The 72,089-nt window shown below is 41.6% G+C and overlaps 2 protein-coding genes across 3 annotated transcripts; one reads left to right on the forward strand and one right to left on the reverse strand.

Moving 5' to 3' along the window:
• Positions 1–22,812: 22,812 nt before the first annotated feature.
• On the forward strand, positions 22,813–52,630 carry SYK (spleen associated tyrosine kinase; the record flags this gene model as incomplete). Of its 2 annotated transcripts, XM_080638649.1 has the most annotated exons (13): positions 22,813–23,249; positions 24,660–24,820; positions 33,453–33,591; positions 34,982–35,060; positions 36,036–36,073; positions 40,780–40,848; positions 45,293–45,383; positions 46,062–46,239; positions 47,559–47,768; positions 48,210–48,399; positions 49,743–49,883; positions 50,129–50,241; positions 51,825–52,630. In XM_080638649.1, the coding sequence occupies 13 exons, from the start codon at positions 22,836–22,838 to the stop codon at positions 51,895–51,897; spliced, it is 1,896 nt and encodes a 631-aa protein (XP_080494775.1). In that variant the 3' UTR covers positions 51,898–52,630. The 2 variants fall into 2 exon arrangements, with proteins under 2 accessions (XP_080494775.1, XP_080494774.1); XM_080638648.1 differs by lacking the exon at positions 40,780–40,848 and having other exon boundaries at positions 22,836–23,249.
• Positions 52,631–66,019: 13,389 nt separating this feature from the next.
• Positions 66,020–66,807, reverse strand: TPPP2 (tubulin polymerization promoting protein family member 2; the record flags this gene model as incomplete). Its single annotated transcript, XM_080637682.1, has 3 exons — positions 66,020–66,202; positions 66,360–66,513; positions 66,638–66,807. 3 exons carry the CDS (start codon positions 66,805–66,807, stop codon positions 66,020–66,022), a joined length of 507 nt encoding a protein of 168 aa, XP_080493808.1.
• Between the last annotated feature and the right edge of the window lie 5,282 nt (positions 66,808–72,089).

Raw genomic sequence — 72,089 nt, forward strand, 5'->3', positions numbered from 1 at the left:
ACAGTGAAACCTGAGTTAGAGGTGCCCCTGGCTGTTTGGTTGGAAGAATATTTATAACTGGGATACAAGGTCAGTTCAGATCTGGCAGGAGACTTGTTAATTCAGGTACAGTGATGTGTAAATACATCATACCTTTCCAGGGCTAGCACTAACCAAGAAAGAGTACATCTGCTTTTTGTACATCAGTCAGAATCTGTGACAATTATTAACTGGTTTCATAAAGAGACCTACTGGGTGTCTCCATAACCTGTTCTCAAAGAGGAGTACTTCCTGCTATTGGGAACACTGTTTCCTCAGGAAGCAATGTGGGTCCAGCTTAGATCATCAGCTCTGAGCACTGTGGATAACAGCTAATTCAGTTTCTAGAAGGGTTTCATAGATTAAGCATAAATGCACAGATGCAGACTGCACCAGCACTGCATCTTAGCAAATACAAGCTCCTAGACTGCAGCTCAAAGATAGTGACTGGCTCTGTAGGAAAGAGCTGGCAAGTGCTACAGACAGAACAAAACTACAGCTGAATTCAAATTGACTTTTGCAGAATCTCTCTCCATCTCTCTCTTTTTTGTCCCCCAGTCCTTGTGATTAGAGAAGGGCTCCATAATAAAGAAATTGCATGAGATACCCAACTAATCATAGTCTCTCTGGAACATGGAATTCGGGAGAAATACTGCTGAAAGTCCCAAAAGCTTAGACTCTACCCAATTAGCTTCACACCATTTGAAAGTATGCATATAAATTACAAAAAATAATACTATTTAAGTAGTTTGACTATTTACAGGTTATGGTAAGTCCAACCATGTTTCAGTTGAAAATAAAAAACTAAGAGTTTTCTGTGCCACTAGTAGGTTTACACTGGGAACATTTTAATCTATTTCAATTTCTGCATACACTTAAGGATCTATATTTTTTGTCCAATTGTCTCTATTCACCAAAGTCCTAGGTTTAGCATAAGTGTGGCTGCTTTTATTATCCACATGAATATATAATAGTCTTAGAATAAAATTTCAGATGCTTAAATACCTATCCATTAACTGATGCCCCAGCCAGCGGGAATTCCAAAATGAACAGGACCAGGAAAATGTGCTCTCCATGCTCTAGTATGTCAGTATATACCCAGCAATAAAAAAAGGCTTCCACATAGGATATGACTTTAAGCTGACACAATCCTCAGCTCTGACACACTGGCTTCCAATGCTGTTCTTGTTTGATGAGACAGTCCAAGATGGCTCTCAGAAGGCTACAGATCCAGCATTGTACAGATTTAAATGCTTCTGGAAATTGTGCTGAAACAGAATCTTTCCCCACAGTTACTCAATCTTCTTAAACTTAGAAGATGATTATGTATTTAATTCCATCTTTAAAAAAAACTTTATGCTGGTTCTTCTCCACAGCAGAGCTTACCCATTCTCTTCCTAATACCTTTTTCTTCAGGGTTTTGCGCAAGACTTCTTAAAAATCTGATTATCAGCTCCTTGTTACCCACTGCCTTGGTTATTTGCTGTACTATGATTAAGCAATTATTTTAAAGAACAATGTGCTTTTAAAAAAGACTTGCTTTTTGTCCCATCATAACTTGCTGTTGTATATGCTTTTGCTTCTTTTAGCCATTCTTCTCAAACAATGTACAATCCTTTAATGCTGGTTTAAACAGACACATCTTTGCTATAAAAACAAAAGCCAGAACTGCTAACTACCCACGGGCATGTGGTACATGAAGTCTTAAGGACTGGACTGGCTCAGCCCAAGCCTACATCTTCACTTTAACATAACTGTATTTTGTAAAGTCATGTAAGTTCAGAAAACATCTTTTCTCAGCTAATCCACAATCTTAACCTGCAAAGTCAGGTTAAGATTAATCTAAAAATGTAGATATCATGCCTTCTCACTTCATGATCTTCCACGTATACTGAACTCATCCTGAGACAACTCTTAATCATCAGCGAGAAAAACTATCAAGTTTTACAACAGACATACATAATGACCGTGATCCATTTTTTTGTTTTAAGGTAAAAATAGAGGGGAAATATCAGAAATGTGACTGTTGCGTGCAAAATTATGGTATTTAAATCGTTACGGTTATACAGACATGAGATAACGCAGATATCATTACATTTAGTGTGAGTTGATACAGAAAATACCTCAAAGCCCCTGAATTATTACTCTTAACTTCATATGGCAAATGATATTCCTACAAACATTTCTAGTCAAAGCAGTAACTTAGTATAACTGAAATAGTAAGAATTTATAGATTCTTATGATAGGTAGGCAGGTCAATTAATTTGCTGCACATCTCCCCCAGTTTATTTCTGTGTAATTCTACTCAGTTTTGCCTAGACTTTGTTGCTACTGTTTTCTGGTTATATTCAGCTGTAAGTAAGTAAAACTCTTGTGGAAACACAAATGGCTGGTATTTACAACATATGGAATCCGTTCAGGCGTGACATCTCTGCTACTTACGGATCTTTGCTACTCCTTGGTAAACAGAAATAGGCCAAAGGATATGAAATTATTGGTTTTACTTTTTGTAGCTTCTGATCCAGCTCAGTTCTGTTTGACTGTAATTTGCTTTTGTGTCACAAACTGCTTTCGGGGTATTGGGTTTTAATTTTCTGTAAATGTTGTTTACTGCTATTGTGTCAACACTGAATCACTGCTTCCATCAAAATTAAAATGAAGTAGACAATAAATAACTCCCAAACAGCATGTAGTTTTGTTCGAGCCATGACTGAATTCAGTGAACTGTATAGAAATTTTATATTCCTTAGGCAAAATGAGTCACTTCAGCATTCTTCTCTTTGTATAGATGTAGAGTCCCATCTTGCTGACATTAATTGCTTCTCTCATAGAAACCCTTGACCTTTAGCTGTAAGTATGGCCAAGTATCAAGAATTTGAACCTCAAACGAGACAGTCTCATTTAACATTCAATCAGACAACAAAGCATCATCTTAGCTTACAGCATTCCTTACAATAGAGAGATGGCATTTTAAAAAAGTGCTCAGCTCCAGTCTGTAATTATCTTCAGAGTAAGCTGCAGAAGTACCCTCTGCACCAGAGCAGACTTCCACCAGTGCAAACTACTTCTGCAAAAGTACATCTCCAAATTCCACTATCCCTGTAAGCCAGAAACCAACCTAAAAATTCTCTCTGGAGAATGAAATAAATAATAATGCTTCAGTGTGGTAGCTTAGCTTAAAAAAGTTGTATTTCAACATACTTGCTTGTATTATCTGTTAACCAAATGGGAAGACAACAGAATAAACACTTCATAACTCCAAATCTCCAAAGTTTGGAAAGGCTTGGCTACATAATTATTTTTCCTAAATTTTATTGATCCTAGAGTCAGTATAGTAAAGAAATTATGTTTAGGAATATTCTTTTAAATCAGTTAATCAACTTTACCATGACTGATGATATGATAAAAAACAGATTTGAAACAAAACAGTAGTGTAACTTCCATCATCACCAACAGCAATACCAGTCTGTTCCCACCTGTTAAGTCCTGTGAGTTCAAGTGGTCATCCCAATTGCTATCACTGTGCAGAAAAAACTAGTAGATCATGTGTGGAACCACCAGAGCAGCTGATGACTGCAATAGTGTCATGGTATATGAGAAATTATTCATTTTTTTTGTATCAGAAAAAAAGTCTGGACTTCATCTGCAGTAAAAGTTAAGTCCAACCTCAGGGTTAAAGTTTTGCCAGAAAGCACTGATTGACATGGCATGTAGACATATAGCTATAAAGTCTCCCACCATATTAGATGTGCCCTGACATTAGGCAAACTGTCATGTCTCCTGAAAACAGAGGTCTTTCAAATTGTATTGCAATAACAAAAGCGTTAAAGCTTCCTCAGGTGCTCCCCCCAAAACCACGGAGGATTACAAAGTTAATTGCTCTGGTTATTAAACAGTATTAGTGGGAGGCTATGCACAAACTATTGGTTTCTACTGTATATATTCATGTTGTGTGAGAGATTCCACAAATTTACTGAATCTTTACAAACCCCAGATATACTCTGATGGAGGAATTATTTTATCTTGCCAATTACTGGCCTCCTGTAGAGTCAGCCACACAGGACCAGAAAAGCCTCAGAATGATAACATATATATAAATATATGATAATTCATAAAATTGCATTTTATCGTTGTACTAAATATCCTGTGAAATGAAAGAGAAAGTAAACCATGGACAGCACCAAAAAATATTTACTTCCCTTGCTGGATTTCCCCTCTTCTCTGATATGGGCTGACCCAGGCCAGCAGCCAAGCACTCACACAGCAAATCGCTCAGTTGCCTCTACCCAGCAGGACTGAGGGCAGAATAGGAAAATCAAAATCAAGAAAGCGATGTATTAAGATAAAGACAGTTTAATAGGTGAAGGAAAGGTAAAAAGAAAACCCAAACCAAATGATACCTAGGTGGTCACTCACCACCTCCTGCAAACACAGGGCTGCCCAGTAAGTCTCTAAGAAGTGGCCGCCTTGGAAGACATTCCGCACCCTCCACCTTTCTTCATGTACCCCCAGTTTTGATTGCTGAGTATATGAGATGGGATATCCCTTTGGTCAGCTGAGTGCAGCTGTTTTGGCTGAGTCCCATCCTAAATTCTTGTCCACCACCAGCTTATGCGCTGGAGACAGGGGCAGAACGTGAAACAGAGAAAGCCTCAATGGTTTGCAAGCAGTGTGCTGGAATAAGACAGCTTATTAGTGTGCTACCAATACTGTTTAAGCCAAAATCAAAGAAACATCAGTATACTGGCTGCTGTGAATAAAGTTAATTTCATCTGAGCCAGGTCCAGTACAATTGCTCATACATAATTTAAAGCCCATGTAGTACTGATGATTTTTTCAATTATTTAAGATGAGACTTCTCCTTAAAAAACAGTTCATAGTCCAATAATGATTTTCTAAAAGCTGCTTCCTGCAGATTATGCTCTGTTCACACTTGGATGTTGATACTGTGCCATCAAAACATGTAAAAGAATTAAGATTTTTTAAGTTCTTCTCTTTTTTCTAATATGTAGGCAGTGCTAGTAAGAAAACACATCACCAGTACAGCAATTACCAAAAATCTCATTGAAATGAAGCAAAACCAGACACATTTTTAACTGGTATGAAATATGAAAGTTTTGTACTCTGGCAGCTCTGTTAACTGTAACAGATGTATGGGCCATTTTGCAATGTGGAAGGAGAGCCAGTGTTCCACTGCTCTAAAATAAGGCCAGCGTCCCACATCAGTGGTAGGGCTGATGTACTACTGGGAAGAAGGAAGCTTTCTTTACCTCCCACTAGGAGGTAACCACACTCATCACGGGATTACACAGCGTCATGCAGCACAGTCACAAGAGCTAAAGGAGATCTGAGTGCTCAGGATGCAGCTGAGGCTCCCTCATGCCACTCATCAGTCCTGTATGACCCACAGCCGGGGCATGCATCCCTGGACAGTCCCAGGCAAAGGGCAGTTGCCACCTTTTGGGTCTGAGGGGTTGTCTGCGGCAGGAATTAATTTCCTGTCACATAGAGTGCTGATGAGGCCTTGAAAAGGGACTTTCCTTCAGTTCAGTGCCTGGGCACACTGGAGTCTCCATCACACGTGGAGCTGCTACAAGAAGTATTTTTGATTAAAATATGGAGCTTGGGGGAATGAAATATAACAAGAAGGGAGATACTGTGCAACGGTAGGCCCCTGTGCTGATCCAAAAGGAAACCCTCCAAGAGTTATTTTCTTGAACTTAAAATGTTCACCAAAAGTGTACATACTCCTTTTCCTGTAGGGAGAAGTCCACACTTGATACACTTTGACCTTCCGTCCCAGGCGTGGTGCTGAGCAATACTGTGCCCATCTTACAAAACCAGCCGCTGCCACAGGGACCCACATCGCCGGCTTACCACGGAGACCCACATTATGGGGTCGCAGCGACAGCCACCGCAGGCGGCACCGGGGGGACTCGCATCCCGCATGCCGCGGGGTCCGGAGGTAGCTGGCGCTTCCTCGCCCCCGGCAAAGCCACGCCGGAGGGGCATGGAGGCTGCAGCGGTTCGTGCCGTGCTGTGGCGCCGCGCCCGGCGCCTCCCGCCGCGGCTACCGCCCGAAATAAGTGGCTGGGGGCACGCCGGCTGCGCCCGCTGAGGAGGAGGGAGAGCGCGCCGACACGCCGTTGAGGAAGTGGCCGCGGCTGCGAGAGAAAACGAGGAAGCGACGGCACCCGCGGCGCTAAGCGCGCGTCCAGCCCTGTTGCCGGCTGTACCCCCACCCGACACGGCACCGCCCGGCGAAGCTGCCCGCCCGAGGGCTGCCTCCCTGCTGGCTCTCTCCCAGCGGCAGAGGCAGCGGTAGCAGACGCCGGGCGCGAGCTGCGACGCGGTGCGGAGCGACCCGAGGGGAGAGGTGAGTAGCGGCCCTGGGCATGGACACGGCGAGCGGGGCCGGAGCCCGCGGGGTCGAAGAGTGCTGGGGGCCCGGCAGAAATGAGAGGCGGGCGGGCGCCCTCACCAGCGAGCGGAGAGACACGGGGTGCTGGGAGCGTGAGGAGCGGCGCCAGAGGCGAAGACGACGACGACGACGGCGACGGCGGAGCGGCGGCAGTCACCTGGAGGGAGGTGTCGGGGGGGGACGGCTGGAAGTGCGCCAGGCAGGAAGCGAGCGGGAAGGCTTGTTGCAGCGTTTCTGAAAAAGCCCGGCGCTTGAGGAGCGCAAATCTACAACTTGAGTACAAAAAAGTAGATTTCATTATGTCTCGGTACGCTGTTGTGGTAGGTTTTCAAAAAGCAAGCGTACACAAGCACAGGGCTTCTCTATGAACGGCACATAACGTGTCAAAGGTTTGATGCCTGACAAAATGGGTTTAAAAATATGGCGCTTTCTCATCAAACTTCCCTATTTTGTTTCCAAGAAAACAACTGTAGTGTATTAGTAGGCATGCTGGAAGTAGCTGAATATTTCAAGCCTGATGCCAGAGCCATTGCTCTTCATTTTGTGTGTTTTGCCAGCATTGCTCAGTTTTCTTCTGCGCTGCATAAAGTTTGTGTTGTAGTTGGCTGTATTAGTTTGAAGTGATGTTAATTTGGGCAAAGATAAGCGATACTTCTGCTAGGTGACACTTGACTCCAGTAGGAGAGTGGCAAGTGTAGTCCCAGTCTGGCAAAATTATATGATATATTGTCAAGTATTGCCATTTTAAAACAAATTTCTTCCTTCTAAGGGAGTTAACTGCCCTTTTTTTTTTTTTTTTTTCCAAATGTTCTTTTCTGTTAGGCTTGTGTCATGCGCTTTCTATCCACAGAAGCTTAGATCTCCTGAGCAGCCCTTGGGGTGAATCTGCAGCCTAATCCACAGGCACAGCCATATGGTACAGAGCTAGTATAAGCGTGCAAAGCTGTGTGTTTTCACAGGCTTGGAGACCATGAACTGTAGCAGTGCACAGCACGTTGTAGGACAAGTCCATTTAGAGGAACTGTGACTTTTTTTTTTTTTTTTCTTCATCCCTCTGTTGAGCATTGAGCGATAAACAGAAAATAAGGAAGTTTGAATGTTCTTTATATTCTGACAGTTATCCTGTGAGGGGAGAAAGACTGTAGTTTGATGAAGACAAAATAATTTGAAATAAGGCGTTTGGAATCAGAATGCTCAAAAATGGCTGAAAGATTAAAGTGAATGACTGCAAAATCCCAAGAGAAACACAGTTGAAGTGTTCTGGTTTTGCATCTGTTAGAAAATATTAACTGTTTGGCAAAGCAAAGAAGAAGTGTGCAGTTCTCCCATTTGCAGTGTTGTAATTCTGATACAAGGGCAGAATTTCATCTGAAGTCACAGGAAGACAAAACCTGAAATTTATATTTAGAAGCACTGCCTTGTCACAGTCAGCACAAACTAAGTTTTGAAGATTGAAGGTGAAATTGTAAAAAACTGGATTTAAGCACGTTTGAAGATACTGATATATATATATAAAAAAAAAAAATACGTGTGGCATTTCTTTAGTCTCCCATCCTTTCTTTTGTATTTGTTATGCCAGAGGCACTGGAAGTGGGAGAAGTCACTTTCTGAAATACATGTTGCATTCAGAGGTCATGGTCTCACAATCACAATTAGTTTTTGCAAATCACACTTTTTTCCTTCCTAATGCTTTTCCAATATGCAGTATTTAGGAGAAAGCAGTAAGTCTTACATGACTGTAAGAAACTGTATTTGCATCTGGATCTGCTGAAGATACTAGGTAGTGTTATCCTTCTTCCAGCTTTATAGACTTTTGGATCAGTGCCTCAAGATCTGTTGTGTACACATTAGACAGGCTGTGCCAGAATCTGCTTTTGGTTGCATGCATTTAGTTCCAGAATAACACAGCTGAAAAAGGGAATTTCTCTGTTTTCATATCATAACTACAAGGAATGCAACGCTTACCTTTCAATGTGAGTAATAGTTGCAGAAAGACTGTTCCAGTGAGCTATTTAAAATGACTTTTTCACTTAAAGTAGGTTCATGCCTAAGTGAGTTACTCCACTGGGGCAAGAGTGCCTGTATCATTCAGGGTGCCTGTTAAAAAACTGAACGCATTTTGCAGGTGTTTGTGAGCACGAGTAGTAAGGTTCAGTCATAAGAATGAAGGCTTTTCACCCTGTAACTATTTGCAGAATCGGATTCTTTATTTCTAGTTTAGAAATAAAAATAGCATTTTATTACAGGTGGACAGTTCTGTAATCCAATATAACACTGGGTTTGCTTGCATTTGACAAAAGAAGAAAATTTTGGGGAGGAGATGATGGTTTATGTCTCAGCTGGCATTGATAAAAACACTTACAGATAAACATTCCTAATTCTTGCACCGAGAAACATTATTAGTTTTTTTGGTTTAATGTAAGCCCTTTGATCACTCTTATGAGAAGCAGCAGCCCTGGGCTTTACAGGATTATTCCCTATTCTTGTATGCAGTAGAGGATAGGCCAATACACAATTATCAATATTTATTTAGTCATAATAAAAATAATGTGATCACAAAGTGTTGCATTACATTTTCATCCATTAATTTAAGGTTTCAGCAGCAAGGTTATGTAGTTGATGTTGCCTAGCTGTTGGACAATTTGTCCAATGACATATCCAACAACTTCTGTTCCCTTCAAAACGAAAGGAGGCAACACAAGGAATCTTTCAGCACTGAAACTGAGTAGAGGTAAAGTGTGAGGTGCTAAAAGCTTTTGTAAAAGTAGGACTTATGGCATTGTGGTATGTAAATCCAGCCATGCAAATCCATGAAGCAACTCCTAGGGTGGGGATGGAGTTGAATTGACAGGAATAATATTTGTGGTTGGAGGTAACTAGAGAAAACAGAGACAGGAAGCATTAGAGTAGAATATGTACTAAGGAAATGGCATACAGTTGACTAAGTATTTTAAGATCATAAAGTAAAAAAAGAGCTTTTAAACGTTTTTTAAGACTTAAAAATCCTTATCTTAAGAAACAGATTGGGTAAAATGAATAAAAGGACCAGGGGTCAGCATAAGGTACATCAGCCACAGCCTACCCCTAACGTCTTGGATAGTCTTTATCTTACCGTTTCCCACTGTTTCAATGAAATAATGAAGTAAGTGAAAAAAGAAAAGCAAAAAAAACCAAAAATCATAAAACTTTTGAGACAACTGCCTCTAGAACATGTGGAAGTCAGCATACCGTCTCTTAGCTAAAGCCAGTGTGACTCAGAACATCTGTGGGCTAGTAAAGCTAAAATGCTAAAATGTGTAGTTCTGCTTTTAAAAATTCTAGTGCTGATTTCAAAATTGGCTCGACAAATTTCAAAGGAATTGAGCTCAGTTTAAAACAATGTCTTAATAGACTAGTTTTGATTTTTGTAGTCTTGAGTATAAAGTTTGTTTTTTAATCTAGATTCAAAGCGTGGCATTTGAAACCTGCTACAAAGACATCTTTTCCCAGAAAAACCCTCTTTTAAAATACATTACAGAAAAACTTAAACTGAAGAATCCTTTTTGTCATTTTCTTTAGAGAGAACATAGAAAAGTAGTAAGTGTTCATGGATGAGTTCCCTCTCTGGGAAGCTTAGCCCAAATTTTATAACTTGAATCAAGAAAACAAGTTCACTTTAAAAAAAAAAAAAAAAAAAAACAAAAAACCAAAAAAAAACCAAGCCAAAAATCAATCCAAAGAAAGAAAGAAAGAAAAAAAAAAGCCCACAAAAAAAATAACTTAAGAATTTGATAAGGTCAAAAATCTCCAATACCTGGAAATATGGGGAATCTAAGTAAAGGAAGCAGCATTAACATAGTCATCTTTGACATAATGTGTTAGATTTCAGTGCTGCATTTCAGAGAATTACATATGAATTCTGCAGTATTTTGCTCATAAGTTGGTAAAATAAGCAGTATATTTAAGTAAGGATTATTTTTATAAATAGGATAATGGAATTAGCTGTCTTTTTCACAACTCCATCTTGCAAGTTTCTGAGAATGACGACTTATTTATAGTGAGTATCAAGAGGAAGAGCGCTGCTGTCAACAGTTCCGGTCATGCACGCAGCAGGACACCCCAGAATTAAGAATGCACTGAGAAAGGCTTTGAGTAACTATTCTGTCCTCAGTTATCCTGTGCAGTTGGTAAGGAATCTCATGCTGCTTCAGGTGAGTTCAACAGCTGTGTGACAGTCTTCATCCAGTTGATGTAGCAAAGATCTGGTCTGCAGGTATCCTATGTACAGAAGTTCAGGGAAAAAGTTCTGTAAGGGAGCTTTCTGCAGAGGATACAGAGCTGGTTTTGAATGGAAGCAGTGGTGTGTTGAGGGAGTGATGTTGCCAGTGTGAAATCCAATTGCCTCTGACTCCTGAGGAACAAGTTCTGTCAAATGAAGGCAGCTTTTTGGTATCCTGGTGTAGCAACTATCTGTAGCAATAATAACCTATGGACCATTTAGTAATGTAACCATTGATGTTGCACAGGGGATGGCACAACGTGAGAAAAGAAGGTTGAAAATGAGCTATTTGTTTTTCCTGCCTGGCAGTTTGTCATGCAAGAGCTAGGGAAATACTGCCTGGTGGCCCAGAACGCACTGAGGCCAGGTGCATCCTCTCTCTGCCCAGAGTGATAAACCGGCCTTGTCAAGAGTATTTCACTGGTCCAGGTGTTGCAAATAGGCTTCCTCTGCGGTACAGGAGGAGAAGGCTCCTGCTTCTCTCTCTGTAGCATTTCTGGAACATTCTCATGTTTTATGTGAGAAGTGAGGTTACAGTTAATCCAAGAGGTTGTTTGCTGCCTGAAAGGTATTCCTGCCTTCTAAGAGCCTGATCCATTCTTTATAGCAATGAGAAGTGAGCTTTAGCTGTACTGTTTGTTCTGGGCATATAGGGCTGTATGAGGAGAGGATGCAGACCTAGTCTTTTCTGGAGTGTGGATTCATTGACACACTAATTGGTATGAGGAGCTTTTTTGCTGTGCAGTTTGCCTTTCTGATGTACACATCCTCACAAAAGCTAGTCAGGAGGAGCTGGCTCCACTGCTGGAGGATGCTGTACTTGGAGAGAAGTCTTCCTTTGATCTGGCTCCTAATTACAAAAAAAAAAAACAACCAAAACCAAACGCATTACATAGATGTTAAGAAACTGATGTTTAATGTTGGGAGTGTGGCTGCGTGAGCTCATATCCCATCTTCCTTTCAAAAAAATAGTATAAAAATGCTTATCCTTTCTTCCAGACCTCTGTGGATGTAATTGCCAGCAAGAGATGAGCCATTGTCAGTTAGTGCCTCTACAGTAGAACATTAACCTTGCTATATTCTCCTACCAGGAGCTTTTCAAAGAGTAAGGTAACATGCCACAATTTTCATAGACTCTTGAAAGTGGCACTGAGAAATCTTGATCACTTTTATAGAAACTTGCCTATTGTAGAAGTACGAAAAGACAGTTATTTTTGTTCCTGCGTTAATTTCTATACCTTATATAGAGCAGGATACTGCAGACTGTTTCAGATGACAGATGACCTAGATCTAAAAGAAGAACCTGCTTAATTTTGCCATTCTAACTCTGATGAGGCCAGTCAGTGTCAGCCTCTGTGCTACAAAGAGCAGTTTTACTTTTTAATGTATTTCTGGAAAGGCACTAAACTTGAAACAAAAGCAGATTGGAACTTTATGTCTCCTGTAACTCAGCTCAGTAGTTCCTGAAGAATTCAGAGGCAGTTTTGGGCTCCCTGAGAAAGACTTTTGTAACTGCACGCCAACCCAAGCTTCTTTTCTGTCAGCACTGGGAAGAAACAGTTGTCCCTGTACACTTCTATTGACACTGCAGAGCACACAGCTGAAGTTTGTGAAGGTCTGTCTGTGCCCAGAGAAGTTTGTTCACAGCTTGTCAGGGCAGGAAAACAGGAGATTACAGAAGGGTCTGCCTGGAGTGTCTTGAATGCTTTCCTTTGGGTGTTAGCTCATCCCTAGGGGTTCCATTTTCTGTATGGTATTTAGTGGGTACCGATCACAGTAAAGTACTTTGCCCAAAAGGGAGCAGGCTTCCATACAAAAGATGCCATCTGTTTTAAGACAAAAATACTTGTTTTGACAAGAGACATCTTCAGCCTGAGGCAGTGGTTGCATTTGTGACAGTGTAAGATTTCCCTGGAAAAGGAGGCAAGGGAACAACTGGTAGAGCATGGCAAGGATATGAAAGTGTGAAAGGAAGTGTTGATATTTTTGTGTTGGTGAGTTGTTTCGTTTTTTTTTTCTTAAGCACCAAACTTTTTTTTTCTTCCCTCCTGTTTTTCTTAAATATATGTGAAAACCATGGGATTTCTATTGCCAGAGAAAGAATAATTCTAATCCATAAATGCCTGGCTACCTTATTTATTTTTTCCCCAATAGCATTTAAAAGATCAAAGCAAAAAACCTTTTTAGAGGGGAACTATAAAATGTCAAAAGGTTAACAAAGACAGGAAAGTCCCAAAAAGAAGGTGTTGTGGAAGAGAGACAGTAGATTTGTAGCATCAGAGAAGAATGTTGTTTTTAGCGATCAGTGCCCCCCCAGGACCTCGCTACAGAAGCCTACACAGTAAACCCCTGAATAACATATGACCACTGTGGTGCTTTTTCCAAGCATTTGTTTACCTTATAATAAGGGCAGTAATAGTGTTGCCAATTTAAGTAGTATTTCCTCAGGAAATAGTTCAATAGCTGGAGTGCCTGAAGTAGTCTGATGATATCAGAATGTCAGATGCAATTTAGAATAAATGAAGACATTTCTGTTATGTTTCAGTGGAGATAAAACATCTGTTTAACTGTCTTTGTTACGGACAAAAATGATTCTGGAAAGTAAGTCAAAAAAAAATATTTATTAAATAATTTTTTTCTTTTTAATACTAATGATTTTAGGTGTGTTTGAGTTTTTGTTTCAGTTCTTTGCATGAATAACTCTTTAACACAAGAGGTCAGATAATATGGTGTTTTGGTAGATGAAGCACCAACACCACCTGTTTGGCAGTTTCTTGTTCTATTAAGGCCAATATGCTGAGGATTTACATGTCTGACCAATTTGGTGGCCTTCTATGATGCGTCTACAGAACTGATGGATAGGGGTAAAGCAATTAACGTCCTCTAACTGGACTTGTACAAAGCATTTGACACTGTCCCGCACGACATCCTTGTCTGTGAATTGGAGAGACATCAATTTGATGGATGGACCACTCGGTGGATAAAGAACTGGCTGGATGGCCACACACATAGAGTTGTGGTCAATGGCTTGGTGTCCAACTGGAGATCGGTAATGAGTGATGTCCTTCAGGGATCGGTGTTGGGATCGATCTTGTTCAACATCTTTGTCGGTGACATGGACAGTGGGATGGAGTGTGCCCTCAGCAAGTTTGCTGATGACACCAAGCTGTGTGGTTCAGTTGATACGCCGGAGGGAAGGGATGCCATCCAGAGGGACCTTGACACGCTTGAGAGGTGGCCAGTGACACCCTTACGAAGTTCAACCAAGCCAAGTGCAAGGTCCTACACCTGGGTTGGGGCAATCCCAGGCACATCTCCAGGTTGGGCGGAGAAGTGTTTCAGAGCAGCCATGTGGAAAAGGATTTGGGGGTATGGGTTGATGAGAAACTTAACATGAGCTGGCTTCAGTGTGCGCTCACAGCACAGAAAGTATGAAGACAGGCTGAGAAAGTTGGGGCTGTTCAGCCTGGAGAAGAGAAGGCTGTGTGGAGACCTCATAGCAGCCTTCCAGCGTCTGAAGGGGACCTACAGGGATGCTGGAAAGGGACTATTCATCAGGGACTGTAGTGATAAGACGAGGGGTAATGAGTTCAAACTTAAACAGGGGAAGTTTCTTTCAGATACAAGCAAGGAGTTTTTTACTGTGAGGGTGGTGAGGCACTGGTGCAGGTTGCCCAAAGAAGTGGTAAATGCTCCATCCCTGACAGTGTTCAGGGCCAGGTTGGATGGAGTCTTGGGTGACATGGCTTAGAGTGTGGTGTCACTGCCCATGGAGCAGGGGTTGGAACTTGATGATCTTAAAGTCCTTTCCCACCCTAACTATTCTGTGATTCTGTTATTCCATGAACAAGGGGAAACATTATTTTCTCTTATGATCAGGAAAGTGCTAGCCACTAACTTTCAGAATCATGAGAAGACACAAAACCTGTCATAGTTTGGTCAATCCTGCAGGTCACTAATGGCATTATTCAACTCGGATTGTGAACGCCTCAGCAGAAAAGTCTTCTGGGCCCAAAGCTACCACACTCCCCATTTGTTCCCAGACTGACTTTAACTAAGCTGCTGTTCTCTTAAAATATATATCTCAGTGTTTAAAAACCTTAGAAGGAGCACTGTAATTATCCCAAAAGCATTGCAAGAAATCAGAAATGTCTGAAAGAAAGAAAATGCTTCTGAAACTGAACTGCTAAAAAAGTAAAATATGGAACTTGGCACTTATGTCTGATAAAAGTGCTAAGGAAAGGCTAATGCTGGGAAAATACTGAAGGGTGAAAGTTGCTTAAAAACTAACAGATATGTTTTGTGTATCTATCCTCATTGCCCAGGAGCATGTGTAGAACAACAGGAAAGCCTTTGGAAATGAAAGAATACACATTTTAAAGTCTGAAGTGCAGGGAAAAAAATAGTGCAGCATAATGCTTAGATGGTCAGTAAAAGGATCCAGAGATAAGAGATGGTCGTTTGATTGCCATGAGGAAAACTTCTCATAGAGTAGGAGAAAGCACATGATGAAAGAGGCCCAAGCATGAGTGGTGGAAAGGTTGCTGTGGACTGTAAGCTGGTTAGAGACGCAGTAGGTGGAGGCTGAGACAGACTGCCTTAGACATCAGTATACAGCCAAGGCACTTCCTGAGGAAGAACTCTATATTGGAAGAAACCTGTTGGTGATCTCATGTATGTTGCTTTTCATTTTGAGACAGTAATCTGGACATCTCTTTCAGATGATGAATGGGACATTGTTTGGAGATGTCACTGTCTGCAAAAGTTATAAAAATCATTAGTGTTACCAGTTGAATTAAGTAAGATTTCAGATTTTTTTTCGATAGGTCAAAAAGTTCACCTTGTGTCCTGATCAAACTCTAGTTTGTTCAAATGACTTGAGAAAATTATATTCCTCATTTCCTTCCCTAATGACTTACTTTTTAATATTTACTGTGTTCTTCCTTTATTACTGCATAATTTCCTCTTAAAAATTCTTCTCCTAAGGTTTGGATAGAAATTAAGTCTTCATGTTTATTCAGGAAGGTAAAGAAGACATTTAAAGGTAATCTGATGAATCAAATTAAGACCACCATTCAGCTGCCTAGACAAACTGGAAGGTGTTTTTAAAGGTGAAGAAATGAGAACACAACAATTGTTTCAATCAATTTTATTTGTCAAAGTACTATAAAAATGTGAATATCACCTTTAAATGTGAGGCAATAACAATGGGTTTATAATACCTTCATGGCAATTACGTCACAATTTACATCAGTTCAAAGTATACCATTAAGATTATACTAAACCCTGAAAGTACCTAAATATTTAATATGCGACTTAAAGTCACTGTCAAATGTATATTTCTAATTCTTTGCATGCTTACTTTCACCTTTTAGATAGAAATGTAGGAAAGAATCTTAAAATGAAAAATTATAGTGCTGTTCACAGAGGCAGACATCTTGATTCCAAGAATTCTAAATAAACAGGAATTTTAGGGAAAAGAAAAAATTTCACCCTACGCTAGATCTAATCGTTTCAGTCAGTGTATCTTCATCATTCTGCAGTCTCCAGTGAGCCTTTCTTTTGTCTTTTGCATGCAAAAGATGCTTGCTCTTTACTTCTATACTTTCATGTATTGCTCACAGAATACTACTTTGAAAACCAAGGAAAGTGAAAAAAATAGCTGTTCAAATAAAGAGCTTATCTGGAGCACTGTTTCATCACTACATGGCTTTTGATCTTTTGTCACACTTCAGTCCTTTTACCCATTAAATAGTTGCATGAGTAGAACAATCAGTCATCTGCCCTCAAGTCTCCTTCCACGTGCCTGTTTGGTCTTTGTAGAAAGATTCATACTGTGATTTATAATCTTTAATGTTACAGTGGAGATTAGTACCTCAGTCACACTATGCTCGCTGATATGCAAACCATTCAATAAAGCAATTATTCTACTCTTATCCTTGTCTAAATGTAAGAAATGAATGAGAAGCAGGCTAAGGGTAGCAGTATGGTCAACACAGATTGTTTCTAATGCTTTCCAGGTGAGTTCTCCTGAGTTTTGCTGCTCTGTTATACAAGAATGTTCCACTTCCCTGCATGCAGTAAATGTGTGAGGTACAAAACTCTTGTGTTATGTCTGGAGTACCCACTCTCTGCGGCACTGATGAGGAAAACTGTGTACCTAATTTTCCTATGTATTTGCATAGGAAATATGCAAATGCTTTTTTTTTTCCTTCATGTAAGGTGACCCATTATATTTGCTTGTATTTGTAGTTTCCTTAAAAGTCAAATGTAATGGCTATGGGGAGAGTTGCACTTTAGACCCTCTTTTACTGTTAAGCTTAAGTGCATCTCTCAGGTAACCAGCTGCACTTCCTTCAGCCTTCTCAAGGGTAAAAACCTTACATTCAGCCCTTTGGGTACTTAATCTCTATTTTACAGCCTCACACTTGTAACTGTGCTGACTTGGCAAGCTCAGAATTACATGTCCCCTGGAGGAATTTGCAGGAGGAGAAAGGTGTGAATCAAACATATTTTCTTCTGCACTATTGCTGATCCTAGAGGGGTATTAAACTCCCAAAAGGAAGGCAAGAAAATCCAACAAAAGAGAACAACCATCTGAAGCTCAGATACTCTTCCAAAATAGGGAGTCTTAAATAACTGCCACTGAAATGGAGCACTTCTGTAGTGAATGCTGTATCTCAAGATCATCATAAAATAAAAGCCTTTTACTGGTTATTTTTAAGACAATAGAACATTTGCCCATCCTCTACATGCCTAAGTGTTTCTGTCCTCTTGGGTCCATCAGATAAATTTCTAAAGAAGCTAGGTGGAAGGAGTCAGAAGATAGCACTTACACTGTTTTCATTACCATGAGATGTGAATAACTAAATTAGGGCATAGGCAGCATGAGTAGACGTACAAAGTGTCATTTTTTTCTCTCACATTTTGTCCCAGCTGATAGACACATAGAATATGTTGATAGGCGTCTAAGAGCTGGAGTGTCTGTACTTAACATTTGTTTGTTTTTATCTTTTGGAAAGGCAGTTTGTAGGTATGATAAGCAGAGTCAAAGAAACCAGTCTTGCACATGAACAGCCGTTTTAGCTGCTCTTTCATTCAACGTGTTGGTCAAAGTTTCTATCAGGAAAACTTCAGTCTCCTTATAGAGGGGTCTGTTGTGCCAAAAGTACATTATTGCCCACAATCTTAATCTCAGAATTATAAGAAGTCTTTATGATGCCCTTAGCATCCAGTGAGTATATCACCTTCTCTGTTTTCTGTATCTGATATGATCATTCAGTTAAAGTTGGTATGCTTATACCTTTGAATAGTGGTTTGGAACATCTAGAAAGATTACAGAAATTTTACTCAGAGGCTGTTGGCCCTGCTGCTGTGCATACCTAGAATTTCTGGTTTGTGTGTATTCTGTGACTTCTTAATGAAGAGGTGTGAGGTTTTTTTCAGCATTTATATTAATACTCATAAACATGCGGAGTTGTCAGCAGTGGAAAAACTTGATTATACAAAAAGACCACCAGAGAGAACTTGTGTCTGGGCAGCTCAACCTGAAGGGTATGTAGTAAATACTGAGACTAAACAATATTCCGAGGAGTAGCCTGATCTGAAACACATCAAAGTCAAAGTGAATTTTAACTTCAGTAGCCAATATATCAGAAACTTTTGTAGCTAGGGAATGCAAATTTCCCCTCCCACCCCACTCCACTTTTACTATATTATCTTTAAATTTCATTGCAAAGCTCTTTATCCTTTATAGACCTGAAGGTCCTAACATTTTTGTAAGTCCAAAACTAAAGGCATGGAGAAAAGGAACTTCCATGAAGTACTTCTCTGAAAATAAATTTCCAAAGTTAGAGTGTTGTGGCAAATTCTGTTTGAATTTTGTTAACTGCAACGTTACTGAGATTTTTTGAACAGATACTGGAGTGTAGTACGATTTTTGGCATGAGAAGTGTAGCGAGCCCTTGAGGGCTGGCACATACCCCAGTTGATGGCCCAGCCCTGATTCGGGTGTCCCCCAAGGCACTTTACTTTGCTCACAGACGTGGTGGTGGCCTCTTGTTGGTTGTAGAGGCCTCAGGGTTGCTGCCCTTCCTCCTCAAGGCTTGCCTTGGCCTCCCAGTGGAGCGCTCACTGCCCCGGCTGGGAGTGGAGGGCCCGGGCACAGCCTCCTCTGGCTGCTGCTGGGGCTCTTCTTGCTGCAGTGGTGGTGGCACTGGGAGCAGAGGGGTGGCTGGGAAGCTCATCCCTGGTGGATCTTGCTGGGTTGCTGGAGGCCCCTGGGCCAGGAGACTTTCCTGCTGGCCTCGCAGATGGCGGGCCTCCCTGCCACACCACCGCACAGCGACACGGATAAGCTGTTGCACAAATGTCACTGTGCGGGTGTGGAGATAGACCCCAAGCATCTGTACCAGCAGCTCTTCATTCATGCCATAGTTGGTCAGGAGGACTATGATGGTGTTCTCCACTATGGCTGCCTCCAGCCACCTGTTTCGAAAGATCCGCTGCAGCCTATGTTCAGCCCAGGACAGCACAGTCTCAAGGAGGGTCGGGTGGTCCTGAAAAAGGTTTATCCATTCCTCAGGCTGGAGGCGGCCCACAGCATCCCTGGGCACCTCTGCTACAGCCCGTGGATGGGATGCTCCAGGGTAACGGAAGTCATGGGAGGCTGGGCGTCTGGGCATTTCCGCCTGATGAACGATGACTGATGGTGTCAGAGGTGATGTGATGACATGCTCCCTGTAGTCATTGTCTGCGTCCACTGTGTGCAAGATGGACTGGATCCTCCTCTTGCAGAGGGGGCACTCGGGCTTGGTCTCAGCCCACCGCAGGATGCACTGGTAGCAAAACTGGTGGAGGCATGGCATCACATAGCTGACCTCTTCCCAGCTGCCCAGGCAGATGGGACAGCGGTCCTCCAGCTCCATGGCCATGCTGTCCACAGGCTGCAGTGGGTTGGAGGGAACTGGTGATGTTGAGCTGCTCCCTGTCTCTGGTGCTGCAGCAGCGCGTGTTGTGCTGGGAAGAGAAGAGAGGCCACGGTCATTGGCTGGGCCGGGAAGGAGGGAAGAAATGCCCAGGTCCTTCAAGAAGGAAACCCTCCCATCTCCCCAGGGTGAGGTGTCCCTGTGCAGCTCACCTCTGCTGCTGCAAGCTCAACTCTGGGGTGTCCCGACTGCCTGAACCTGGCAGGGCCGGGGAAAATCCTTCCATAGCTCTGGAGCTGAGCCCTGAGAGCTGCAAAGAACAACTCTCCAAGCACAACACCAGCACCAAGGTCTCGCTTAACTGTCCAAACCTTGCAAACACCACAGCTGTGCCTGCTGCAGAGCTGCCAGTCCAAAGCAGCATGTGCCAGAAGGCCCTATGTTAAAACATCTATTCCTTAGATGCAGCTTTGCATTATGGACTTTCCCTTCTTACATCGTCATCCATAAAGTCCTCTCCACATGTGCTCATGTAACTCATTTAAAGGCTTTGGCCAGCTCAAGTAGAGAGGTCTATTAACCCTGTTCACAAACATCCTGATTTTTTTAATGCTGATTCCACAGACTGCTGGATGGCTTCCCTAATACTTTACCTTTAGTTCAGCTGTGAAGGGCATATTGTTTTTACTGCTATATCCTGCACAGCAATAGAAACAGGAACTGAACTTCTTTCTGATCCTTTCATCTGCTTCTATCCAAGCTTAATGCAAGGTGGGAAAAGAGAGCTGCAGTAACCTAAATAAAACACTGAGAACAGTATTTTGTCAGTTAAATGTTCTCAGGTTTCATATTCAGTATATATACGTTTTTCTTAGTATATACACAATGGGGAAAAAAAAAAAGAGATGTGCAGTGATCTTGTAAACATAAACAACAGGGTTTATTCTTTCATGTATTGTTGCCTAGTTAGTCTAAAGTCTGCATAATGCAGTACAGATAAGAGAGGCTGTCACTTATTTTGTATACTTAAGAGCATTTCAGTATCAAGTTGTCAGAATTGAACTTAAAAGACAAGGAAAATAAAAATTTTGTCAATAAAATTGGGAGATACTTCCTAAGGAAAAGTTTAATTTAACACATACAAATATAAGCACTTCATACGTTTTTCATATAACTTTTCAGATTAAGTAATTTTACAGATGCAAAGGCAATAATAGGAGGAGTTTTGTTCTCTTTCTGGATTGAAGGAAGGTGTTGAACTGTCCCTAAATGGAGTTCCTTCCTTCTTAGGCTACGTAAACTGTAGATGTAACAGTCTGTGGCCAGCCCTGATTAAACAGTGCTGTTTTTTAACCCCAGACGATAACTCAGAGCCATGCAGCCATTCACTGACCCTTGCTTTCCCTCCCACCCCACCTCCGGGGGGATGGAGAGGAGAATCACAAGAATGTAAACCCCATGGGTTGAGATAAGAACAGTCCAAAATATCAAGTATAATACAAAACTACTGCTACTACTAATAGTAATGATAAGGGAAATAACAAGGGGAGAGAATATAAAACTAAAAAGGGAAAAAACCCCAACAATAAACACAAGTGATGCACAATACAATTGCTCACCATCTGCCGACCGACACCAGCCCGAACCAAGAAGTGATGTGGCCCTTCCGGATGACTCCCCCCAGTTTATATACTGGGCATGGCGTGCTGTGGTATAGAGCACCCCTTTGGCTAGTTTGGGTCGGGTGTCCTGTGTCTGCTTCCTCACGGCTTCTTGTGCCCTTCCTCACTGGCAGAGTATTGGATACTGAAAAGTCCTTGATCAGGGTAAGCATTACATAGCAACAACTGAAACATCAGTGTGTTATCAGCTTTGTTCTCAGGCTAAAACCAAAACACAGCACTGCACCAGCTACTAGGAAGAAGAAAAAGAACTTTTAGATTACATTGCATTACATTACATTACATTACAAAGAGAAAAATAACAGCTGAACCCAGGACAGTGATTGGACTGAGGAACTGTTTAGAAGAGAAAGTATATGAGAAAGTATAAGAAAAACTTGTACTTCCAAGAAACAGTAAATAACTCAACTGCTGAACTTGCCTAAGTAATTGCAGTTGTGGACCACTTCATCTGACATAAAAATATGCTTGCAAATACTCTTGCTGGGGTATTCTTCCCAGTATCCATTAGTCATTTAAAAGTCACTAAAACAAGAATTAACCAAATTCAACTTTTGTATCCTGATGTCTTCTCTTCAGTAACTTGAAAGAGAAAAAAGTAATTCCAGCACTATGCTTAGCTGTCCAGGCAGTGTAAACCACCAGTGAGGCTTAAAGAAAATAAATTTCTCTGTTGACAGTGTAGGTTAGAGACTGGGATAACTCAGGGAAGACAGGATGCAAGAACACTGCTCCTGTAGCTAGAGTTCTGTAGAGTCCTTGTGCATATTTTTAAGAAATATTTATTAAACTATAATAGTGTTACACTATGTATGTATATTATCTATATATAAAAACATGGTTTTTATTGTTAAAGTAAGAATAAAAGAATTGAAGATGTTTATGTTATATTCATTATTATTCTTCAGAGATAGTGAACTTGATTGTCTCCTGTGTTTTTAGTGGTAGTCTGCCTTTGTATTAGGTAAGGTGTTTGAAATGAAAACTGTTCACAAGACACTATAATTTTTTCATTATTATTTTTATTGGTAAATCTCTGTGGAGAAGAATGTTAACTATTTTAATATAAGACTTTTGTCCATACTCAGCCCACATACTGGCATAAGCTACTCATAAGCAAAATTAGAATGGGACAAAACTGGAAAGAAAAACTTCTCACTGAATCTGTCTTACCTAATTATTTGCTTTTATTGAGAAACACCTCAAAGCCAGGACCAAAGGACAGATGAAGGTCTTCAGGAAAGTGAAAATGTCAGGATCTCTGTATGGCTAGGCAAAGAAGAAAAGAGGCAAAGAATCAAAGATAACTTGTGCAGTTATAGGAAATTTTTCTGTTTACAAGGAAAAATTCTATTGTGATTTAGAAAGAGAGCTTCTAAGGTAAAACCAAAAATCTTTTAAAAAACGTGCTTCTGACATACCACATATGAATTGCCATGTTACTGGTTTATTCTCTTATTTCCAGCTGATACTCATGTCTCTCTGTTTTTCAGATATAGAATACTTTTGCTTCTTGGAAAAGAAAAAACATGGCTTCCAGCACAGTGAACCCTGCTAACCATTTGCCATACTTCTTTGGCAATATTACGCGTGAAGAAGCAGAAGAGTATCTAATGCAAGGAGGAGTGAGTGATGGACTGTACTTGCTCCGCCAAAGCCGAAATTACCTGGGTGGCTTTGCCTTATCCTTGGCCCATGGAAGGAAGGTTCATCATTATACCATTGAGAGGGAGCTGAGTGGCTCATATGCTATTGCAGGAGGCAAGTCGCATGCCAGTCCTGCTGAACTCATTAACTATCACTCAGAAGCAGCAGATGGCCTTATCTGTCTATTGAGAAAACCTTTCAACCGACCACCAGGCGTTGAACCCAAAACAGGACCCTTTGAAGATTTAAAAGAGAACCTCATCAGGGAGTATGTCAAACAAACTTGGAATTTGCAGGTAAATCCAGGCTGATTTTGCCATACAGTGGTCTTTGACTTAGGAGAAAAAAGAGATTGCGGTGTTTGTTTCCAGCTATTGCTGTTGTTATGTAGCACTTTGTCACAGTGGAACCATAGCTGTTGAGTTTTGAACAGTGGGATGGTTTTGGTTTTTTTTTTCCCCAGTGCATGGAGTAAGTTGGCCATAATAGTTTTCCTTAAATTTTACAAAATTTAGGAGCTTTATGATGTCTTTGGCTGGTATAGCCTTATTTACCATCTATCTATCTAGCACTAATCTGTGTCATCAGATTTTCACATGCACCAAAATAGATGTAATGAACAAGATACAGAAATGGTTTGTTTATTGCTTTTGGTTATGAACTTTTGTTCATTGATGTGCAGGCAGGCATGGTGACATGGTGACTTGTTTTGCATCCTCCCCTCTTAGCTGGCCTCCTGCTTATTTAAATTTGTCCAAAACAGAACTTGGTTTCTTAACTGCAGAACACTGCTTATACAACTCTGATACTGCCTGTGTGAAGCAGGAATGTTCCATGCTGAGGAAGACAGGTTGGATTTTTTCCATAGAATAACCGTGAAGAAGCCAGTCCTAACATGGAAACACTAGTGTAGAAGACTGCAATGGGAATTTTATTTCACCTTGGGATGCCATGAGTTACCATTATGAACTCATGGAGTTGCGCTAGGTTTTTCATCTCTTTTGTTACTAGCAAGTAACCATGTGTGTTCTGTTCTATAAAGTATATCAAGCAATGCACAAACTGGAAAAGCCTGAAACTTACTACAAATGTTGAGGCTTACAGTTCTTTCTGATGAGTCTGAGCCCAATCTAGAAAGAAGTTGATGAAGTCAGGCTGAAAACTGATGAAACCTAGGGGGTTTTGCCCTCGGATTCTGGGCCAAATTTAGAAGTGGTAGGTTGTAGATCGGTTTATAGGTACGTAGGTTATACCAAAATATTAACATAGTTCACTCTAAAATTGGGACTGTCCTGCCTGCTTTGGGGGAATTTGTACTGATGTCTTCAACATGAACACACCTCAACAGTTCAAAGCATGTTCAGTTTATTTCAGTAAACTGTCACAGGATATTGAGACTACGTATAGTTAGCTATGTCTCATTAGCATAAAAATACGTTGTAATTTTCAGTTATATACTGATATATTAAAAGCTTAATTTACTACTTATTTTTATTTCTATTTATCAGAGGTAAAGGAAGAATTCCAGCTCTGTGATGTTTAGATTACTATACATTAATTTCTGGTTTAATATTTTCATAGCAACCAGATTTTTTCTTTATATATGTACAGATTATGGATGTCCCAAAAGCAGTCCTTTACTGGAAGTCTACCTGTCATGTTTTTACTGCAGAACACAGTTTGACTGTGTTTTTACCACTCTCTAGGGGCATGCTCTTGAACAAGCTATCATTAGTCAAAAGCCTCAGCTGGAGAAGTTGATTGCCACTACAGCCCATGAGAAGATGCCATGGTTCCATGGGAGGATCTCGCGGGAAGAGTCAGAACACCGTATTCTCATTGGGCCAAGGAACAATGGAAAATTTCTGTGAGTGCTTTTTTTCTGGTATTTTTGTGTACCACCACTGTTATTACACAGTACCCTTGAGTGAATCAAATGAGAGTATGCCCTAAAAGGTGTCTTCTTCACAGTGAAAGAGCCCAATCCAGCATGATATACGTGACGTAATCATCCCTGTATTAAGCAAGTGTGTCCAAGATTAGGTTTCCACTTAGCTAAAGATGGGAAAGTATAGCAAAAGCATGGATCACTGGTTTTTTGATCAAATACTAGGTTTAATTCTAAAGGGAGCATCAGAGAAACTCAATAGCAAGAAAAATCCATTGAACTTTGTTTTATAACTGATAAAAAGTACTAAGTGACTGTGGTAGGTTAACCTTGGCCCACCAAGATGCTGTCTCACTCCCTCTCCTCAACAGAACATGGGAGAAAACAGGATGGAAAAGCATCATGGGTCAAATCAGGGAGATCAAATCAGGGAGATCACGTATGACTAACTGTCATAGGCAAAACAAGATTCCTTTTTGGGAAATACAGTTATTCTATTATCAGTTAAAATTGAGCTGCACAGTAAGAAACAAAGACAAAAACATAAATAAAACACCTTCCCTTCACACAGCCACACCCCCAGTTCTCACAGGCTCAACTGCACTCTTCACACCCGAATCCTTTCCCCACCAAGCAGCACAGAGGAGGAGGGGTGTAGGGTGTCGGCTGCAGTGGGCCTGTAGCAGCATCTCTCTGCTGCTTCTTCATCTTCATACTGCTGCAACGTGGGCTCTCCACAGGAAATATCCTTCAGGAAACATCCACCTGCCTGGAGGGCTATGATGTGGACACCTGCTCCACCGCGGCCCCTCCCACAAGCTGCAGAAGACTCTGCTCTGATGCCTGGAGCATCTCTTCCTGTCTCCTCTGCCCTGGGCGTTTGTGCTGCTGCTTCTGGTTTGTGTTTGGCTTTTTCTCTCCACCACCACCCACCAAGTGTACATCTGTCCTTAATGATGTTTTCACAGAGGCACAGACACCATATACATGGCTGAGGGTCTTGATAGTGCCCTGCGCAAGTGTCCATTGGGGCCAGCTGGAACCAGGGCAGTCCCTGCCCTCGTCAGAGAGGCCCTACAGCACAGCTGCCACAGTCTGACCACTTGCACCCTGTACACTGACTCACCGAAGTCGTAAAAATACAAGCCACTTGTTGGGATCCATAACTGTCAGTTTCCCAGGGGCAGTGGTGATGCTTGGTTTTGTACTTACGCAACAAACAGAATTGCTTTTACCTTGGTAACACCATTTTGTGACTGTCACTGTCTGCATTTACTTGACCTCGTGATGTTTTGTTTTCTGAGTGCAAATGCGTCATTTAGGATAGTGACTAACAGCCATCACCTCATGAGGATTAGAGCCAGTCAAAATCTTCTAGCAAAAAAAGATTTTCTTTGGAAAACCCTCATTTGAAAAAGTGTTTTCACTGAGCATTTTTTTTTCCCCTCTGTCCCTCAGTGGAAGTATTTATATAATGATAGAAAATGAAGCTTAAGGGTCATGGCCAGGGAAGGATCACTCAGAGCTGTGCAATTCCTGAAAAAAATTTCTTCACCCACTTACGTGGCCTTCTTCAGCACTTGACTATCTTCGACCTTTTTAAAGGTAGTCCAAAGTAAAACCCCAGGAGTGAGTGCAGGATGGGTATGCTTGTACAGTACCCACTCTTTCACTTTACTAATTTGCCCTAATTATACCATCCAGGTGGTCATTTACCAGTTGCTTTTGTTGCCATTTGTAACAAAAAAATTGTTACAAATTTGTTAGAAGTTTTGTTACAAAATTTGGTGGATCCAAAGATTCTCCTTATCACAGGTTAATCTTTTCTGAATTCTTGTTCTTGTAGCGCAGAGTTTTCATTGGTTTGATGAATGTAGTTGCTGTCACAGAATACAAGCACAGCATTACCATATTGTCACTCCTTTTCATTGCCCAGTGATTTTTATAGTATCTTTTCCTACATTTTAGACACAGGAGCAGCTGATCTGAAACAAAGCAGCAACATTTTCTTTTAATGGCTTGGTTTTTTCTGTTAAAAAAATATTACTTTCTGAATTAACATCTTACCAAATCAGTGCTAGTTAATCAAGGACCTGAGTCGTGTATTAAAACTTGAGGATTTTCCAGTTTCTTTCTTGCATCCTTTGGTTTCTGTGTGGTCAAAATGCTTCTCTTTGGGGGAATATATATATATATATACAATTTATTATTTTTATTCAAAGAAATAGTTCTTTTAGCTATCATTTCTTAACAAAATGGATGGGCTTTGGAGTGAAGGAGTGTAATTTTTTAGCAGACTTGACATTTTCAGTCTCTTGTAGGCCTGGTCTCTTTTTAATCTTCTGTAGTTATTTCTACAGCTTTAAATGGAAATACTCCCCAGCATTTTCCTGTTCCCCCTAGAGATGTCCTGGTGCTGTTTGCAGTGCTGAGCTCAGTGAGCTTCAGAGGGGCAATCAGACCTCTGTGCGACTGCGTATATCAGCGGGTGCCTGTCTATCATAGTTCTCTGGAAATCAGGCAGCTGCTTTCTCATGAGGTAGATAAACCCCACAGAGGGGAAAATGCTAAATTTAAACCATGTACCAATAGAGCTTAGATAGTATGAAGATATAACTGACGGTACGTTGAGCTTGAGTCCCTCTTACTTGCTACAGCACTATTTACTTCTGTATGGTGCTTTATGATGCATTAGCTGTTCTTCACAGACTGCCTATCTGTCAGGTTTAGAGCTTAGTAACCACTTAGCTGCCATTTACTCTTACGGTCCTGGGGAAGAAACAGCATTAGATCTTCATCTGCCCCATAATTCAGCAGCCAGAGCAGCAAGAGAAATAATGTGATGTTTGTTTGTATCAGAGACTGGTGATTTTTCCATCTAGAGCTCATCTGGCTCGCAGCTCAGTAGACCTAGAGGCTCGTCAGAAATAAGAAAAGAACTGTCTAATTTGGACAGGTTTTCTATTTTCTGCATATGTGGTTTGCCTAATATGGGCTTGCTCAGTAGGTGTTGAGAAATAAACCACTCATTAGTTAGCTAACTGAAACAGTAGCAGCAAAATTTCTGAGTGCTGGGGAGGTGCGTTTTACATTTCAGGCCCAGGCATTGCATACTTTTTCACTACCTAGCAGCAGCGCATGTCGGTATCTTCTGTCCATCTGTAGACTGAAGGCTGTGAATTTGTGCTTGTGAATGTAGCTGCTCTGGGACTGTTTCTCTCAAGATGGTCAATACATTCAAGCCTGGTAGCTGATTGAAAGGTAAAACTTAGAAACATTCAATGTCTAAGAGAAGTTCAGGTGTTGAGATAGGACTTGGAGCCTGGGAAAATATGAGGAAGGTAGATTTTCAAGATGTATCATGAGGCTATTTAACATAAACAGGTGCTGGTATTTGACAAAAGATAATCTTGTTTATTAAAATAATACGTTTTAAAAGGCTAGAATATTTCTGTATAGTCTTTTACAAGAGTCTCTAAAACTTCAGTACACCAAAAATCTGCTAACAGTCTGACATACCTACCTTGAAAGAAAATCCAATACAGCAGTCTCTGTGAGAACACATCACCCAGATTTCTTAAGTGCTGCTTTGCAGCAGCACAAGATTATCAAATCTAGGGTTTTTTTAAAAATACCATAAATATGGAAAGAATTTAAAAGCTTCCTGAATATGAATAGCATCGTAAATCTAACACGGCGACTTATCCAAGCTGCTGACTCATCATGGCATCTCATGACATCAAGAGTCTAAACTGTCCCTTATTTGTCACAATAGTTAGCACTAGTAAAACAATTTAAAAATAAAAAGTTTTGAAGTGCAGATGTCCATAAGTCTTCTTGTCTTTTGTCTGACCAAAAATCTGTGGGTTTGATACATGTAGCAGCCTATGTGTACATTAATCTTACTGTCTTCCACTAGGGATTTACCACTGCTGGAATGCATTCTGAGCTAGGTGATTTATCTGTTGTTGTAAAGTATTCTTTAAATAAATCTATCAGTATTGTTTGCATCCATAAATGAAATTGGACATTGTTAATATCAGACAAAGAGAAACACAGTCCTATTAGACATGAGCTTAATTCAGAGATGTTAATCATGAAGTTCCCCTTCAAAGTACCAAGCACTTGCTAGGCTTAGATGATCATAAAAAAATTTCCAAGATACATGAAAAGAAAACAGACAATAAACCATGCTTCTGGAGTTCCTCTCCACAGCAGCTTGAGTGATGCCCACAGCTCTTTGGGAGAGGTGTTTGCTGATCTTCAGTGAAGTGCACAATTAGGTGCTACTTGCAGACCATTACAGCAGGGCTGTGGCTTCTGAAGGCTAGCTGTACGCTATCTGCTTTAGCAGCAGAGTGGGTTGGGGGTGTGAAAAAAAGATGCAATCTCTGACTGAGATAGCTGTATCAAGAAGATCTCATGCTGCAGGTGCAGTTATACAGCAAAGCTACTTGTTAAGGAGCGAATTTTAGTGGAGCATAGTGTATTTTGCTGGCAGGGTAATGCCAGCATTGCTGGCAATGCCAGCAAAATAGACTGCAGTGATGCAGTCGTTCTTGCAAAGGTGTTTCTTCACTGTGCAGCTCCTTATCGTTACCAGGAATTGAAGTTTTAGATTCTGTTGTAGATAGCAGTAGCGTATGCCTGAGCTAGCTCCTAAATTCTATACTATGCTGACATTTCTGAAACAACTTTCAATGTGTTACTAAACAGAGAAATTATAACTGCAAGAGAATAAAAATGTAGATGAAGACTGCAGTCAATCCATTTTTTCCTTTATATGATCCTCTTACAGATAGCACCAAGGTCATTCCTTATTGCACTCCAACTCAGAATATGTGCAGTCATATTTGAAGTGATAACGACTAGCCATATTGTTAATAACGTTAAGAGAGAGAGATATTCGTGCAGGCGGAGAAGCAGGGAATGGCTGGAGTTTGATCAGCAGTGAGGAATGTTGGTATCTCTGGCATCAAAGAAGCTGTTATAACTCAGAAGGCAAAGCAAGGCTGAGAACAAACTTTTAACACACCCTTGGATTCAGGAGTGATAATATTTCACAGCATTCCTAAAGCAAGCATTTTACTAGTTTATTTCCTTCATTATTCTCCACTGTAGAATCCTGTGACTTCTTTCCTACACAGTCAATGAGGCATATTGTAATAGCAGTTTAATTTTTTTTTACCCTCAGGGATTTTTTTTCCTTTAGAAGAAAGGGATCATTTGGCTTTTCACTTGGAAGCAGAAAAAACTGAGACGTTCGTTCTTTTTGCTTCCAAGCAAAAATAGAGATTCTACCAAATGAGAAAACAGATAGCTATTTACACACTTTGTAATGATACACCAAATACTTACTGGTTGCTATTTGGGTTACGTTCATAGAAACATAAAAAACACCCAAAGGTAGGTTGCATGAAAATTTCAATCAATAAGCAAACCTTTTTTGCATTGCATTGCGTAACAGTTTGAGTTTCTCAGATCTTTCTAAAATTGCTCTTTTAAAATATATGTCATAGAAAATCTGGATGCCTTGGTGCTTCTCTCATGTATCTATGAATTCAAATTTGCTTTCAGTGTCATTGTTCATTATCAATCATTTCCGATTATTTTGTTCAGAAACAAATTAGTCACTGTTTCTGATTAATCTCAGTGTGTAAAAGGAAAAGATTGTTTATTGACAGGTGTTTCTCATCTGTATGTTCTAATTCTGTAGATTTGTATTTCTCTGCAATTGCCATGAAATGGAGGACCAGGTGATATTTCACTAGTGGCTTCCTTCCTTGCGGAGATACTTTTTTGGTTTTTTATATACAGCTTTTTAAAATGAAGATTTTGTTGTTGTTATTATCAGTACTGTGTGTAGTTTCCAAGCACATTGAAGCAGATAGTACATTTCGAATGTCATTTTTTTTTCTTTTCATAGAAGGAAAATTCCATATATGAAGCAAGACCCCAAATCTAATGTGATGGCCCTTAGTAGTACAGGCAGCATCCTCAAGAAGATGTGAAAACCTTAACTTCAGTTTTAAGAGGTTTTGGTTTATACCTTTCAGTTTGAGCAGCCTTTTATTTGGTACCATTTTTTTGATACCATTTTTCACAGTATCAGTTCTATAAAGTATTGGATACTGTGTACCCAAATGAAGTTCTGGAGGCTTAGTCTAACCTAGACAGCCATTATCACAGTCTTCATAACCAAAATGAAATTGCAAATCATGGCCTGTGACTATACTTGTCACCAAAGGTAGTAAAAGTTTTTGGTTTGATGTATGATGGTAAGTTCTATGAGAGCACTTTTTGGATCAGTAAGGGATCTCATTGCCAAAACTGAGACTTAGGCCATTATTTGGTTTTTGCTTCAATGCTCTTGATACTTCTGCTCTTCAGACGTGTGTTGGAAGATAGTAGTACCTCCTGTTGTTGTTTTCTGTAGGGATCCAGTTTGTCCTGGAGCTGACTGGCTACAGTTTAAAAAAAACACCTGGGCCATAACCCGAAGAAAGTGAGGCTCTGTCTAGGAACTGGTCAATCATAAGTGTTAGAATGGAGATTTTTTATGCATGCAGTGGTAGAGGTGTCTAACAGAAGTTGCCATGACTGTGAACTGCAGATGTCTTCAGAGTTAATGTAACTGTCGGAGTGGCGGAAGAGAGAGATCAAAAATGCTCTCATAAACCTGAACTCTTCCTAAATCATGCACTGAATACTGATGGGACTGTTTGGATCTATGCCATGGTCCTTAGAAATCAGGACTCTCTTCTCCCATTGGTGCCTGTGATTTCAAGAAATGTTTACAATACCACCTGGAATAGTAAAAACTCTTGCAAATAAGAATCGGTTTCAGTAGAGCTAGTTGTGTTGGAGCTGCCATTTCCTCATGAGAAACATAAAGGACATTTTTTACTAGGAAACAATCCATTGTATTTTTATAGTCTTACCTATGCTGAACAGAAATCTGAGTGCAATGAAATGCCGTTCATTTGTATTATAGAAACAATGTCCTGTATTCTGAAAATATTTTTCAGCCTTATTTGCTTAAAGCAAGTCAGAGAAAGACAAAGTAAAAGCCATTCTTTATTTTAGCAGGACCTGTTGCTCTCCATCGGTCAGTCAGCACAGGAAATCAGCACTCTGAGAAAATACCTGAATGTCATGAAAAACCAGATTGTGGTGTTTCAAGTTGCTTTAGAGATACTAGGCAAGTTACTTGGGTTTCAGAAAAAAACCTGACCTTGCTTGCTTTTTTTGTAGCCAGTGCCCTGTTCATATCTTATGCAACAAGAATCGCTGCTTGGAAAAAAAACAGTTGCATGAGTAGTTCAGACAAAACACCTTTAGTTCAGCCTTGAATGGGTTGTCTGAGAAGCAGAATTTACTGCCTCTGCAGTCTTCTGAGATATGATAGCAAGTACTAGTGTTGCTAAGAGAAAAGTTTCACAACGCCTTAATGAGCATATCCTACTATGTTTCTTTTCAGGACTTTTTAAAAATTCAAGGGAAAATGACTAGATTTCTAAGCACAATGGAACAAGTAATGTTTCAGGGTTGCTGAATCTGGGTTTTTCGTAAAACAAACCCATTATTCCAGAAAATTTTAAGCTATCTCTATTTCTGTTTTCACTGTCAGCAGTAAGTGGATATAGGCAACTTAAACTAAAAGAAAAAGCCTACTTTCTAAACTCAAAAGTGCTATGCCAACTAAGATGGAACTAGTAGAAAACTCCTATCTACTCTGGGAGCAGGCACCAGAAGATACTGTGAGCTAGCCTTGAGTACACATAAAACAACTCTGACACTCTTTAGAGGCATCTCAGATGTTACTTGCAGATCTTCTGTAAGAAGATCGTCCTGCCTACCTATGAATTCTAGACAATGTCTTTACGTTACATTTTTTGATTTCTCAATGCTGAAGATACATACTCCAACACCATGTGAAATTTCATGTGAATTTCATGTGAAATCTGCAACAAAGCACTAATGTCTTTATCAAAATTTTAAGAATTTATGATTACAGAAACGTATGCTTTGCTTTACATTCCCGGTCAAACAAGATGCTTCATTGCACAAAGATTTTCCCTTTATTTGTTATTTCACATTATGGTTTTGTACTATTTTATTTTCTGCCCTTACTGTCATCTCTTTATTTCAAAATAAGAGATATGAGAGAGAAATCTTGCTCTAGTGAAGGCACTAATCTGTTGGTTTTAATTCTAGGTCAACTTTAGAGGACACTGAAGTGTAGCTGTTTGTATATGCTGAATCCTGGTCTCAGATTTCCATGGGCTTTGCAGGCCTGCAGTGCACAAGCCTTCAAATGCTTCCTTGCTCAGAGAGTGCTTTGTGCACTGCACAATGTTTTGTAGCTGCCTAGCAAAGAGCTCCACATCCTGAATTTTTTTGTTGTCATCTGTTGCCTTTTGTGGGAGAAAAAAAAAAAAAAAAAAAATTTAGGGAATTATGTCTAAAAAAAAATGACACTAAGAAATTAATGAAAAGCTTAACAAAATGTCTTTAAAAGTTGCAGTGCTGATTTTATTTGGTTTTAATTCAAAAGCTTAAATGAAAGAGTGATTTTAAAAATAACTGTGAGAATCTCTTATTTGTACAGTATCCGAGAAAGGGACAGCAATGGTTCCTATGCCCTGTGTCTGCTGAATGATGGAAAAGTACTGCATTACCGTATTGACAGAGATAAGACAGGGAAGCTCTCCATACCGGATGGGAAAAGATTTGACACCCTCTGGCAGGTCTGTTAAATTTGAATCACTTGGATATCTGTCGTCATAGTTCTGTGTAACTGAGTAAGGCAGCTTGTTTTACTACGCTGTGTGACAACAGTCTTCATCTAAACAGCAGCATCATTTGGCAGATTGTCATATGTTTCAAAGTTTATGTGGTTTCTATCCAGGAAGAAAATATATGTTAGTACGGAAAGCTGTGTAAGTGTAGAGAGTTTGATCTTTTTCACATGTGATATTGCAGCTTGGAACCAGTTCAAAATCACTGTAATTATCATTCAGGTAGCTGAATATTCTCTAGAGTGGAAGACCAATTTTCATTTGCAAGTGACCATATTCAATACTAGCTATGCTAGGTATAGCCTTTTGCTAATAAGCTTATAACAGCAAGAAACAGAATTCTAGGAAGCACAAAGGAAATGGTTTAGGATGCTGTACACATACTGCATTCTTTAGCTTTCTAATATTCTACCTTAAAGGCTGAAAAAGCATCGTTTACTGAAGGTTACCACCAAAATATGTCTGAACCCTGGTAAAGATTAAGCAATTAAGGAATTCATAGTAATAAAGTGAATACTGGAGAAATGACTTTGTAAATTGAAAATGCTAAGCGAATTTAAATCCCTGCAGAAATCTCTTACGTCCTGTTTGCTGAAAATTCTATTAAAACAAGTAAAGTGAGCCACAAATCTAAAATATGAGTCTTTACTTGATATATACATTCTTAGCCTTTCCTGTAAAATTCCTGCATATTACTTTCCTGGAGTCACTGGAAATTTAAAAGCAGCTCTGCTGTCTTACAAGTTTTTTGAATATGTCTGCAACTTTTTCACTCACAGACTGCCTCCTTTCTACCCAAGTGTACCAAAGCAAAAATATCAGTAATAAAATGGCATGGTGAGGACAACCCAGGAACAAAAATGGCCACAACTGTTGGGGCTATACATTTATTAACTGCTTACATCCCACTGCAACTTTGAGGGCCAAAGAAAACATTGCTTATGAGGACAATTCCTGCACTGTAGTTATACCCATTTTGGGGAAGAAAAAGGAAGGAAAAAAAAAAAAATGGAGGGCGGAACTGAGTTATAAAAAGAAGTGATTTGCTCAGAGGTACAAAGGTAGCAGAACCGGATGTGGAATCTTGAATCTTACAAATTCCTGGATCAGGTTCCAGATTCATGCATAAGGTTACATCAGAAACGAATCCCTGCTAAAGAGAAGTAAAGATGAGGTAAGAACATGTGCCATAAATATCTGCTGTATGCCCTGTTCACTTGCTGTAATATATACCAATCGTACATATGTACACAGTTTTAAAGAGACAATTAATTATATCATCTTTGCCTTTTCATATCTTTTTCTCTTCTCTTTTTTTTTTCCCCTCTCATTCTGGTAGTTAGTTGAGCATTATTCATACAAGCCAGATGGATTATTAAGAGTTCTTACCATTCCCTGTCCACTTGGCTCAGAAAATGGTGAGTTAATTCTATTATTTTGATATGTATAAGTAGCCATGGTAATGATGATAAAGATGTGTGCCTTTTTTTCACTTGCCATGTAGGTGGGTACAGTTTAAGGTAGATTAAAGTTGGATTAAAAAAATATAAATTTCCAACTTTTCAAATAAGTTGCGTCAGACCATGCAGAATAGAGGCAGATCCTGTAGATTAAGGGAGGCTGCCAAGTCCAGTTATGGCTCGCCCTAAATTGACATCAGATCGAGAATGTGCTTTGCTGCTTGAAGAGGCAGTGTGTATTACTTGGCCCCCACACACTAACAAGGTGTTCATCCTAGCACTCCTTCAACTGTCCTTGTTCCAGGCTGAGGCCAGCATATCAGCAGCACTGCTATAGGCATTCAGGTTGGGTGCAGTTGCACCCAATGTTGGAAAGAATAGGGCAGAACAAGGGATTAGCTGCACTTGATGTTGAAAATGAGGTCAGAGAGGCATTCTTTGATAACCTGGGAGAAGGGGAAGGAATGGTGGTGTGAGGGGTGTGCACTGAGGTCCAGTATATTCTTTGTCCTCTTTCTTCTTTAATGTCATATTAAACACTGATGAGACATTGTCCTTCCTCTTGCCCTGACTGTTAGGGAAAAAAGGTGATTCTGCTCAATCATTGCCTAACTTGTGCCATTCCAGAAATGGTGTTCTTTCTCTAAGGCCTTCTGTCATTCAAACTAGATACCAGTGCCATGGTGAGAGGATATGCCCATACTTATTCTGCTCCATCAAATCACTTTAGGCAGTGCCCATACTTTTGGCTCTGTGGCAGCAAGTACCAGAGTCTGCTGCATGTTAGAGACAAAAGGAAGGAGGGTTGGTAAGAAGAAAATGCACTGTAATGCAACTTGAAAATAGAAAGTTGGTTCCCTGTGTAAAAGTTTATGTTCTTATAGTACATTTCTCACCTTGCTCAGCATCCTTCCACATGTGATTATTTTACAGATAATGTTGGTTTTCCTTTTCCTGGACCTCCTTCTAAGGTAAGTGTAGGTGGTGAAATAGCAGCAGCATTCATTTGAGAAGGCTTACAGTCACATACTGCTCTAAGAAGCCTAATGCTTGGATATTGTTGCATCAGTGAGTTTATTTTTATAGGTATATAAGTAGTAGGTTGAAAAGAATAAGCTTAACATGTTCTAGCATGGTTATTGCTTTCATCAGTGTTTTCCATGAGCTGTTCATCATTTAATTTTATGAACTCCTGTTTTACATATAATGTATGCAAAAATCAGTATTTATCATATGTGGAATGCCTCATTGATCATCATGTTCTATAGTGACTGTATCAACATTAGGAGAGATACTGCCTTGTCCATTTTGAGAATCTACTGGCTGAAGCAGAAATTGAGGTTCAGTTTATTTTTAGGTTAGGTGTGTGCACCTACCAGCAGACTTTGCAGAAGGGTTTAATTCTTTGTGTAGTGAAACTGGGGGAAGTTCTTTCATCAACTCCATGAAGAGTAAGCAAGCCCATCTGTGATTATAATTGCCTAAGTTCTTAGGGTCCATTGATTAGAGGAGCCACCTGAGGTGTAACACATAACACCATCTCGTTCAGCTGTAGCTGATCTCATCTGAAATAGGAAGTTTAATTTTGTTGTGTCACTACGCCCTGGAGAGCCTAATCTCAGTGCAGTCCCACATTATAGAAAAAATATTTTTGTTCAAATAAGCAATTACATTTACTTCAGTACGTGTGGGTCCATGAACAACCATTCTCCTACCACAACTTCCTGAAGATCAAGTGCCCTTTTAAATTGGAAATTATGCGACCAAAATTGCCAAAATTATGCAACCTAAGGCTTACTATAGGTATTTAACTTATCAAAGAAAGTAACAAAACCCCCCATGTAGCTGAAAAAGTTGATTGATGTTTAGGACTGTGCAACGGAAGTAAATGAACCAACCTCTTCTCACCAATGCATTGCAGTAATACCACCCCAGTTGCTGATGATGCTTTACAGGTGAAAACGTCAGTCATGCTAACAGGATGTGGTTAATCTTGCCTAACATTAATGAACTTAAATCAAGAGCCAGTCATTCAGGAAATGACAAAGGCTTGCTTTTGAGGAATTTGAAGAGAGGGAGAGAGATGGTCGCACCCAGTGAGTGGCAGTCAACAGCTCGATGTCCAAGAGGAGACCAGTGACAAGTGATGCTCCTCAGGGGTCAGTAGTGGGACCAGGGATGTTCAAAATCTTTGTCAGCAACGTGGACAGTGGGACTGAGTGTACCCTCAGCAAGTTTGCCGATGACACCAAGCTGTGTGGTGCAGTTGACACACTAAAGGGAAAGGATGCCATCCAGAGGGAGCTTGGCAGGCTTGAGAGGTGGCCAGTGCCAACCTCATGAAGGCCAAGTGCAAGGTCCTGCACCTGCACTGGGGCAGTCCCAAGGACAACTACAGGATGGGTGAAGAAGGGGTTGAGAGCAGTCCTGAGAAGGACTTAGTGGTCTTGGTTGACAAAAACTCAACATGGCCCAGCAGGATGTGCTTGCAGCCCAGAAAGCCAACTGTGTCTAGGGTTGTATTAAAGGATATGGCTGGCCAGCAGGTCGAGGAAGGTGATTCTACCTCTCTCTCCTCTCATGGGACACACCTGCAGTACTGCATCCGGTTCTGGGGCAATAGCAGAAAAGGGATGTGTACCTGCTTGCGTAAGTCCAGAGAAGGGCCACAAAAATGCTCTGAGGGCTAGAGCATCTCTCCCATGAAGACAGTCTGAGAGAGTTGGGCTTGTTCAGCCTGGAGAAGAGAAGGCTCTTGGAGAGACCTTACAGCAGCCTTCCAATACCTTAAGGGGGCCTACAAGAAATCTGGAGAGGACTCACAGAATGGGGAGCAGGAACAGATTTTCAGGGGAGACGATGCCTGTAATGAATCAGATCAGGAACAAGGACCAACAACCATCATGCTGGTAGAAGAAAGGGAAACACGAGGAGTTTCCAGCTTGTTCAGTACTCATAAGGTCTCAGCTGGAATACTTTAACCAGTTTTTGGCACTGCAGTGAAGAATGTTGGCCAACAGGAGATAATGCAGAGCCAGGCAACAGGAAAGGTGATGACTTGTGAGAATAGATTGGTTAGAAAAAAAGGATCAAAGGAGAGACAGAACATGATTAATAGCTGAAGAATGGAGGCAAATGGCCTGTTCTGAGGAACAGTCCAATACTGGTGTTCCTATCTAGACTAATTTTTCTGTAATTTTTTTATTTTTGTATATCTTAATGCCTGAAATACACTGGTGAGATTCCAAAGACTTAGTGGAGAGAATGCCCAAATATGATGTTGCTTTGAAGCTAAGGCAGTTTATGACCACTGGAGAAAGATCTGCTGGATGATATCCAAAGCAGACTGTCCAATTAATTTAAGTAGAAACTGCTGGTGTGGTTGAAGTAAATTTTACAACATCAAGGAAGCAATTCTGTTAAGAAAGCTAGGAAAGATACTGATCCTAACCACTAGAGAAACTATCTTTTGAGAAAAATAAAGTAAATAAAGGTCAAATTGGGTTTTTTGAAAGTTCAGAACATCCAACCGTAAGTCATTTTAAAGGTTGTTTAAAGTAACTGAGAATGTGGCTCAGATTATTATTTCAACCTGAGCATCAGCCTAAGTGCTTGGTCATCACAGTTTTAATTAGGCAGGTAGCTTCTCTGTTACCCTAGAAATGCTAATTAGTCACATTTAATTAAATAAATGTATTCTAGTAAGATATATTTGTATTTCTTTTAAAAATATCTTCATACAGAACATACGTGCACATTTAAAATCTAAAGCCTGTTCATTTTTTTTGGAATTAGTATCAGTTTGTTGCTTTTTGCTTCAATAGCCACATTGTTGTAAGACCAAGGTTTGCTTTAAATCTTGCTTGATTCAATAGAATTATAGAATCATAGAATAGTTAGGGTTGGAAAGGACCTTAAGATCATCTAGTTCCAACCCCCCTGCCATGGGCAGGGACACCTCACACTAAACCATGCCACCCAAGGCTTTGTCCAACTTGGCCTTGAACACCACCAGGGATGGAGCATTCACAACCTCCCTGGGCAACCCATTCCAGTGCCTCACCACCCTCCCAATAAAGAATTTCTTCCTTATATCTAACCTGAACTTCCCCTGTTTAAGTTTGAACCCGTTACCCCTTGTCCTGTCACTACAGTCCCTAATGAATAGTCCATCCCCAGCATCCTTCTAGGCCCCCTTCAGATACTGGAAGGCTGCTATGAGGTCTCCACGCAGCCTTCTCTTCTCCAGGCTGAACAGCCCCAACCTTTTCAGCCTCTCTTCATATGGGAGGTGCTCCAGTCCCCTGATCATCCTCGTGGCCCTCCTCTGGACTTGTTCCAACATTTCCATGTCCTTTTTATGTTGAGGACACCAGAACTGTACAATACTCCAAGTGAGGTCTCACGAGAGCAGAGCAGAGGGGCAGGATCACCTCCTTCGACCTGCTGGTCACGCTCCTTTTGATGCAGCCCAGGATACGGTTGGCTTTCTGGGCTGTGAGCGCACACTGCTGGCTCATGTTCCATTTTCTCATTCACCAACACCCCCAAGTCCTTCTCTGCAGGGCTGCTCTGAATCTCTTCTCTGCCCAACCTGGAGCTGTGCCTGGGATTGCTCCGACCCAGGTGTAGGACCTTGCACTTGGCGTGGTTAAACTTCATCAGGCTGGCATCAGCCTGCCTTACAAGCCTGTCAAGGTCCCTCTGAATGGCATTCCTTTCCTCCAGCATATCAACCAAACCACACAGCTTGGTGTCACTGGCAAACTTGCTGAGGGTACACTCAATGCCACTGTCCATGTCACCGACAAAGATGTTGAACAAGATCAGTCCCAACACCAATCCCTGAGGGACACCACTCATTACCGGTCTAAAGCTGGACATCGAGCCGTTGACCACAATTCTTTGCATGCGGCCATCCAGCCAGTTCTTTATCCACTGAGTGGTCCACCCATCAAATTGATGTCTCTCCAATTTAGAGACAAGGATGCCATGCGGGACAGTGTCGAATGCTTTGCACAAGTCCAGGTAGATGACGTCAACTGCTCTGCCCCTGTCCATCAGTTCTGTAGCCCCATCATAGAAGGCCACCAAATTGGTCGGGCAGGATTTCCCCTTAGTGAAGCCATGCTGGCTGTCACCAACCACCTCTTTATTTTTCATGTGCCTTAGCATGCCTTCCAGGAGAATCTGCTCCAAGATTTTGCCAGGCACGGAGGTGAGACTGACTGGTCTGTAATTCCCCAGGTCATCCATTTTCTCCTTCTTGAAAATGGGGGTTATATTTCCCATGACTGATGACAAATCATTCAGACTTGCAGACACCAAAGTTATCATCTGATTTACATTGCTAAATGTGTGCTAAAGTTCAGTAACTCAGCCACGAGAAACATACTGTGTCAAAGATCTGAGGAAAGGGCAATGTGCTTGAATTTAAAAACTGCTTTAAGGTATATGAATATATTCAAGATGGCTTGAAAGTAACGTAGTCAAAAGAAAATTTCATACTAAGATTTTCCTGTATTACGGTTGTTTGATGCATCGTATGTGTACTTGCAGGCACAGACAAGGGAAAGGTTGGGAGTGTTTTGTTCTTGTATACTACATCTGCTTTGTAAAATACCTTTAGTTATTTTCCTGACATATTTAATGTTCCTTTTGATATTGTGGTTTCTAGAGTTGGGCAGGAGGTGGAATTATCTCAAGACTCAAATCGTACACCTTTCCAAAGGCTGGCAGCAAAAAGGTGCCTCATGTAGTCTTCTTAGGTTTTTGAATGATTTAAAAGGACTTATATTTGACTAATTTCACTCTTTTTTTTACTTCCCTTGTTTGGCTTGCTATTATAAATGTGTGTCTTGGCTACTAACAATCAGATTGTGAAGGTATTTTTAACTTTCTGCTTTTTTCCTAATCATCTGCATAAGTACGGCATTGATTTTGTAACTAAAGCAATAGTTCTAAAGAAGTTTTTAAAATTTGGGACTATTTTTAAGTAATTTCTCACATCCCAAAATTTTAGTGCAGATCTCAAAATTTCTGCAAATAAAATGTGATAAAATGCTTTTCAAAAAACCAGTCACAGCAGAACAAAATGATATTTCTACTCCGAAATATCATTCCTAATCAGAAGATTGGCTTGCTTACATAATGGTACTGAGCACATTTAGGGAATAATTTTTTAATAACAATCACAAAATATATTCTTACAGTACCAGTGTGCACAAATCTTGTTATGCATTCATGCTAATTACATTTGCGCAAGTGTAAGATGTCAAAGACCAAGCAGAATGGGAAAGGTGATATCAGGGAGTCAAGGGGAATCCAGCTGTGTACTAATGAAAATGCCGTTGCAGAAAATTGTGTTTTCCGGCAATTGATGCAGTTGTGAAGCATGCAGTTACGAGCTTTGTTTGCATGCTGAGAATAACGTGTGTCCCTGTTCCACCCATGAGTCTTTTTGTGTTTGTTTATTTATTTATTACCAGTTGTTCTTTAACAAAAATGAGCAGGCATAAAAAGACATACCACCCATTAACCCCAACATGCAGAGTTTACTTTAGACCTGGCTAATGAGGCAGTTACTTCTCTTATGTAAAAACTTTCAGACACTAAAATGGAAAATTTACGCTTGGAATAGTCTTGGAAATTACATTAAAAAAAAATAATCCAAACCACGAACTGTTTATTTGCGTATAATTTTAGTACTCAGATCAAAAATTTTCAAGCTGCTTTACTGTAATGTAAAATTGACAATTTAAATGACCTTGTGCCACCTAGTGGTGATTTATGCTTTCATAGCAAACTCTCATTGAAGATTTGGCTAAGGTTTTTATCATACAGTATTTTGCTATTCAGGTTGGTTTAGCAAAATAAGAGACTACGTTTGTGTGTTTGCAAATCAGAATTATTAACCTGAAAAGAGCTTGCAGTTGCTGTACTGATCGACTTTGTAAGTATATTCTTTACTATAAAATTATCATCTTTATTATAAAAATCGGGCTTAAGAGTAGTTAAAGCCATTTCATTCATATTGTTAAGCAAACATAGGAGGGTCTTGTTCCCGTTCCCATTTAAGGCCTTATCCATGCATAGAAAGTGGTATTCCTTTTACTAGAAAGATACCCTTTGAGCCAATGCAAAGTCTCTGCCTTCTGCTTTCCTCTCGTTGTTGGTGTGGCTGTATTTCTAGAAAAGTGCCACATTAGTATAGCTAGTACCTAATAAGGGGAAGAATGGCAAATTTAGATGAGCTTAACTGAATAAGATTAGCTTACCTGAGAAGTTTAACCAATGAAAATCAAACCTTAGCAGAAAGCAAAAAAAAAATAAAATATTGATGTGCAAACAGGACTGGATCACTACAGCTTTCTAGTATGACAGCATAAACTGACAGCCTGCCCCATAGCTTAGAAGTGTCCATACCACAAGGTATCACGTACCGTGCCATTTGAAATCTTGAGCTTACCATTTTCAAAGGCCTTTCCCAAAGTGCTTGTATCTCATTTCTTGTAAGCTTGGGTTACAGTGAGAAAGGGTAGTACACAATCTTTCTACTCATCTAAAACTGAGGAAAATCTGCTGAAGTTGTAGCCTTCTGTGGGATGAATTTATATTCCTTGTTATATAACAACAACTACACAAGCTCCATCCAGCACTTGACTGTTTATGGAAAAGAAGAAAACAGAGCTGCATGCTTCATTGGTTAGCTTGGAGCTAGAGCCTAGAGCTACACCTACACCTACAACTGAGTGACTTTACCTAACTGTGGCTATAGAAAAGGTTTCAGAGTTTTTAGAGATGGGTGTGCTGTGGGACATGTAATGGTTTGGGGTTCAGATATTCCCATCACAGTTTTTGGTGCACAAGTGAGGTACTCCCACAATGAACAGAGGACAATTGATAGTGCTGTCAACTGTTTCAAAAACCAAAGGAGACCCAGAGCAATGTAGGCTCTTTTAGTTGTCACTTTCTGAACACTTTAAATTTCTATGAGAAAGGTTATTTTAAGGATAAAATATAAAAAAGCATCCTTTGAAAGCATGATCCTATCATCCCTAAGTATTTCAGAACTTTCCTTCCAGTATCCTGGAAACTGCGAAAGACTCAGCATCTCAGTCCCTTCCTTACGTAGTCATATTTTTAACCTTTTATTCCCACTCTACTCTCAGACACTTTGGCCAAGAAGTGTTAACCAGAGGCTTCCGTAAAATCCATGCAATGTGGCAAATTGCACCTGCTTTCTTTGTACATGTATCTGTCTAGCAACAAGTATTTATGTCAGTCCATATTGCTTTATATCAAGTCAGTTAATTGATTCCAATTACCTTTTGGAATACAAAATTATCTCCCTTTTAAAGTATAAATGCAGTCAACAGAGAAAGCAAGAATACATCCAGGAAGCTATCAAATGAAACTATAATCTCTTCTCAGTAATGATAATGAATGGGTCATAGTAACTAGCAGTAAGATTGAAAACCTCAAGTATTCTTAATGTGTTCTGAAGCAATAAAGGATATATGAAATCACTGTGGTCTCAGTAGGTATAATTCCATCTGATTTGAGTTTGCTTTGCAAAAGATGATTAATATTTTTTTACTGAACATAAGCTTTTTCCTATACATCCTGACACAGTGTAGAGAAAGACTGTCCTAAGTGTTCACAGTGAAACTGCCAGCCTATTACTTGAGAGGTTTAGGGTCAAGTTCCAATTTTAGTGGGGCTTGGGGATTTAGTGAATGGCCTATGTGTGAAACAGAGTGACACAGGTCTTGGAAATACAGTTCTTAACTTGCAGACCTGGCCAGGTGTACCAGACAAGAAAAACAAAACTAGAGCTGAAGATCTTGTTTTATACCATTCATTTGCCTCCTTGTTCTTGAGATTCGCAGGTCAGTTTGATCCCTCCATCACATGTCTCAGAACCATCTCAGGGCTCTTCTGGCTTTACCTGACAAAAAATGGCCTTTCAACACTATTCCACAAGACTGAGCAATGAAAGTCAGAAACATCCATATCATCCCTGATGTCACCATGCTCGTCCCAATAGGCAAGAATCTTGCCTCATTTTGGCCTCCAACTTGGGGTTTGCTATATTATTGATACTACATAGAACTTCTCTTGCACCAAATGATTCACTCCTGGACATTTCTCAAGCTGTTTCTCTTTACTTGAAAACCACAACTGTTTCAGGCAGAAACTTATACCACTGAAAGCTTCAGTTATTAAAAAGAAGAACTTCATACTCAAGTAGTGTTTTGCAAGTACAATATGGCTTTGTTTCCTATTCAGACCAAGCAAACTCATGTTGATGTTTGAATTTATGGTATCAAAACACTCTTGGGAGGGTGGAGTCACTCATGACTAGCGTAGAATTTTTACACTGAGAAACAAAGAGACTAAACTGCAGAAATAGGGTCTGTAATTCCCTGTTCCTGACAGTTTATAGACAGAAGAGAGAAGACTGTAAGTTTCTCTCATCTACTTTATAGTGCCAGACTCATCCTTCATCCAAGTAGCATGAAAATACGCTGTGATTATGCTGGGATGGTTTGTGTGCTCCATAGTGTTCCTTTGATGAAGAATAAAGAAATAGGGATTGTATTCGAAATAGATGCTCAAGTATAGTAAGAATTAGGTCAGTTTCTACCTTCTTAGAGCAAACTGATTGGTCTAGTGTCTGGTCCGTGAAATAATTACTTTTTACCCCAGATTCATCCAAGTGGAGTCACTCTGTAGCATCCACAAGAGAAACAGCGAAGTAGTTTTTGTTCGAATTTGTGCTAGGAATTTCTCTGTGGCCTAGGTATGGACAGAGATAACTTGGAGAGGGAGGAAGCACAGATTAAAGAGAAATTCCTATGACTAATTTTGTTACAGGTTAGATTTGAAAAAAGTATGTAAATTTAATATCTGCAGAATAAGATTTGTGCATGACTCATTCTTTCAGATCAAATGCTCTAAAAGATTTGCAAAGCCTTTTTACGCTTTAGCAGTGTATGTTTTATTTGGCCTGCATATTTACTCAAGCAATAACCTCCAGAATGAAATAACTTTGCTGGATCTCTTTCTCATTTTCCGATTCTCACCTTTGTGACTGTTGCAATCATTGTGCCATAATCCTTGGGGAAAAAATACTTGTAACTTATGAGTTCATTGCTAAACATAAAACCTCTATTGGTGTGCTACAGCTTCAGTCAACTACTAGCCACCTACCTGATGAAGCACCTTTTAATCCTTACGTGCTGCAAAGGAAAAGAGGTCTTACAGGAGCGGAAACAGGTAGGCAATTTGTGTCATTAATGAAATTTCCTACATTATGTCAAAGATCCCCCATTAACAACATTTCATCTTTCTTGCATTTGTGTCACACCATGTTTTGTATTGGTACAGCCACTATCATAGCACAAGCCTGGAAGCCGAAATTGCCACGTCACCATCAGTAATAAAAGTCGTTTAGCAGAAATCTTTTTTCCATGTTGAAGTGAAAGATTATTACTTCTTTGACCCTAAAAGCTGCATCCTTCCACTTCATAAAAGGAATTGTGCCCTGTTGTATCCACAGTGCAAAGCTGGGGCTCAGACTTCCTGTAACATGTAATTAATGATTGTGCTAAGAATGAGCTACATGTAAGGGAGCATTCTGAGTGAAGAATTGTCTGAGGTAAGTAACAGGAAATACTAAGGAGAAGGGCCAGCCTTTAACCCTTCTCCCATTAAGGACCCTCCTGGTTTCACGTTATGCAAATGCTCAGTAGTTAGAGCATGTCACAAGGTGGAGGTCGCTCTCTTTTGGGGTTTTCTGAAGTGCCTGTAGCTGGACTGCCAGTGGTTTCTTCAAAAGGCCCTCATAAGTCAAACACACTGATGATCCTGAACATAGAAAGGGTGAATATATAAAAGCTGTGGCAGCAAAAATGTCTTAAGTAATATCTGATTTTTTCATTGATTAACCTGCAGGTGATCAGAGAGATGCCTTACCCATGGATACTGAGGTTTATGAAAGTCCATATGCTGATCCAGATGAAATGAAACCAAAAAATGTCACTCTTGACAGAAAATTATTAACCTTGGAGGAAGGAGAACTTGGCTCAGGCAACTTTGGTACTGTAAAGAAAGGGTTCTATAAGATGAAAAAGTAAGTGTTCTCTTCTGTTTTCATGGCGTCTAATATGTAAGAGCTCTAGCCTTTAGTTTTTCAGAGCAGCAATAACCTGTGCATTTCATTTGGGGCGACAGACTGCACCTGAATAATTCTGGATAGCATTCACCATTTTCTCTTTGTACATGCACTCATACACTCATTTTCACAGAATCACAGAATTGCTACGGTTCGAAGATCTAGTCAAATCCCCCTCTCTCTTGTTTGCAGACACCTCTGCCTACAGCATAGCGACTTCTCAGCCATTATTTTTGTCTGTGAAGTGAGGAAGTGCCCTCTGAGACTATTTTCTCTCCTGTTAGGGACAGTAGGGTGGGAAGTCCACTGCCTTCCTCCATAGTTTGTATGGGCAGTTGTGCTACTCAGTATGTCCCGTCTGCACAACTGCTCTTTGAGAAATGGTGTATAGTGCCATGGATAGCTCACCTGCAGCACAGAGATTTTCACCTGAAATAATTACGATAAATACCTATTTCATGAAGCTGGAATGTTGATTTTCAGGAAGACAGAATATGTTACGCCCTCTTTATCGTGTTTTTGCAGTTGGAACAGACCCTGTTTATACTGGGAGAACTGGGAACACATTACTATTAATGTGTTTTCATAGTAAGATGTTATCCATATGTTGTTTGAGTGCATGGGCTGATTATGTATACAGTTTCAGCACTTGAAGCTGCAAGCATATCTTTAACCAAGGTTTTCAGAGCCAGGAAGGACTCTTCTTTTTTCCAGTGCATCTGAGGGGATTTGAAGGGCTCTGGTCCCAGCTTGTGTGTTTGCTGCTCTTATTTCACACTTGAGCTCTGTCAACCTCATCAAGTCATTCTTTTATTTAGCTTTTATTTATGAGCTGCAGGTTGCAGGGATAGCTCTGGTTTCTCAGGATTTCAGTGCACTGCCTTGGGGCCTTTCAATGCTGCATGTTTTAGTCTCACCCCCAAGATACCTCAGTGCTTAGAAAGACCTTTATAGCTTTTCTTGCCAGAAAAGCTTTATGGCATTCTTGCCATAATGAGCAAGAAGATACTGTCCACTACGTTTGTTTCCAGGCCTGCTAAGACATTTTTATGACTATTTATAAATTTCTCAGATTCTTTCAACTCTTTCTGTTGCTTAGCTGCCTTCTGACCTTTTGATAGACATTTCTGTTACAGTTGGTTTTTTTCCCTTCCGAATGTCAATTCTGTCTTTTGTCACAGTTTGTACAGTGTGCACATAAGCATCAGATGAAGATTTTGTGCATTTGCACACAGATTTTTCAGCAACTAATCACAGAAGTGGGTTCTCTTTCATAGGGGTGCCAAGCCAGTGGCTGTAAAAATTCTTAAGAATGAGAGTAATGATCCAGCCGTAAAGGATGAATTACTGAGAGAAGCAAATGTAATGCAGCAACTGGATAACCCGTATATTGTCCGAATGATAGGCATATGTGAAGCTGAGGCCTGGATGTTAGTGATGGAAATGGCTGAACTTGGGCCATTGAACAAATTTTTGCAAAAAAATAGGTATGTAAGTTTGATTCTATTTCATAGGATTTATCCAAAGGGCAAAAAAAAAAGATACAGTTTCTTTTGGTTTGTTTTGTTTTTCCTTTAAGGGCAATTTTAAATTCACATGTTGTTAAGGTAATAATTAATGATTTAGTTACTCTTTACTGGAACGTGATTATTTTGTGCATGTTTTCTAGCTGTCAAATATTTCAGGTAAAACAGTGAATTTTAAATAAATGAGAGAATTTTCACGTGTCCTCATTTATTGATAGGATCACACATCATCTTGGTCAGGATATTCTTCTGCTGCCTGTTTTAATTAAAGCTTATCTAAGTATAAGTGAATCAGGTTCCTGTATGATGTGGAGAAGTTTATAGTAAAGATTTATATTTGAACTCCATGAAAAGTCATGAAAATGAACTCCTGACCTCTTAAAATTCAATTATGATTTTCAGACATGTCACGGAGAAGAATATAACAGAGCTGGTACATCAGGTTTCCATGGGGATGAAATACCTGGAGGAGAGTAACTTTGTTCATAGGGATCTGGCTGCAAGGAATGTGCTATTAGTCACCCAGCATTATGCCAAAATTAGTGATTTCGGGCTTTCTAAAGCTCTTAGTGCTGATGAAAATTATTATAAGGTAAGGTTTGTACAATACATGAAAGCTGTATAGTAGCATAGCTCAATAAAGTTACAGTTGTTTTTAAAAGCTGAAAATTAGAAATAACATGTATCATCCATTATTTTATAGCTTGATAGTATGTCACTGATTTTCAAAACGTATGATCAACACTAAGAGATGTGCATGGAGGAAAAAGCCTGTACCTTCTTTTATTGGCTTACTTCTTTTATTTACTTTTGGTAAACTTGTCAGTAAAAGGTTGAAATTGATGGTAGAAATGAGATGCTTCCATATATAAAAGGGGGAGAATGTATTTGTTGCAGAGATGAACTTTGGGGCACATGATTTTCACCATGTGTAAAGACAGTTTAGGCTAGCACACTCTACTATCAACTAATAACTGAATTCGGGGAGGTTTTTGAAAGAACATCACTGGTAAGTAATCATTTGCTCTAAGCAGAATGTGTTTAGCTTGGCTTTAAATTCATTGGATCTCTGTGCAGCTAAAGGGTCTTAAATAACTGACACATATAATAAGGTGCAAACGTCTGTGGGAGACAAAGGCTCTAATCATGTCTGCATCTTTTTTTTTCTGATATATTGCTCTTGCAGTTCAAATTATTTCTTCCTTCTGCACATTCCCTTCCATCAGCTATATAAAACTAGTGAGATAGACTCTGAAACCCTGCAGGGGAGGAGCAGGCACATACTCCCTTCTGATGACCTTCTTGTGGGAATAGTATCCGCTGCCAGAAAAGGCAGTAACATCTTAAATCACTGCCAGTAGCCTCGCCGAAGCTGCCTGTCAGAGGTTTGAGAATCAGTATCAAAGGCCCATTCCCTTTACAATTCCACAAAGTGCAGTGGGGTTCTTTCACTAGATCTAGCTCTGTGCCGGGATAGCTTAACGCTTGCATTATCATAACACAGTGTTATGACATAATTTAATCAAACTAAAGTCTGCCATAAGTTGATCACTCTGCTCTGAAATGGGATATCAACTTCAAGTAACGACACTCTGTGTAGCTGATTGATTGTGTATCTTCTACCCTCTGTGGAGCCCCTAGATGAAAAGTCTTACTTTTAAAGAGAACCTTTGAATTAAATGCCACTATAAACACTCCAAGTCATTTAGCTAAGCTTGGATTTACCATAGATTTCATTTTGGTGCATTATTTTGAAAGTAGAAGATTTAGGAGCAAATTTGTAACAATTTTAAAGAAGCTGCTACCCATTCTTTCTAATGCAAACCGTATCAGAAATGTTATGGAATGAATGTGTGCATATGAATTCTGATGTTGTTTACTACTTTCTACTGTCTCTAGCCTGCTTTTTTTCCTTTCTTTTATGATGTATTTTAGGCACAAAGTCATGGAAAATGGCCAGTCAAGTGGTATGCTCCAGAATGCATGAATTTCTACAAATTCTCTAGTAAAAGTGATGTGTGGAGCTTTGGGGTTTTAATGTGGGAAGCTTTCTCTTATGGGCAAAAACCATACAAGGTGAGTAGTTCTATCTGGCAGGTTTTTTTCTCTAAAAGTGCAGAGCAAATTTGAACCAATCCCTTCTCCTACCTAAAAAGGTTTATATTACGGGCCAAGGCCGGCCTTAGCACCCCATCTGTTGCAACAAATGAGTTGCAAAGGATAGCCCTAAAACCAACTCCAGGCCTCTGATTGTTTTCTACTAACATGTGTGCTGCAGTCATTTGCAAGTTGGATGACTGTTCTGGTCACCCTGATTCCAGGGAATGAAAGGTGGTGAAGTTGCGCAGATGATTGAAAGAGGAGAACGAATGGAACGTCCAGAAATCTGTCCAACAGAAGTTTATGATCTAATGAAATTGTGTTGGACATACAAGTGAGTATGATGTGATGCTCTCTCTTTTAATAGAAGTATATTTTAGTCTACTTACTTAATATCCAGGATGGATGGGAGGAATGGAGAAAGGTATTTCAAAATATCTTGTTTCAGCTGGTGTTTAGCTTGCAAACAACCTCCAAACTAAGGAATCAGTTGCACTTTCAAGTGAAAATTGTTTGAGTTACTGAGTGTACTGAGAGAAGCTGATTTTGCACAGCTGATTTTGCTGTAATAGTTATGTACAACATACAGGGTGTCATAAAAGAACAAGTATTTTGAAAAGAAGGTCTGAAATTAAGCAAATATTTTTGTTTCATTTTGGATTGTATTTTGTTTCATTTTAATTTCCAAGACTTTACTGAAGTTTCAAAGTTATATTGCCAAATTATTCATTCTTTTCCTCAATAGTTAATTGTTTTGACCTATTTTTCTCTTCTCTGATTTCTGAATATATTCAAGATTGGATCCCATTGGCTTCCTTTTAGCAAAAGGCAAAACATCTTTTCAGATCACACATAGTATGTCAGAAACATTTTTTCTGATCAATAACAATTGATTTATGAAATGCAGACAAGGAAGAAAAGAAAGCCTACCTGATCTGTTCTTTAATTAGTGTATTGCAAAAATCTACTAAAAATGTTTTAAGGTTTTTCATTTTAAACTATTTTGTTGACTTTTAGCTGTAGGAAGGTCTCCATAAAGTATCCAAAGTTTACTGTAATGTCACTTATTCTTCCAGTTCACCCTCTGGAGAATATGTGTACCTAGCAAAGGTCTCTGGATTCTTTATAAGGAGCTGTGGTACTTCACTTTTAGGTATCTTGATGCTTTGTTAGTTTTATTATGCCTAGTATTCTAGAAAGACTGTGGAGCCATAAAATAATTTCTGCCTTTTAGTTTGACTAAAATGCCGTAACAATTCTAGAGTGGAAAGTTTTGGCGTTTTGTTGTGATTAATAAGCATATCATAAAGCATGCTGCTTTTTTATTTGTACTCACATATCTTTAATATTGGAAAGAAAAAAAGAAGAAATAAAAAGGAAAACTAAAGTCAGGCAGTGTAACTGTTTCAATATGTAACGTATCATTGTAAGGGCTTGTTGCCAGTTCAGTTGTGTTCTCCCAGATCAACGAAGAATTGCAGACATAGAGGAATGACAGTACATATAGTTGGTATAGCCAACTGACAAGTTGGCTGCTGTCAGTGGTGGTAAGCCACTCTATATGACTGTAGTGCCCATTATAAGGCAGATACTGCACTGTAAATATTTTTTTCTGTAGATTATTGCTGGAGGGAGGAAATTAAGTAGAAAATGAAATGGAGCTGATTTACCATTTCTTTCTTACAGTACCATCACCAACCACTAAGTAGCAGGCATGATATTAAATCCACTGACTGGATGCTCTGCAGTGATATTTGCCACTTGGCATTCATTTTGTAGCGTCATGCTGGTAGCCTTCAAATACAGTGAGCAGCTTTAAATGAGCTATCGCTGAGGTAAAGCCCCGAGTATTACAAGGGCCACGCACCTTCAGAGCTTTCTGCTTCCTGCGCGGTGACACTTGTCGTCTTTCCACAGTGTTGATGACCGACCAGGATTTGTTGCAGTCGAGCTGAGATTACGTAACTACTATTATGACATTTCCCACTAACAACATGAAGAACAGCAGCTTCCTTGCCTCCAACCAGCAGCCTCTGAGAAGCAGCTCAGTTCCCAAAACCAGGCAACTTTGATTTTTGTACTGCCACTTTCACCCTGCAAAGCTCAGAGCTAAACCCTGTATCTGTAGGGTTACCTTTTCTTGCCTTCTACACCATGTCCAGCCCTGAAATAAGGTGTTAAAAGTGGAGAGGCACCAAAGGAAGCAGCAAGGACATCAGAGAAGATGTCCTTTTGCTACATTCCATTTCATTTTGGCATTACATTATGCAGTCAGGTAAAACCTATTTAATGTCTTTCAGCCCTCTTCCTGTCATGTATTTGATTGCAGATTAGAATTTAGATTCTTGTCATTAATATTCTTAGCCATCAAAGGCATAAAAGAGTGGTTCCAGCTTTCCCCCTCCCCAAGGAAGAATAGCATTTTTCACTGTGAAGGAAATTCACTGTGAAAGTGTGTCAGTCGCTTTGACTGACAACGTTTGATTTTAGCCCCAAGCCTACAACTTGTATTCTTCTCAGTGGTCATGTAAACAGAGGGGAATTGGGAGATGTGATTTTCTAACATCATCTTCTCCTTTAAATGTGACCAACTTCTTTTGTTCCTCATCTCATGTGGAAGCCCAGCTGTCCCTCAGGGAGTAATTTTTTTCTTCAGGAAACCTGGGAACTCAGGTGCTCACTCCCATCTTGCAGCAAAAATTGTCAGCACCTTAGACAATGGTTCTGGGTTTTAACATGAACACCATCACCGCGTTCCTGAAAAGACAGCTGTGACAGAACAGCACCTTTCTTTCTCTGTGCTATTTCAGTCTTCTTCAGAGGTACCTTCTCCATATATCTCTTTGAGAATCCAAAAATGCCTTGTGTTGTGTTTTGAGCAGCAATCATTTCTATGTTTTTAAAACCTTTCTTGTAAAACGTACGTGAGAATTCACCACACCATATCTTCTCTAAAGCTAAATTTTACCTCTAGCTCGGATATGTTTAAAACAGGAATATGGACATCAAGTTTACTTTTGTCCACTCCTGAAGGCTGGTATGTGTCCTGTTAGCAATCCCTGTGTACATCTCAGGAAAAGGTATTTGTCTGATCGCTGTTTTCTACTTCACCATGCATCTCCATTAATGTACAAGTATAGCAATGGTAACAACAAATAATATAATGAACTTCTGATTCCATTTTTGCCCTTATTCTGTCTTTGTCAAATTTCATTTTATGTATTATAGATATCAAAATTCCTATCACTTATTCCTCACAAGCAGCTATTTTACTGGTATTCACATGTATCTCAGGAGTCTACAAGCATTGCATCTACTAGACATGGAGATTTTAAATGTATATGAAGAATAAGATTTCAAGTTAACTATATATATTGCATATGGCTGGTTATAACATAGGTGTTTAATTGTTGTGTGAATCAGGGCGTTCTTAGGGATGCAGTGATAGTTTTTCTCTAGCAAAGAAACTGTGTGGGCAATTACAGTGAGAAGGTGTGAAATAAATTTCATAAGGAAAGACTATAAGAAATATAGGAATTACTGTAACTTTCTGCAAGTTTATGGTCTATTTTTAAAAAAATACCTGGTGATTTTTGGTAGTTTAATCTCAGGTGTCCAATGCAGGACACTTCAGAAACCACACGCTACTGGAAGATACTGAGTGCAATAGACCGTGTTTCAAATGTGACCAAATGTGACTTTTTTTGAATATGATTTATTTTGTGTTTTCTTTTTAAGAAACATTTTTCTACAAGAACAGCTTGTGTAGAAGTTAGCCGTAGTTATATGTAGGTGGTTTGTTGCTTTAATCCTGTTGCAGCAAAATTGTTAGCTCTACCTGTGCAATTAATAAATTCATGGGGATATTAGTTATAAAAAAATCGCACAAATCTCTGCTATCCAATGAGTGACAGTACTCAATTTCCCTGAGATAAGCTCTCTCTTAAAAAACGGTATCTGGTACAGTAAATTTGGAGGAATATTTCCTCCCCTCTCTTCCGAGAGACTGTCACTTTCTGTTGTTACTTGATTATTTTTAACTTCACTCTTTATGTAATAAAAGTTTACAATGAGAATGTGAAGTATTATGAAATAAATAGATTAGGTTTCAAAATAGAAATTAAAGACTCTGTTTTATAAAGCATACTGTTTTAACAAGTATCCTTTAAGTACTTTCTATAAATGCTGTTGCTCTGCTGAGTGTATGTATTTACTGAATTACTGTTATAGTTGTGGAAGACTGGGATTCCCCTGTTGACACTGAAAGTTACCTGACATGCCAGATAAGCCCACTGAAGCCTGGGCAGCTTTCGGAGCTATTCAGGACTTAACTTAGCAGGAAAATCTCCCAAAATACGCATGTTGTTACTACACCTAAGCCATTCAAAGATACGGCTACAATACAACAATACTATGCTAGATCTGAAGGGTTAGAGTTGTCAGGAATAATGCAGAAATCCTGTGCATACATACTGTGCTGGATCTGGAGGGTTAGACGTATCAGGAGTAACAAGATCAGTTGTGCATGATTTAAGTCATATTATACCACATGAATCCTCCCTCAAAGGTGCAGGCAACTCTTCTAGGTTGTCCGAGGCACCAATAGAGGGGTCTTAATTTTTCCTCTAGCTTTTGCCTGCAAGCTCAAGTCCTCAGAAGAGCAAAGGCTGGGTGGGACTGAATGTGAATCTGAACAATAAACAACAAAGGCTGAAAGGTAGACAACTACTTACCTTTGTGGGGGATCAGTTAGTGACTGACACTACTGCTGCAGTTGTTTTCCTGCATAGCAAATCTGGCGTGATTGTTCCACCTTCCCACTTGCAAAACTGCACCATTTGTCTTTTGGCTGTCTGGGTTTAGTTGTCTTTATTTTTAGATTGACTTGGATCAGAAATGCTGTTTGACATTGTAGCCCCACAAAGTAATTGTCACAGCAGAGTTAAAGGGTAGCAAACTGCAACATGGAGGAAGGGAGGCCGGTGTGAGTAACTCAGAGAAGGAGTGGGTGAGAACGTTAAACGGGTTTTTCAGTGAAGGAAAACAGTGTGATTACAGCTTTAGTTAGTGCTCAAAGCTGCAAAATCATGGACTTTGTTCAGACCAGCGGAGGTCATGCACGTTTTCCTATGAAGACCCACCCAAACTTCTTAAAAACCACAGCGCAATCTCCACCTGCTTCAAACACTGCACAATAAAGGGAATTCTAATCAGGCAATAAAAAATACCCATGATTTTCACACGTGAAACTGTCACGGTCAGGACTGCAGTTCTGAAAAGGGCACATCTGAGAGCAGCCCCAGTGCTGCGGCAGCTGCATGGCCCAGCCCTGCCGGGAAGTGGCAATCCCTGGACTCTGCCAGACCGGTGCACTTGTCGAAGCATTTCTGCACTTCCCCTCTCTTCCTCCCTGCTGCTGCTGTGCCTGTGTGAGGCAGAGGAACTTGTTTGTCTGTTTGCTGCTTGCTGTGAAGCAAAGTTCCATGGGAGGAAAAATCTTCAGTGATTTATGTTGTGAATGGCTGGCTGTGGATGACTAGTGAAGACTTCTGGAACTGTGTCCCTTCATCTTTTAAGTAATACCAGTAGTGGGGGATTGCAAGCAAAAAAGATACAGAGTATGTGCCACGCATGCATAGATAAGAGTTAAGGGTGGCATGTTGGATGAATAGGGCAAGGAAACATTAAGCCGGCAATTTAATTACCAGCCCTAAGTTTAGTGAGGACAGAAAGCCCGTAATTCATGCAAAAGAAGAAGAAAGGGGAAAAAAAGCAAAACCCAGCATCTGATTCTTGACAGTGAAGAAGAACGATACCAGACTTAAAGCAATCCCAGACTCGGTAGCAAAGAGCCACTTCAAGAGCCAGTATCAATCACTACACAGCAGTGTGTCTCAGCACTACACACCATGGTGCTACACAACACAGTGGCAGAACTGCATTTAGACCTTGTCTCTCTCCACTGGGGCGGCTCATGGGGTCGATGGTAGCAGGGCGTGGTTTGTAGGGCTGATGGGCAAAACCCCACAGTGAATGCCTTCTGCCCTAACTACATGTGACTGGGGGCTCAAGTGCAAACACCTTTACTGGGCACTCAGGTAACCTGTGAAGGTTCGCAGCTGGAAAGGAGGGAAGGAATGAGGGTGAGCATACAGCGACTATCAGAAAGACAGAGTTTGTAGGGAGAGAAATTGTCTCCTGCTAGATTGATGAACAGTGCTGGAAAAAAAAGACAAGCCTATGGGCTACATGTCTTCCTTCAGGCTTGTATTACAACATGGATTCCCATGAAACAGTCAAAGCAATGTAGTCTTCCAGCTACACAAAATTTACTGAAGCCAGGCTAGCACTGTGCATCAATCTCCAAATAGATATTTTTTCTTTTCTGTCATATATGTATTAATTGAGGTGAATACCACTGGCTTTCTTAGCATATAATTAACTCTGCACCAAGTATAACTATTGCTTCCCTGAAGCAGTGGAGATGCGCACATTTCTCAATAGCCAGAGCAGCAGAGGAAACAAGAGCCAGCTGGGGAAAGCCTTACGCTGCCATCCATTACAATTCATAACTTTGAATGTAAGTAGCACTTGACTGACCAGTCCAGTATAAATGTGGACAGATCATTAGCTCTCCACATCTGTGTACCGTTGCAAAAGCTTTAAACCATCAGGGTGACAGCCTGCTAGGTCCAGGCCTTGCCTGACTGTAGCAAAGTGCTTATTGAGGATGCCCAATGCGAGCTTGAAAGACCTCATGTGGCAGCACGTCGGTAAGCTCCCTGTGCCATCATGTTAGAGATACAACCTGCAACAGCAACAGCAAAAAGGAGCAACTTTGCAAAGAAGGGTTCAATACCACAGAAAATGCTGTGAGCTATTATCACACCACACTGCAGCACAAGGATGTCTGTCTTGTCTGTCCTGCTGCATTTCTACTAGCCAGTGGGTGCACTGATATCATCTGTTCTTTTTTCTTCCTGCTTTGTTAAGGTGAAATTATGCTGGTTTCAGCAACAGCAAGAGTTGACTGACATGCAAGACCAACTGCATGCTTGAGTGGCAGAAAAGGTAGCAAAAGACTTTTGTATCTGCCTCTTGCGCAGTCTGAAGACTGCTTTAAAAGCATTACACAAACGTACATGCATACATGTGTGTGTAGTTTCTTGTCATATTCTTTCCTACCTGTGTTCAATAACACCCTACCATACTGCTGCAGTTCCTACTGCACAACTACCGCAGCTGTATCGTCAAATCTTCTAATTTGTGTGCAGATTTCACCAGTGGCACCAAATGATTTTTATTTGACTGGTGTATGACATTGCGCCTCCAGTACAGTGGCACAATGACCAGCTGGCAAAGAATTGCTAATTGGTCTTGAGATGTGTTTCTAGAAGATAGCAAGGAAACTGCTTTGAAGGAAGTAGCTGCTGGGTGGAGGGAAAGTGAAGTGTAGGAATGTATTAGGAGACACCGCAGAGAAACAAGAAAACAAGTTCACTGAGTTTGCCAAAGTGCACCTGACTTGGAGTGTTTTTTCCACTGTACTTCAGAATGCGGTAAATGCCAATGCTTCCCTATTCATCTGCAGTACTGACAATTTAGCAGTAGCTGGGTATAAGCACCTAGATAATTAATGTAGTTTTATTTCAGCAAGATTTCCACTGTTGCCAGAAACCCCCCCGACTGGGCCACTTGTATGGGTGCAGCTACATTTCTCTCCTTGCAGCTTCCAAGGGCCTCGTCCTCCTGACTGCCATGCAGACATGCGCTTAAATTGCAAGAGGAACTCCAGCAGCCAGCCCTCTCCCAGAGCCCTCACACTGCCTCTGATGGTCACGGGACAGTGCGGAGAAGTGATGCCCAATAAAGTTCAGCCACCTCCAAAATGAAGGCTTCTAACCTCTTTCTCCCAGCATGGCTGGGTTTCTAGCTAATATGGCCTCTTAAATAGAGCAAATATAAAATGGCACAGACGTTTATTTCTGAGCGCTCCCAGTGCACTAGAACATTGTAATTGCTGAGGTGAGCAGCTCGAGAGAGGACGCCTTCAACACCGCAGCGGGGGGAGATCAACGTCCAGGAGCCTCAACTCGGACCGCCCAGAGCCACCGAGGGAGCCTCAGGTCCTCGGCAGGACTTGCCCAGGAGCCGGCAGCTCAGCTGACGCGAGCAGGGACTCACAGGGGGCGGAGCCAGGAGGGACGGCACCAGCCCTGACTGGTTAAAAACCCGCCTCAGGGAGAGCGAGCGACCAGGAGTGCGGCGACCGGGTCGGGTCGGGTCGGGGCGGGGCGGGGCGGGGCAGGGCAGGGCAGGGCAGGGCAGGGCAGGGCAGTTTGCTCGGGGGCGAGCGGGATGGTGAGTACTCGCCGTATTGGCCAGGGCCCGGTCTGGGAGCTCTGCTCTGGCTGCCCCGGCAGTGGCCAGCGGAGGCACCCAGACAGAGCCGATGAGAGGGGAGGCTGCAGTGCAATGCTGAGAGTGCAGAGAGTGCCTGCACTGGTCTCCTGAGGGAACGGTGCCCAATGGGCAGGGCTGCACTTGGTGCTCCCTGGTGGGGTCCTCCTGCAGCAGGTGGCTGAGCTGTGGGATGCTGTTAATAGGCTGCAAGATGTCAGGGAAGCTGAGAGGAAGCAGGACTGCTTGCTCCAGGCCCAAACTGTGCAGGGGCCTCAGGCGTCCCCTGAAGCTCATGGAGGAGAGAAGGAGGCCGTCAACTCAGGAAGCTGGGAAATAGTAACAACAAAAAAACAACAAAAAAAGGAGGAAGAGGACAATTAAAAGCAAGGGACTTCCTCCTAAATCTGTTGTCCCCACCCAGAACCGCTTTGCTGCCCTCCAGGGGGCTAAGAAGGAAGGGCACTCGCACCAGAAACAACCAGCTAGTGCGCCGGTAAAGAAGATCTCTACTGGTGCAGCAAGGAAAAAGAGGCGGGTCATAGTGGTAGGGGACTCTACTTTGAAAGGGACAGAAGCACTCATCTGTCAGCCTGACCCAATCTCGAGTCACGGATCAGGGATGTTGCAGAGAGGCTGCAACGGATATTGCAATAGGCCACGGACTATTACCCACTTCTAGTGATCCATGTGTGTGCTAGTGATGTTGATAGAAGTGGCCTGGAGAACATACAGAAGAACTGCAGAGCCCTGGGAGAGGTGGTCAGGGGCTCTGGAGCTCAGATTGTCTTTTCGTCAATTCTCCAGGATACAGGGGAGAACCTTAAAAAAGCTAGGAGGATTGGCCAGGTTAACAAATGGTTAAAAGGGTGGTGTCATAGTCAGGGGTTTGGGTGTCTTGAACACGGGACCCAAGTTAGTAGGCCAGGTCTACTGGGGGCTGGTGGAGCTGATCTGACAACAAAGGGGAAGAGCGGTTTTGGTAGGAGGCTTGCCAGACTGGTCAAGGTTTCTTTAAACTAGATGTGTTGGGGGAGGAGGGCATCATTCCATCCCAACCCTCCCAGTCAGTTGCCAGCACCTACAATAAATGCTCAGAGCGATGCAGAGATATTCCAGCTGCTCCAGTCAATGAACCGGCTTCATTTGGAGCTCGGCTCAGATGCCTCTATACAAACGCTCGTAGCATGGGAAACAAACAAGAGGAATTAGAGATGTGTGCACAACTACGGGGTATGATATAATAGGCATCACAGAAACATGGTGGGATGGCTGCTACGACTGGAGTGTTGGAATGGAAGGTTACAGGCTCTTTAGAAAAGACAGGCCTGGCAGGCGGGGAGGGGGAGTTGCTATTTATGTTAGGGATAGGCTGGACACTATGGAACTCTGTCTGGGAAGGGGCGAGCGGTTGACAGAGAGTTTGTGAGTCAGGGTTAAAGGGAGAACAGCTGTGGGGGACATTACTGTGGGGATCTGTTACAGACCGCCTGATCAAGAGGACTCTGTGGATGAAGCACTCTATAGACAGATAGGAACAGCCTCACTCTCACAGGCCCTTGTTCTCACCCTGACATCTGCTGGAGCGACGGTACGGCCCGGCACAAGCAATCCAGAGGGTTCCTCGATTGTGTGGAAGACAACTTCCTTCTGCAAGTAATAGGGGAGCCGACAAGGAGAGGTGCCATGCTTGACCTCGTGCTCACCAACAGGGAAGGGCTGGTTGGAAGTGTGATGCTCCAGGGCAGCCTTGGATGCAGTGATCACGAGATGGTCGAATTCGAGATCCTCAGGACAGTAAGAAGAGCGTGCAGCAAGCTCACTGCCCTGGACTTCAAGAGTAGTAGTGGTTTGTGTTATACCTTAGTTATTAAACTGTTCTTATCTCAAGCCGCGGGAGTTGCATTCTTTTGATTCTCCTCCCCGTCCCTCCAGAAGCGGAGGGAAGAAAGGTGGGGGGGGAAGTGGACTTCATGGTTCTGATTTACGGCCTGGGCTTAAACCACGACAGTAAGGTTCCATGAGATATAGCCCTAGAGGGCAGGGGGGCCCAAGACTGTTGGTTGTTATTCAAGGATCACCTGCTACAAGCTCAGGAGTGTTGCATCCCAACTAGAAGGAAGTGCAGCAGGAGGGCCAGGAGACCTCCTTGGATGGATAAGGAGCTGCTGAGGAAACTTAGAAGGGAAAAAAAAGAGGCTTATAAAAAGCAGAAGCAGGGACAGGTGGCCTGGGAAGAATAGAGGGATGTTGTCTGGGAAGCTAGGGACCAGGTTAGGAAAGCTAAGGCCCAGTTAGAATTAAACTTGGCTAGGGATGTTAAGGATAACAGGAAGGGATTCTATAGGTACGTGGTGAATAAAAGACAGACTAGGGACAATGTAGGCCCCCTCTGGAAGCTATTGGGAGAACTGGCTACCCTGGATTTGGAGAAGGCTGAGGTTCTTAATGACTTCTTTGCCTTGGTCTTCACTGGCAAAGGCTCTGACCACACCATCCAAGTCTTGGAAGGCAGACGCAGAGACTGTGAGAATGAAGACCTTGGGCACACTGTAGGGGAGGAACTGGTTCGAGACCATCTTAAAAACCTGAATGTACACAAGTCCATGGGACCTGATGAAATCCATCCGTGGGTCCTGAAGGAGCTGGCGAATGAAGTTGCTAAGCCACTGGCCATCATATTTGGAAAATCATGGCAGTCAGGTGAAGTTCCCAGCGACTGGAAAAAGGGAAATATAACTCCCATTTTCAAGAAGGGGAAAATGGATGACCTGGGGAATTACAGACCAGTCAGTCTCACCTCTGTGACTGGCAAAATCTTGGAGCAGATTCTCCTGGAAGGCATGCTAAGGCACATGAAAAACAAGGAGGTGGTTGGTGACAGCCAGCATGGCTTCACTAAGGGGAAATCCTGCCCGACCAATTTGGTGGGCTTCTATGATGGGGCTACGAAACTGATGGACAGGAGTAGAGCAGTTGACGTCATCTACCTGGACATGTGCAAAGCATTTGACACTGTCCCACATGATACCTTGTATCTAAATTGGAGAGACATCAGTTGGATGGGTGGACCACTCGGTGGATAAAGAACTGGCTGGATGGCCGCATGCAAAGAATTGTGGTCAACGGCTCGATGTCCAGCTTTAGACCGGTAATGAGTGGTGTCCCTCAGGGATCGGTGTTGGGACCGATCTTGTTCAACATCTTTGTTGGTGACGTGGACAGTGGCATTGAGTGTACCCTCAGCAAGTTTGCCAGTGACACCAAGCTGTGTGGTTTGGTTGATATGCTGGAGGGAAGGGATCCCATTCAGAGGGACCTCGACACACTTGTGAGGTGGGCTGATGCCAGCCTGATGAAGTTTAACCATGCTGAGTGCAAGGTCCTACACCTGGGTCAGAGCAATCCCAGGCACAGCTATAGGTTGGGCAAAGAAGAGATTCGGAGCAGCCCTGCAGAGAAGGACTTGGGGGTGTTGGTCAATGAGAAAATGAACATGAGCCAGCTTCAGTGTGCGCTCACAGCCCAGGAAGCCAACCATATCCTGGGCTGCATCAAAAGGAGCGTGACCAGCAGGTCGAAGGAGGTGATCCTGCCCCTCTACTCTGCTCTTGTGAGACCCCACTTGGAGTATTGTGTGCAGTTCTGGTGTCCTCAACATAAAAAGGACACGGAACTGTTGGAACAAGTCCAGAAGAGGGCCACGAGGATGATCAGGGGACTGGAGCACCTCCCGCCTGAAGAGAGGCTGAGAAAGTTGGGGCTGTTCAGCCTGGAGAAGAGAAGGCTGCGTGGAGACCTCATAGCAGCCTTCCAGTATCTGAAGGGGGGCCTACAAGGATGCTGGAGATGGACTCTTCATCAGGGACTGTAGTGACAAGACAAGGGGTAACGGGTTAGAACTTAAACAGGGGAAGTTTAGATTGGATATAAGGAAGAAATACTTTACCGTGAGGGTGGTGAGGCACTGGAATGGGTTGCCCAGGGAGGTTGTGAATGCTCCATCCTTGGTGGTGTTCAAGGCCAGGTTGGATGAGGCCTTGTGTGGCATGGTTTAGTGTGAGGTGTCCCTGCCCATGGCAGGGGGCTTGGAACTAGATGATCTGAAGGTCCTTTCCAACCCTAACTATTCTATGATTAACTCCTTTTTTTTATTCTTTTCGTTTGTAAATGTGTTGTTGACTCTAATTGATACATCATGTCTTTGGCCCTTTTAAAATCCTCTGTCCACTGGTATTACTGCTTCCCCAGGGGCATACAGTAGTCAGGTACTATCTTTAAACTCTTCAGTCAACAATGACTTCCTTTTTACCCGTTCACTCTGTTGCTGCTGTAGGGAGTGAATATGGCGTTCCTCATCTTTTTGTGATTTCTACTCATAAGGAATAGAAGGGACAAGTAGTGATTCTTGCTGGTGCTGGAGTACTGCACGAGTTACATCACAGGATGAAGTACAGATTGAATCATGTCTCAGATATTCGCCCTCCAGTGTCACATTGTACCCGAGTTAATGCAAACCAGAGCTCACACTACACAAGCACAAGTACAAAGCTCTCAGTTTGTTTCCAAAGCTCCCATACTGTCACACTGTTTTCCGTGCCAGCTATATATGCTTTTTTAAAATCACATTAAAAAAAAAAAAAAAAAAAAAAAAAGCCCAACAGCGCATCCCTGTGTGTGTCTGCAGAATTGCATGTGGGCAATTGCTTGAGCCATTTAATTACAAGGAAGCTGGAGCCTGAACAAATAAATACACTCAAGGTTTGCTTGGTTATTGAAGGCAATCCTTGTTTGCCTTTTCCCCAAATGAAAAGGTCTCAAGGTGTTTGAAGTGCAGCTAGAAGGAGTCAGACTTCGGATGCCACACCAAACCCAAACACTGATACAGCTGTGAGACTGCTGGTGCCTACATCTTTTGCTTGAAAACTACCTTATGGTGCTAGTACACTGCTGGGCCCATGAGTCTGGTCCATCTTTCTGCTTGGCCACCAAGAGTCAGCAGGACCCTGCTGATAACTACCCATCACATATTTATAATTATTTAGGGGTGGATCAAAAATACTGGGAGACCCTCAGACCCATGGCTTTGGTTCCACTGTAACATGCACTAGCATTGTTCCTCACACAGTATTATATTGTGGGGAAGAAATCAATCAGCCCTTCATCTTGGAAGACCGGGGACTGTGACCTGTAACTTACACACCAAAGCACAGGAAAGAGTTAAAAAACTTCATCCGAGTCCAGGACAACATTATCCAGTCATGCAACCTCTCAGCTGTGTTTTTGCAGGCACATCTTGAGAGCAACAGGATGAGTAGATCCACTTCAGAACTAATGGGAGAAAGCTTCAGGAACAGCAATCATAGCTCTAAAGTATTAATGTTTGTTGCAGTTACCTACTGACTGTATTGAAATAAGGAATGCTATGTCACCAGAAGAAGAGCTATCTGAGAATGTTCTGTCATTATTTTATTGAGCGCATTAGCTTGTCTTTTTTGTACACCATTCTGTTACTCTCCATTTACAGGTACTTTCCTTAAACTGTTGCACAGAACATGATGTACCAATAGAGCACTGCTGAGAACAGCCATCTTTAGAGTATGTTTTAAAGATCTGAGTTGTACCAAAAATTAAAAACCAAGCATAAGGCCTATTTTTTTATTTTACATATGTTCCACTGCTGTTACTTCCATTTTACCATATCCCATTCTTAGTGTCTTGAGCAAAAGAGCAGTCTTGAGTTTGAATTTCACAGTTTATTGCCTACTAATAGAAACTTTAAATCATCCATTCTGATATGAACAAATATAGACAAGCAATTAAACAAGCACAGAGGGGAAGTACATCAGCTTCCCCCGAGACACCTCTGCTGCCCCTTCCTGGCCTTCCGTCCTCTCAGCGCCTCAGGGCCATGGACAGCACAGGACACTGAGGTCAGCCGATGTGGTTCCTCTTCTGTTTCCAGTTATTGCTTCTCATTGCACTGCTCTGCCCTTCTCCACCAGGCACAGTCCGTTTAATGTCATACCTCCTCCAAGGTATCCTGTCTGTCTGCCCCTGTCCAAGAGATTTCTTTGCTGTAGCACTCACTGATGGCGTCTCTTTGCTCCAACCATTCTCAGGCTGTGGGCCAGTATAGGGTGGTCTGTGATCTCCTCCCGGTCGCCCCTGCAGCCCCCAGCTACCAAGACCCTGCCAATTATGCCCAATGCACCTGCTCCCTTTTCTACAGCACTTCCTGCCACATAGCCCAGAGTCACCAAACCACTTTGCGCACAACTTACCTAGGGACACAATGGATCATAAAGTAGCCTAAAAGGTCATTGGTGCGTAAGGACAACGTCAGAGAAAGTGCATGAGTGAGTGAGGTTTGTTAATTCCTAGATCCACCTAATTGGTTTGTTAGACGAGGAAGGAGGACATTCATTAGTGTTATGGGGCAAAGAGCAATACGCTCTGAGCAAGTGTTGTGCCTTGAACAAACGTCACGGCCCATGATGAGGGCTTGTAGCACTGGAATAGTACAGCTAGATAATTCTCTGTAATGTGAGGCAAAACTGTCCCGAAGGTGCTGTTTCAGTTATCCCTAAAAGCAACATTATGCTAATCCAGGAGTCTGAAGTCGCTCAGCAGGGAAGATAGCTCCAGTGGACTGAAAGCCAGCCACACACCCAGGGAGCCCCTCACTGCCCAGCAGTGGGTCCTAGATGTGTGCCCACTCTGAACACCTGAAAACTGGCCACACACACACAGATCTAGCAGCAGAGACAGGGGACGTGCTAGTCCTACCAGCCTGCTGAAAAGCCGGGGGAAAGAGCAAGTGCAACTATGATTCTAGGTCTAGAACACAAGAGATCTCATAAGAAATCACAGTGATGGGGCTGACTGGCAAAGGCAGCCACCAGAAAAAGAAAGAGGAGCTGGGGAAGGGATTAGAGTGCAGGCACAGCTTGCAAGCCATTCTCCTAAGTGCAGAGGCCTGCTATGTTCCACAAAGTCCTTCCCTCCTTTCTGATCGTCTGCACCACAGCTTTTCAGTTGCTTTCTTCAGGCTCACAAACTCTTCCCCAGCTGCCTGCATTCTAAAGTGGGGTGGACAGTAATGAGTGACCATGCCAAATGCTAGCAACGGGTGAGAGGATTTAAACTAGGCAAAAGGGAAAGCAGAAACTGATGTCAGTGGTCCCCCTTCCCTCTCCACAGTGAGGTACATGTTGAATTCTATGCCCTGTAAGAGTGCACTTCAGCATGTGGTCAGGTACCACTGATGGGCTGTCTGCCACAAGAAACAGTCAACTGAAAAGTGACCCAGTGTAGCTGTACAACAGCATGCACACACTGCTCCCCAAACGAAAGAACACAGCAAAAAGTATCACATATGGGGAGGGTTAAATAATGACTACTCAGAGACTAACCTACTGTTCGCTTGACTGGAAATGCAAAGCAATGCAATGGCAGTAGACTAGCTTGTCCATAGAATTGCCTCCAGAAGGCTAGATTGTGCTTAGATTTAAGCTCACCACACAGCGATCAAAGCATGGTCAGACGGGGAACCTACACCATCCAGTACTCGTTCAGTGCTCACCCCATGCATTTCCACCCTGCCAGATTTGGGGTGCACAGGCACAGGAGACTGCTTGCGTGAGATATTTATTTGCTTCTTCTCTCATGTTACAGAGGGAATGTCCTTATTTCCTTAAGTAGTTCCAGTCCTAGTGTGTCTTGTCATAGGTTCCAGCTCCCTTGTAGGCTCCAACATAGCCGCTGTTATCTGTCAAATCCTCACGGCCAGCCAAACCCTTTCCTTTGCCACTCTCATCAAAACGCTCTTTGTGGGTCCCGGTGTATTTGCTCGTGTCCGTCAGCCTCTCGACCCCACCAACCTTGGTGGCTTTCTGCAAGAAAGGAGGCCAGCAAGACGCAGCCAGTGTTAAGAAACAAGTCATGAACAAGCTCTTCCCTACTTGTGAGGACAACACGTGTGCCAGCAGCAGGAACAAACACCCCTGTGACAGCTCACGGTGCGTAGTGGGTGATGGAACTCATACTCACCGTGGTGCCCACGTGGCAGGGCTCCTTCCCCTCAATAAGGCCATACACAGCCTGCAGTGCTTCCTCTGGTGATTTGTTCTTGAAGCGCTTCACACAGAGCTCCTTCATGGCCTGCTGGAACTCAGCAAAGGTGATGGTGCGAGCACCCTTGGCCCTACGGCAAAGAGAGAAAAAGAAGGAAGTTACCTCGCCACTGGGTGGCAGTGGGATGAGGCTGCCCGGAGGCTGCTCCTCACCACCTGGCTGTGCTGCCCACCGTGCCTCCCTGCAACACTCACTTGACTTTGTTGAATACGATGTCAACGTCAGTGCTGGTCACGGCTTTCCCATCCATCACCCCACACTCTTTGCACATCTTGGAGAAGTTCTTCCCTGTCATGCTGTTGCCACTGGCAGCCGTGTCGCCGTATGTGGCAAACTTGTGGAAAGTGTTTTCTACCTCCGACATCTTGCTGCTGCGGAGAAAAGAAGTTAGATGGGAGGGAGCAGAGAACCGTCTGCCGCTGCTGGACACTCACTGGTGTCTCACACACCTTGTCTCCAGGACAGCAAGGGGCACGACCCACAGGTGTTAACCATGATGACCTCACAAGTGTTGATATGGAATGCCTGGAAGGTGGTCAGTGTCTGAACAGGGACAGGTGGGACCCAAGGCAAGGCAAAGGAGGGGTAAAGGTGAATTAATGACTGCTGAATGTGAAAGAGCAAGGCATCCAAAGCTTCTGATCCCTTCTGAAATACAAGTTGCAGTAGCTGATTTATGTTTTGTCTGCTATTTGATAATGAAGAGAACAGATTTCTCTTCCAGGCCTCAGATAAGTGCCTAAATCTCACAGACCTTTCTCCAAGTAGTCACCAAGGAGTTGTCCTCATACTTCCCCATCACACTTTGTTCGGCGAATTGCTTCCTGAATTAGGTTGTCTTCCTGACACTAGTAAATTTTGCACTATTGATCAATTTAGACCACTGCAATCAGGTATCAGGGATCTCTGAGAAAATAAGCTATCACTTGAATTGTAAATCAGTCCAACACAGCTGAAGCAGCTGATTCCTGCTGCTTGTGAGACACCCTCAAACCCTTTAGCCTCTCCTATAGCTCTGTGCTTCACCCAGGGGCTCTGGGTTTCAATGTCATTTGAAAGCTGCCATTCGATATAAATCTGCTGAGGGATTGCACCTCTGTAGAGTAAAAAATCAGGCAGGCTTGTGTCAGGGAGTCCATGTGCTGTGAGCACAAAGGGGCTGATGGAGCACTCTGGGTGGCCCTGCTGGGAGCCTCCAGGACCTTTCTCTTCCTCCCTAGGAGGTGTGAATCCAGCTCACCTGAGAGACTGCAGTGATGGCGATGGTGCCTGGCACCTTCACCGCTGTTACGGAGGTCAGTGGGCACTCAACCCAGTGTTCTGTGGTATTGCTGGCCAGTTGTGATCTCAGCACCGTCTGTAAACCATACACGTGGTGATCTAAACCCCTCAGGGCTGTCACTTGGACCTCCAGCCCACTATGGGACAAAAGATAAATACTGCACCCTCTTCAGCTAACACAAGCACTGTAATGTTACCTGTACTGGTACATGCACTCCATGTGTTTATTCCTATAACCACTAAATGCAGCCAGTCCTCGCTCCCCCTTGCTCAAGGAGCTGATCTGCTGACAGCATGCTCATGCCGTTGCTAGAGGATGTGCCTGCATGCCCTTGGGGGTCACCAGGAAATCCGTAACTCCAAAAGGCAGCATTGGGTGGGAAGGGGGAGAGACACAGTACACATCATCACCCTGGAAAAAGCTTTGAGAAACACAGTCTTCCACTCATAAGCCAGCAAACTTAAAAGTAGCTGAATATTGGCCCTGGGACATTCAGATGAGCAATAAGGCTCAGGAAGCACCCAGGCAGGGAATAAGGGCCATTCACCTGTGGATCTGGATGGCCCTAATGGGTGGTCTCATCCAGCCCCCATCTCACCCTCCTCACGGGTCAAGTGAGCATGCAAGAAGCTCACCAGGGGTCACCAAAGTTTAACGAGAAAGAGAGCTATGTTATTTCTACCCTTGTCTAAGTGCACGCACACACACAGAGGTATGGTCAGGGGTTCGTATTAGCCAACACAACTTATTAAGAAAAAGGCAGATGGCCAGATTGCTGTTCTTCTGGAATTTCCTGCCTTCTCTATACTTGTATCTCTCTAGCAGATCTCTGTTCCTCTTGTCACCCACAAATCTTATTCACAGCATTTTTCCCTGTATTTTCAAAATAATGAGAGGCATTGGGCCTAACATTGCTGCAAATTGTGCCCACAGACACCTCTAAGGAAAAGTATCTCCTGCAATTTGTCAGTTTGCTGTCTCTGAATTCATTTAACCTGGAGGACAAGGCTTTAAAGAGCCGCTCTCTAGAATGATAACACAAAACTGACAGATCACACAGCAAAACTGTTTTAATGTGTTCCAGATGTATTGCTTCAGTGAAGTTAATACAGAGATTAATCTGAATCACTGTGCCTATAGTCTCTGCTCTTCAATCCTCTCATGGCTACATGCCAGGTTTTTTTCTGCTTTCAACTGCAAGGCTTTTGACAAAGTCAGGCCATGGGAGTACACAATTTGGTCCCAGGTAATGAATTAAGTATTTGAAACTGTTGCTGGGCTTTTATGAACTCAATTTAAAATTACATTTAGGGAAGTTTGAAAAATCTTAGATAAGACAGAATGTGAAGAGGAGGATCATATCCCCCCCCCAAAAAAAAAAAGTAAAAAGCAGTGAGACAATAAAACAATATAGACAACGTATATAAAAAAGACGTGCACACACACTAGGCCCCTGTTCCAGAAACAAATGCACCATTAACAAGAAATTTTAAAATTATGAAAGAATAAGCTAAATTGCTTAAATCTTTAATCTTCAATTGCAGGAAAGCAATTTATTCTGTATGAGTAAAATGCTTAGCTGCAAAACAGAGACCAGAATTAAGCATTCTGTTCAAATACTGCAGGAAAGGTGGAAGACAGCTTTAATACCATCTTTATGGAATCAAGATTATTTATTTAAGGAAAAACAGTATTTTGAAGAGACTAAAAAAGACAAAAAAAATGTTAGGGCAACTGTAATTCTGAAGCAATCCAAACTAGTTCTACAGAGTAATAGAAATCCAGGACAAATGATTAATGTACAAAACTATTTTGTAGGCAAGAAGAATATTAACTTCTGCTGTTATGAATAAATGAATTCCAAATTACTCTTTGTCTCCTAGATTTTACGAACTATTACCATAATCACATAAACCTTCCTTTATTCACATAAAGCTATGTATAGCATAAGACATCCCTTTCAGTGCCATGATCAGAGAAACTGTTTGAATGAAGACATTAAAGTAGTGAGATTCCAATTACCGTATGAAACACACTAAATCTGTCAGAACGAGTTGCTCGGATTACTGCTAGACCCAGAAAACCACAAATGGTAGAGGATGAAGGTGAATCAAAACTCAGATGTGGATCTGTAGCCCTTCCACAAACCGCCCTGTTTGATCCCAGAGCATGTCCTTTTGCAGCAAATTGTTCCTTTCCTGGTCTCCAAGTAGATAAAGAACAAAGTTTTATTTAAAATGAGAGTCTAGGAAGAGAATGTAATACATAGCACAAGTTTAAAAGGCAGTGACTTTGGCTGTCTTGATGAAAGAATATAATCTGCCTGATGCAGATGTATGTGGGGAAAAGAGAAAAGACAGCAACATGTTCATGCTTGGACTTAAAAGAGAAGTTTTACAGAATAGAATCTCAAAAGAACAAGATTCTTGCACTGAGAAATTTGAAGCTACTTGTCAGAAATCAACATAAATCTAAAGAGACCAGACATGCAGATGTTTGCTGTAAAAATATTTTATGTGATTGCTTTTCAATATCTTCAGTTTTTCAGTGTGTCTTTTATTTATGTCAGGCACGCGTACACACATAAACCATCAGGAAACCTTTTATGGACGTGTAGATCAAACTGCTGTTCAAAGGAGTAAATTAGGACAAGTTTAATAATCCTGCATGGAAGTGACCTTCTTTCTGCCTCAGTCTAGCCCACATGAACTCAATGGTTTTGTCCTTTACTGGAAAAACGACTTGTAGAAACACTATGTTTCTGCATAGTCCTTTGGCAAGCTGCAGACCCCACAGTAAGCCCACAGAAATAAATGAAGAAATTATCCACCCTTACCCCCATGCTGAACCACTCACCTTGCTGAGCGTATCCCTCTAGTGAAAATGCACAGTTAGAAAAAAACATATTCCCTTTCTCACTTATGGATATCACCTGCCTTTCATTTCGAAGGCCAAGCACAGGAGGAGTTGATTTCTTCTTTGACCTGTGGTAAAGCTGAATCCGCATCTGTTCGGGAAATACGTGCTTTAGAGAGTCGTCTGTGGGATGGTCCTTCTCATGGGAAATTGTATATAGTGGGTGATGCCTTGCTGTCATTGCAATGGAAGATGCACAGCCCTGTCTGAGCCAGGCTGTCTGCACAGCAACCTGCACTGGTGCAGGAGGAGCCAAGGTGTCCCTCAGCAGTGACAGGATGGATGGCAGAGGATAAGCACCGTGGCACACAGCACCCATATCCAGGAACCATGTGGTAAAATGCCTGCTGCACTGACAGCCGGGGCAGATTGCCATTGGGGCTGCTGGCTCCCACCTCCCTCGGCTGCCCCACTTGGGCCACAGGAAGGCTGAGAAGGAGGTAAACTGAGCCGAAGGGCTGAGCTGTGCAGAGCAGCCATGAAGAAGAGGAAAGGTGTTTAGAGTCAGTGTGAAGCAGTATCAGATTACATTTCTTTCATGCTTCACGTGTTATTCTCTCCTTAGTAGAAACACCAAACACAGTCTGCCATCCTTATGTGTTTAGAGAGGACTGAGGCAGAAGTGAAACAATAACCAGTTTTCACTACCCTCCTTTCAAATTCTGAGTACTTAAACATTTTTAATTTCTCAGTGCTGCTACTAGTCTACCTAATAGTCATACTGCAGGTCTGACAGTTCATGGAGGCACTAAGCAAGATCATTCTCAGCGCTTGGTACAGGCATACGATAAATATGACCTGTGTCACCACTGCCTTTCAAAGCTTTGGACAGTTCCTTATATTATACAAATGTTATATTATTTTAACTTCAATGTCCTCCTCAAGCTGTGTGTAGGAGGACGTGGACTGAAAAAGGTACATAACCTGAAGGTTAAGCCAGTTGTCTTAGCAAGTTTCAGCCACAGCTTTCTTCTCTTCTTAGGTGCCTTTTGGATCATGGTGTTGACTAGAATTGGTTTTAGCCCAAGCACCATTCCCACATGAGGGCTCCAGCATAGCCCTCTCCTTGATTACTGGTCTTTAACATGCCTCATGCCTTCACTTTGCTCTTTAGACAGTAAAATGAGAGTGAAATCTTCTGATGGTCTACATGCACCTCATGATCTTGACCTTTATGAATAAATCTGCTGCTTTACATTGAGCAGTTCTGCACAATGTTTGCTTGTTTTCATCTCAGTCACAAAAAGAAAACAAAAAACAAACAAAAATCCACAACAACAACAAAAACAACCAAAAACCAAACACACACAAAAGCCAATTGCCTTTCAAAGACACCAGTCACAGAGAAAAATCAATTTTTAAGCCAAGTCAAAGTATTCTGATCCGAGCACAAAACTGTTTTTAGGGATGCCACAGTCATATTTTGGAGGTATTCTTTTTTATAAGAA

The sequence above is a fragment of the Psittacula echo genome, assembly GCF_963264785.1.
Source record: "Psittacula echo genome assembly, chromosome: Z".
NCBI lineage: Eukaryota > Metazoa > Chordata > Aves > Psittaciformes > Psittacidae > Psittacula > Psittacula echo.